This window comes from Salvelinus alpinus, chromosome 10 (assembly GCF_045679555.1).
Source record: "Salvelinus alpinus chromosome 10, SLU_Salpinus.1, whole genome shotgun sequence".
Taxonomy (NCBI): Eukaryota; Metazoa; Chordata; class Actinopteri; order Salmoniformes; family Salmonidae; genus Salvelinus; species Salvelinus alpinus.
The window spans coordinates 14,157,739-14,229,226 of NC_092095.1; the positions used below are offsets into that span (position 1 = coordinate 14,157,739).

The 71,488-nt window shown below is 43.9% G+C and overlaps 5 protein-coding genes and 1 non-coding gene across 11 annotated transcripts in view; 4 read left to right on the top strand and 2 right to left on the bottom strand.

Annotated features, from left to right (window-relative positions):
• The first annotated feature begins 3,429 nt into the window (after positions 1–3,429).
• On the top strand, positions 3,430–8,253 carry LOC139531523 (protein MFI-like). 2 transcript variants are annotated; one of them, XM_071328030.1, is made up of 10 exons: positions 3,447–3,511; positions 4,713–4,768; positions 4,988–5,096; positions 5,165–5,257; positions 5,353–5,406; positions 5,927–6,136; positions 6,318–6,451; positions 7,468–7,638; positions 7,762–7,817; positions 7,941–8,253. In XM_071328030.1, the coding sequence occupies exons 3-10, from the start codon at positions 5,016–5,018 to the stop codon at positions 8,093–8,095; spliced, it is 954 nt and encodes a 317-aa protein (XP_071184131.1). In that variant the 5' UTR covers positions 3,447–3,511; positions 4,713–4,768; positions 4,988–5,015; the 3' UTR covers positions 8,096–8,253. The 2 variants fall into 2 exon arrangements, with proteins under 2 accessions (XP_071184132.1, XP_071184131.1); XM_071328031.1 differs by lacking the exon at positions 4,713–4,768 and having other exon boundaries at positions 3,430–3,511.
• Positions 8,254–8,397: 144 nt separating this feature from the next.
• Positions 8,398–8,469, bottom strand: trnac-gca (transfer RNA cysteine (anticodon GCA)). The gene has a single exon. It is a non-coding gene; the product is annotated as a tRNA-Cys (tRNA).
• A 235-nt stretch (positions 8,470–8,704) lies between these two features.
• LOC139531524 (proteasome maturation protein-like) lies at positions 8,705–15,216 on the top strand. 2 transcript variants are annotated; one of them, XM_071328033.1, is made up of 6 exons: positions 8,705–9,029; positions 14,208–14,308; positions 14,411–14,471; positions 14,620–14,721; positions 14,830–14,923; positions 15,013–15,216. In XM_071328033.1, exons 2-6 carry the CDS (start codon positions 14,253–14,255, stop codon positions 15,078–15,080), a joined length of 381 nt encoding a protein of 126 aa, XP_071184134.1. In that variant the 5' UTR covers positions 8,705–9,029; positions 14,208–14,252; the 3' UTR covers positions 15,081–15,216. The 2 variants fall into 2 exon arrangements, with proteins under 2 accessions (XP_071184134.1, XP_071184133.1); XM_071328032.1 differs by lacking the exon at positions 8,705–9,029 and adding an exon at positions 13,603–13,759.
• A 3,728-nt stretch (positions 15,217–18,944) lies between these two features.
• Positions 18,945–21,106, top strand: LOC139531526 (NADH dehydrogenase [ubiquinone] 1 beta subcomplex subunit 4-like). 2 transcript variants are annotated; one of them, XM_071328034.1, is made up of 3 exons: positions 18,945–19,521; positions 19,834–19,977; positions 20,936–21,106. In XM_071328034.1, the coding sequence occupies exons 1-3, from the start codon at positions 19,345–19,347 to the stop codon at positions 20,996–20,998; spliced, it is 384 nt and encodes a 127-aa protein (XP_071184135.1). In that variant the 5' UTR covers positions 18,945–19,344; the 3' UTR covers positions 20,999–21,106. The 2 variants fall into 2 exon arrangements, 1 of the variants encoding a protein (XP_071184135.1); XR_011666376.1 differs by having other exon boundaries at positions 19,221–19,521; positions 19,834–20,175.
• Positions 21,059–29,422, bottom strand: LOC139531522 (homogentisate 1,2-dioxygenase-like). The gene is made up of 14 exons (XM_071328029.1): positions 29,048–29,422; positions 27,368–27,439; positions 27,119–27,207; positions 26,858–26,963; positions 26,701–26,760; positions 26,488–26,579; positions 26,350–26,384; positions 26,181–26,260; positions 25,689–25,788; positions 25,475–25,599; positions 22,232–22,336; positions 22,021–22,147; positions 21,665–21,846; positions 21,059–21,578 (listed from the first exon to the last, which is right to left on the bottom strand). The coding sequence occupies exons 1-14, from the start codon at positions 29,060–29,062 to the stop codon at positions 21,435–21,437; spliced, it is 1,332 nt and encodes a 443-aa protein (XP_071184130.1). The 5' UTR covers positions 29,063–29,422; the 3' UTR covers positions 21,059–21,434.
• A 35,782-nt stretch (positions 29,423–65,204) lies between these two features.
• Positions 65,205–71,488, top strand: part of LOC139531527 (aristaless-related homeobox protein-like) — a 31,671-nt gene continuing 25,387 nt past the window's right edge. Inside the window, exons 1-3 of one of the 3 annotated variants that reach the window (XM_071328037.1) lie at positions 65,205–65,595; positions 66,059–66,635; positions 68,812–68,857. In XM_071328037.1, coding sequence (XP_071184138.1) covers positions 65,409–65,595; positions 66,059–66,635; positions 68,812–68,857 — 810 coding nt within the window. In that variant the 5' untranslated portion in view covers positions 65,205–65,408. The remainder of the gene's footprint in view (positions 65,596–66,058; positions 66,636–68,811; positions 68,858–71,488) is intronic. The other 2 variants (XM_071328035.1, XM_071328038.1) reach the window with 2 other exon arrangements.

Consider the following 71,488-nt stretch of genomic DNA (forward strand, 5'->3'; position numbering starts at 1 on the left):
AATATAAGGAATTTGATGTATAGAATTTACTTGTACTTTTTACTTTTACTCAGGTATGACAATGTACTACTTTTCCACCACTGTACTTAAGTACATTTGAAATCAGATAATTTTAGACTTTTACTCAAGTTGTATTTTACTAGGTGACTTTAACTTTTACTTGAGTCATTTTCTATACACAGTCATTTCGGCCTTTACTCAGTCTTTACTCAGTTGTTTACTCAGTCTGTACTCAGTCTTTACTCAGTCATTTACTGAGTCTTTACTCAGTCATTTACTCAGTCTTTGTTCAGTTTTTACTCAGTCATTTGCTCAGTCATTTAACTCAGTCATTTACTCAGTCTTTACTCAGTCATTTACTCAGTCATTTACTCAGTCTTTACTCAGTCATTACTCAGTCTTTATTCAGTCATTACTCAGTCTTTATTCAGTAATTTACTCAGTCTTTACTCAGTCATTACTCAGTCTTTATTCAGTCTTTACTCAGTCATTTACTCAGTCATTTACTCAGTCTTTACTCAGTCATTTACTCAGTCTTTACTCAGTCATTACTCAGTCTTTACTCAGTCTTTACTCAGTCTTTATTCAGTAATTTACTCAGTCATTACTCAGTCATTACTCAGTCTTTACTCAGTCATTACTCAGTCTTTATTCAGTCATTTACTCAGTCATTTACTCAGTCTTTACTCAGTCATTTACTCAGTCATTACTCAGTCATTACTCAGTCTTTACTCAGTCTTTATTCAGTAATTTACTCAGTCTTTACTCAGTCATTTACTCAGTCATTTACTCAGTCTTTACTCAGTCATTTACTCAGTCTTTACTCAGTCATTACTCAGTCTTTATTCAGTCATTACTCAGTCATTTACTCAGTCATTTACTCAGTAATTTACTCAGACATTTACTCAGTCATTTACTCAGTCATTTACTCAGTCTTTACTCAGTCATTTACTCAGTCATTTACTCAGTCTTTACTCAGTCATTTACTCAGTAATTTACTCAGACATTTACTCAGTCATTTACTCAGTCATTTACTCAGTCTTTACTCAGTCATTTACTCAGTCATTTGCTCAGTCATTTACTCAGTCTTTACTCAGTCATTTACTCAGTCATTTACTCAGTCTTTATTCAGTCATTTACTCAGTCATTTACTCAGTAATTATCTTTACTTTTACTCAAGTATGACAATTGATTACTGTTTCCATCACTGATGGTTAGTTAAGGTATTATGTGGATGAACAATAACCGTTTTTAATTGAGTATCTGCCCAATATATGATAGTTTTATCAAACTATTTTGTCCAACAAGGTATTTATATCAAACTATTATGTCCAACAAGATATTTATATGAAACTCGTATGTATGTCCAACAAGATATTTATATCAAACTCGTATGTCCAACAAGATATTTATATCAAACTCGTATGTATGTCCAACAAGATATTTATATCAAACTCGTATGTATGTCCAACAAGATATTTATATCAAACTCGTATGTATATCCAACAAGATATTTCTATCAAACTCGTATGTATGTCCAACAAGATATTATATCAAACTCGTATGTATGTCCAACAAGATTGTGTGCTGTGACAGTAGTAGTTTGCTGTGACTTTCCCCTTGCATACCACAAGAGCAGGTGTACCAGACCACATTCCAGCTATGAGAATGGACCTAGACTAACAATATCAACACAAAGCCTCTCTACATACTTGTTGCTTTAAATATAATGAGTGTAGGTGCGTCTATTTAACTGTATTGTACTAAAGAGGGTGTTTTTTTCTGTATTCCAGTTACATCGATGCAGTGTTATGCTGTGATGCAGCTGCTTGTCTGTGTGGTTAGGTTAGACAGATGGTAGAATGCAGCTGGTCACAGTTCCCTTTGGCCATTTTCTATTATGTCACTTGGGAAAGGACACACATGGCTGCACAGCCAGAGAAATGTGTACAAGCTGTAATGGTTTTGTCATGCATTAGTCATCTTGACTGCAGAACAGACGAGTCAAGACAAACCCCCAAGGTCCATATTGAAAAGGGCTTTTGTTTTCATTTGTGTTCAGTGTGTCTGTTCAAAGCCTGTCTGTTTGTGTCTCTTTCTATGCTGTTTTGCACAGTAATAATTAATAAGTAATGCAATGTTATGAAAAGTATAGCTCTCAGGCGTTGTTACATAAATATTCAGTGGGCGTAGGTGCTATCAACAGTACTCATGTCGTTTCATACATGCGCCTGCTTGTCTTTGTCGTTACACTTCAAATGACTTCTCCCCACTGCAGTTCAACCTGTCAGCACAACATTCGAATGGGTGTCTTCTAATAGTTATTGCATAATGATGTGTTATTAAAATGACAATAGAAATGGTCATTTATCAAATCTGATCTTGTCAGTAATAGGCTTGAACATTTCGGCAGAATTTTGGACTTGAGTGCTGCCATGGTTAGGCCTTCCCTTCTCCCTTCCCATCGTCCCCTCTTCTATCCATCTACCTCACACCCTGACAAGGTTTATCTCTCTCTCTCTCTGGGTGTATGCCCAGAAGTAGGTGGGCGTATGCATGGCCACCCCTACACCTGCACCACTGGGTGAGATTGAAGCTGTCCTTCCCTGCCTTGCATGCATTGCTCTGTATAATTGCGTACTGTATTTCCCTCTTTTTCTAGAGAGGGACAGGGGCAGTGTGTAATGTGTGATTAACTAAATTGACTTTGTATTTGTATAGAATCTTCATTCTCCATAGAGACGCTGGATGCAGAGTTTCAGTCCCTTGCAATTCCTCACATCCTAAACGTTAAGTAGAGAAGAACATCCATAGACATGGAGCTGCTGCAGCCAGTGATGCCAACTTAGCAATTTTGTTGCTCGATTTAGCAACTTTTCAGACTACCCTGGCAACTTCTTTTTCAAACAGCACCTAGCAACACATTTAGCTACTTTTAAAAATGTATTTTGAACTTTAGGCAACTTTTGAAAAGTGACACAAACGCTAAAAATGCACGCATTTTCCCTTTAAATTACACAAAAAACGATTTTCTCTGTCACACACTCAGTCACAACACACGTGCCTGGCTGCAAACGTGCATTGTGAGTGACGTCAGCAGCAGGCCAGCACCAATTTCAGTAAATTGCAAATCATTGTTGGCTGACTGCAGCAGCAGTAGTACGGGTTCGACGAGCCAAACCCAATGAATATAGTTGGTCACAAATGTTTGATCTTGAACAGAACTTACAACATCAATCAACATGTCTCAATCAAAATTGTACAGCCAGAAGTACAGAAACGAGAGGGAGTCTGTACCTGAACAAATGTCAAATCATATTTTTGGCCGAGATGGCCAGTCAATTTGAGTAACGTTATTGTGTATTCTACGTAATGACGCAGTTTACGTTATCACGCAATGACATCACAATGTCATTTAGAAACTTTTAGCAACAAATCAACCTCCCTCTAGCGACTTTCCCTGAAGTTTAGTTGGCAACACTGGCTGCAGCAGATAGACCACTTCCTACAGGTAACACTCACACAGCAAATAGATGAGCACACACAGACACCCACATGGTCATAATAGAAAGGCTTAATGGCTTATTATTCTGTTTTTTATCCTCTTATGTTTGTTGTGTAGTTAATGTTTTTGTTTTTATTTTCATCGATTTTTGGGATTTTTGGAATAAACTCCAAAAATAAAGTCCGAGGTTAACACAAGTTTAGGAGATCTTGTGGGGGGTACGAGATCTAGAGCGCATCCGGGCAAACTCGCTATTAAACGCAAACTCTTGTTAGAAAACGATCAATAGAGTTGAAAATCCAATGGAAACTCATTTAAATGCAAACATGTTTATGTGCACTACATCATCACGCACATACTTTTAATCGAAATAAAATATATTTGATGGAAACACAATTGTGGTAGTATTTTGTTTGTATGCGAATGTTTGCATATTCGCGTGAAAATACGTCGCCAATTGGATGGAAATGTAGCTAGTGACACGCTCTGCATGTTGCTTGGTAACCAAATGGCGTTTGCTCAAACATGGAAAACCTTAACACATAAACCCTGCGTTTAGGGCATGTTTTGCAAATATATGTAACGAAAACAAATGATGACATGGATTAACTAACTGTTATATATATATCAACGGGCAAGCGTTCTGTTTTGAACAGACACATTTTGGGTAAATTCTGTGCGTAACTGGAATAGGTGGGTGGATCATCATAGTGCGACGACTGTAGACAGTTCGTTTTCTGACGCAGTTGCTGGGCGAGTCACTTGTCTGTGTATGTCTTTTGCCTGTGTGTATTCTACGCGTATCTGTGGACGTGTTTAACTATTCTTGTGGGGACCAGAAGTCCCTACAAGAATAGTAAACGAACAAAAAGTTGACCAGCTGGGGACATTTTGTTAGTCCCCACAAGGTTAAGGTTAGAATTAGTGTTAGGGTTAGAATTAAGTTAAATATTAAGGTTAGGAGCTAGGGTTAGTTTTAGGGTTAGGATAAAGTTTAGGTTTTTGGGTTAGGGTTAGGGTAAGAGTACGGGTTAGGATTAGGGGTTAGGGAAAATAGGATTTTGAATGGGACTGAATTGTATGTCCCCACAAGGTTAGCTGTACAAGACTGTGTGTTCTGTTTTGCTGCATAGGGTCTCTGTCCATTGTGACCGTTGCATAACAACAGTTCTTTAATGTTCTTTGTATTTACCCATTTCGGTCACAGGCACAGGTCCAGTTCATAAGCACGGAGAAGAACACTTACAATTACGCAATAGAAACGTTAGTAGAAGTTATTCCTAAACTCAATATTAAAAGGATATGCCTTCACCACCTAACACCTAAAGTTACCATGCCTCAGTATTTTAGAGCAGGTATAAGATGATGTGCCACCACTCAAGCAGTAAAAGTGAAGGTTCTTAGTACCAGTCACACCACCCCACTTCAAACACTGATCTCAGCCGACCATAATTACCCCTTTAATCTTTAATCCCCTCCCAGTGCCCCTTCGTCCCCCCCAGTGGAGGATATGATGGAGCTGGACGGCCGGCAGCAGAGAGTCTACCACACGGCTGCCAGGATGATACAGAGGACATGGAGGAGACATGTGGTGGGTGGAACCACAACACACACACTAACACGCACAGACCGTGTAACCTCTCTATATCCCATGTGTAGGATACACGCGTGTTCCAGTACTTCAAGAACCTTGTGAGGTTCCGTAACCAGGGAGACCCTCGACTCCTGCTCAAAAATGTCAACCCCAGAGAGGTACAGACACCAGACATACACACATGCAGACAGACAGACACACAGACTCAGACACACAGACAGACACAATATGAATGTTACTATGGTTGTTACAGGCAAATATTCTGGATGCTGCTGCAGGAGTCCACATCAGATTCAGACTGGGAGGGGTAAGTTCATTTTGTCAGTGCTAAAATGCACATTATAAACTGGGTGGTTCAAGCCCCGAATGCTGATTGGCTGACAGCTGTGTTATATCAGACCATATGAAAAAGAAAAGGAGTGCCTCACACTCTAGGAGCTCCGATGCAATAATTTATAACCAACGTTTGGACACACGAGCTGTTTTCTTCAGACCCCGGTATGACAAAACATGTATTACTGCTCTAATTATGTTGGTAACCAGTTTTCAATAGCAATAAGGCACCTCAGGGTTTGTGGTATATGGCCAATATACCACGGCTAAGGGCTGTATCCAGGCACTACGCGTTGCATCGTGCATAAGAATAGCCCTTAGCCGTGGTATATTGGCCATATACCACACACCCCTGGGCCTTATTGCTTAAATAAATACCCATCACTCGCAATACTAATACCTGAATTTATTTCAAAATCTATCTGCGATGATTTATGCAATACAAATAGATGTGTGCATGCTAATTTGAGATTAGTTTTTCTCTCCCCTCACAGACCACCTTTCCACCGAGCATCTACTATAAGATCTACACCCATCGACCCATCGTGGACATGTGTGCCAACAGCCCCAAGGACTACACCCACCCCAGGCAGAAGAGGCCCGTCCCCAGGCAGATACACAACGGGAGGACCCAGGTGCGGGACGACCATGCTGGCTGGTACCACCGCGTGGAGAACAACGGCTGGAGACTGCTCTCTGGGAAGGTGCTGCAGAAGTTCTGATTCCATGATATCACACTGTATCAGATGTGGGTTCAGTATGATATGGTTGGAACCGCCAACAGAGATACTTTGTTTGCCTTCATTGTTTTAGTGCAGTACTCAGCTACTCTGTGAAAGAAGAATCATTTGAGAAGCGCTGTGCACTCTCTCTCTATTGGTTCAGGCTGCTCTGTTAGGTGACATCATCACGTTGGAGACCAATGGCAGGAAGGTGGAGTTTCATCATTCCAAACTGCAGCGTCGTCAGGACGTGGACAGGAGGAAGAAGAGGAGGAAGATTGAATGGTTGAAGCAGATGTGAGTTAGTGTGCGTCCTTACTTGCAACAGCACTACTCACTTGTTCACTCACCTGTATGCAACAGCACTACTCACCTGTTCACTCACCTGTATGCTCAAACTGCATCATTATTGCTTATCTGTAGCAGCAATGCTAACCTGTAATAGCCTCAGCTGTCCCTCTACCTGTCCCCCTCACCCCTACCTGTCCCTCTAGCTGTCCCCCTCACCCACACCTGTCCCCCTACCTGCCCCTCTCACCCTCACCTGTCCCTCTACCTGTTCCCCTCACCCTCACCTGTCTCTCTAGCTGTTCCCCTCACCCTCACCTGTCCCTCTACCTGTTCCCCTCACCCTCACCTGTCCCTCTACCTGTTCCCCTCACCCTCACCTGTCCCTCTACCTGTTCCCCTCACCCTCACCTGTCTCTCTAGCTGTTCCCCTCACCCTCACCTGTCTCTCTACCTGTTCCCCTCACCCTCACCTGTCCCTCTACCTGTTCCCCTCACCCTCACCTGTCTCTCTAGCTGTTCCCCTCACCCTCACCTGTCTCTCTACCTGTTCCCCTCACCCTCACCTGTCTCTCTAGCTGTTCCCCTCACCCTCACCTGTCCCTCTACCTGTTCCCCTCACCCTCACCTGTCCCTCTACCTGTTCCCCTCACCCTCACCTGTCCCTCTACCTGTTCCCCTCACCCTCACCTGTCTCTCTAGCTGTTCCCCTCATCCTCACCTGTCCCTCTACCTGTTCCCCTCACCCTCACCTGTCTCTCTAGCTGTTCCCCTCACCCTCACCTGTCCCTCTACCTGTTCCCCTCACCCTCACCTGTCCCTCTACCTGTTCCCCTCACCCTCACCTGTCTCTCTAGCTGTTCTCCTCACCCTCACCTGTCTCTCTAGCTGTTCCCCTCACCCTCACCTGTCTCTCTAGCTGTTCCCCTCACCCTCACCTGTCCCTCTACCTGTTCCACTCACCCTCACCTGTCCTTTTACCTGTTCCTCTCACCCGTACCTGTCCTTCTACCAACTGTCCGAAGGTATGACCGTGGCTGTCTGCATGCACGTACAGAGCATAGTGAGACAGCCATGCTGGTGGAGCGGTCAGCCACGGGCATGATGGACGCCGTGGAGCAGCTGGGACCCAACCACATCGTAGAGTGGGAGGTGGATGAACTACTGGAGTGGACTAACGCTCTCAACTTTGACGAGTAACTAACCACCATATGTACCCTTTTTTTATTTTTTTATCCTTCATTATAACAGGTGATCCCATTGAGACAGTTGCAATACAGTGTTACCCAAAGCAACAATGTGTTTTAATATTTCTGCAGGTATATTAATGACTGGAGGGTTGTAGGTACCAGCAATTCCTCTGAGTCTTGGAAAGGTAAATTATTTATTCCTTGACCTGAGGCACATAATAACCACACCAACAATTTACGTGAGATTATAGCACCCCCCTCTGGTCAAAGACAGTAAAAAGGCTCTTTCTGTTTCTCTTTCTCCCAAGATAAGAGGCTGGTACCTTCCAACCGGGAGCCTTGTGTTGAGTTCTCAGGGCTGGGGCAGGAGGACAGCCAGGTGGATACCTACAGCAGTATCCTCCACCCCCTGGTCTCCAGCCTCATCAAGTCAGAACACTCCAAGGCCAATCTCTTTGACTGACTGGCTGGCTGACTGCATTGTATCGCTGACCAGACCAGAAAATTGCAATACCAACCATCAGACACTACTACTATGACACTATGCAGTGGGATTAAATGTGATGAGCAATAAAGCAAAGTGGTGAATGTAACTATGATAATACATTATATGTTGTTGTAGCTAAGGGTATGAGTGTTTGTTTCTACTCCACTGTTCTTGAAACTGTAATGGACCTACTCACCCCAGATGTAGGCAGATACAATGCGCTTCTAAAGATTATACTTATTGAGGTTCAAGTATGAGCAAAAGTATCAAACAAAATGAGGGGGCACCCGGATTTGAACCGGGGACCTCTTGATCTGCAGTCAAATGCTCTACCACTGAGCTATACCCCCGTGCTCATAATACACGGAAAATAATTTTGATATAAATCTTAATTCATTTGTGGATATTGTACATACAATATTAGCATGATAACCCATATATAGATACATATAAACGACACAGTAGTTCCAAAAGCAGCATTCATCGTACTTTACTTTTTATTTACGTCTACCAGCCCGCTTGTATTTCTATCATCTGATTCGGAAGTGTCGTCAAACGGTGAAAGAGGGTTAGAGGTTGGAAAAGGCGGTGGGTAGTGCGGACGTAATGGAGAAGTTGGTGAAGAAACAGCTGTGCTGGAACGCGAACAATATTGGTGTCTGTTCTGATTTATGCAGCGGGAGGATGAGGGTCAAAGGTCGGTAGTGGGAAGACATTGGAAGAAAATAAATGACGATACAGAAAGCAGTGGAGCGTCTATTAAATAAAGCCACCCACTCATTGCACCCGAAAGCATACATATGACCAAAGTAAGAAGAAAGAGTAATGATGTGTTGGAGTGGAAGTAAAGTGGTACTAGTGTTTGATGACAACACAGGGACTTACGACTAACTAATGCCCTAGAAAAGAGGTAGGTGAAGTGAAATTAGTTCGTTTCATTGGACATGGTAGATTGTTAATATTGTGTGGTAACCAGGCTCAGCAAGAGAATATTCTGAAAATGGAAAACGCTTAATGGGAAGAAGATTAAAACCATGTCCCTGGTGCATATGATAGATTGTGGGGAGTCATAATAGGGTCCCAAATCTATGTCCACAGATTATATTAAAGAACATTTGACGGGAGTCCAAAAGGTTGTTCAGTAGGAAAGAGGGTCAAAGAAGTGAAAGCTTATCAGTGATGCTGAGGTTTTGAGAAAGTCTTGCTAGGAAAAGGTACAGATAGGATTCCTTAGTTACAATGTTAGAGAATTTGCCCCATATGCACTGCAGTTTATGAAATGCCAAAGAATGGGACATGTAGCCAGAGGCGGAGCCAGAGGGGTGTCCAAGGTGGCTCTGGACACCCCTGACATCTGATTGGCCATCCCGGGTGCCACCCCAAAATGTTATTTGCTACTGTCAGTTTGATGCTGATTGACAAATCATTTCACCTCTTGTTGAAATAATTTGTATTTTCGGTGGCAGTGCATTTCTCAAATCAGACTTCTGTCCCTAAAGGACCCAATGGTAGACCAGGCCTATACTTTAAACTACACATTTTAGTTAGCAGCTGTTAGTATCTAATCTTGTGGATCCCTGAATTATACATTTCCATAGAGATATGACACATTATTTAATGTGTATTTCAGAGCAGAGGGTCCTGTACAGCCGTGTTTGAAAACATTTCCCAGAACTCAGCATGGTACTAGGAAAAGGGCTTTCAACAGCTCCTGGTATAAGGACAATTCATGGCTTGAATATTCTGTAAATCAAGATTTAACTTATTGTTTTTCTGCAGTCATTTTTCTCTGCCCAATACACCTTAATCTTCCTTCACATCACAGTCAGGTTTTTGTAACTGGAAAAAGGTGCTGTTTAAAGATTCTAGGTTTAAGCTCAATTCGAAGGCAGAGCATCATATCAATGCTATGTACAGTATGCTTGGAATCAGCATAAAAGGGCTATTGACAGCAACTCATCAATGTTAGATGTCAGAAATGGGGACCGGAAAAAGAAAGTGGTGGAAAACTGTACTTACATTAAAACAATTACAGATGTGCACCTATTAACTGCCACTCAACATATAGTGCAGAGAGGCCATCGAGAGTCTGATGACTCTCACAACAAGGGTCATTTTTTGACAATCTTAGAAGAAATAGCAAAGCATGATCCTATCATAGAGAAAAAGATGAACGCATGTGGCAATACTAAGTACACAAGCCACCAAATCCAGAACAAAGTTGTTGAGGGCTGAGCTGAGATGTTACAACGTTAAATAATAAAGAGAAGTAAAAGAAAGGGAAGTTGTTGGTGTAATTGCAGATGAAACCAAAGATTTTAAGAAAAAATAACAAATGTCTTTAGTTGTGAGGTACAATTACAACGGGGCCATCCACGAAAGCTTTTTACACTTTCAGTCAGCTGAAAGCTTAGATGCAGCAGGTCTCACACAAATTATAATCGATTGCCTTGAAAAACATGGTCTGGACAACAGAAATAATCTTGTGGGGCAAGGCTATGACGGTGCATCCGTCATGAGCAGAAAACATTCTGGTGTGTCTGCACGGATTAAAAACAGTGCAAGATTAGCATTTTATGTGCACTGTAATGCACATTGTTTGAATTTGGTTCTTGTCGATGCTGTAAAATCAGTGTCTGAGGCAGTTCACTGTTTTGCTCTCCTGCAGAAGCTTTATAACTTTGTATCTGGCTCGTACGTTCATCTCAAATGGCTTGCAGTTCAGGAAGAGCTGTATCCACAGCAGCAGCCCAGGGAACTACAGAGACTTACGGATGTAAGGTGGGCATGCAGATACATGACATGCTGTAATCTGAGGGACAGGCTTCCAGCAGTTCTGAGAGTGCTACAGGATATCACACTTGAAAATAGTGGTGATAGATCAGTGGAGGCAAGGGGCCTTCTTTCTCAGATAGATTTACGTTTCATATGGCTTTTGGTTACCTTTTGTAAAGTGCTTGGTGATGCCAAATGTCTTTCTGACATGCTCCAATCAAGCTCTCTTAACCTAGCAAGGGCTGTGGATCTAGTAGGTGCCCTTACAGACACATTACAGGACTACAGAAGTGAGGGTTACTTTGGAGAACTATGGAAAGAGGTTGAAGAGATTGCAGAGCACTGCAAAATAAGTGTACAGTGTGTAAAAGACAGCCTAAAAACAAGCTTAAGATTTCACGACTCATTGATGATGAGCACTGTAGGACAGAAAAATAGTGACCAAAGTGATGGTGAGAGCTTCCAAAGAGCTATCTTTTATCAGGTGCTTGACAGTCTCACAGCTGAGCTGCAGAGGCATTTTTCAATGAAGAATTACGAGATAAGGGGTCCAGTCTCTCAACCCAAAGAGTACAACATTCCTGAATGAGGAGCCTCTGTTTGTCTTTGCTCAGACCTTTGAGTCAGATTTAGAGGACCTCAAACATGAGGTTCATCAAACCAAGCGGCTTCTTGATAGGAGAGAGAAAAGTGGAAAGGACAGACCGTCTGCTCTCCTTGACTTTGTTGTGTTTCTAGAACCTTATAAAGAGGTCTTCCATGAGCTATTTCGACTTTGTAAGATTTCTGTTGTTACTCCAGTCAGCAGTGCTTTTTGCGAGAGAAGCTTATCAGCTTTAAAACGGATTAAAACCCACCTTAGGACAACAATGGTTGATGACAGGTTAAGTCCCGTGTGGCTCAGTTGGTAGAGCATGGCGCTTGCAACGCCAGGGTTGTGGGTTCATTCCCCACGGGGGGACCAGGATGAATATGTATGAACTTTCCAATTTGTAAGTCGCTCTGGATAAGAGCGTCTGCTAAATGACTTAAATGTAAATGTAAAAGTCACCTCTGAATCCTCAGTGTTGAGTCAAGGAGGCACGCTCCCTCAACATGGATGAGTTGTGAAACATTTAGCCAGTTCTCACCAGAACCGCAGAATTATGCTGTTTTACATCTACCAGGGATCATTTGGCCCTCAGGTGGTCCCTCTGGTCATGATTAAAACCTGCACTGTGTACTAACTAGTACATTGACATTCTAAAATGATAAATCCAAAGGGTATCATGTCAAACAGATTTAATTTGGTCTTGATTAGGCCAATTCCAAAACTTTTCTTTGCTATTAGTTAACATAATATATATGAGCATACATATGATACTGTAAGTTTGTAATATTGATGGGCATCAAAATTATTTTTATTTTTCAAGTCCATTTCAGCTTGATACCTGGTATGTCAAATTGCAGTGTGTTTTTTTTGTAAATTTATTTTTTTGTAAATAAACTATGCAATTTATATAACACACAAATGCCATCTTATCTCCTTTATTTTCTGAAAATATTTTGGATGTTCAACACTTATGGACCCAGATTTTATATTAATGAAAACAGAGTGACCCAAGTTTCCTGTGTGTGTGTGTGTTTGTGTGTGTGTGTGTGTGTGTGTGAGTGAGTGAGTGAATGAGTGAGTGAGTGAGTGAGTGAGTGAGTGAGTGAGTGAGTGAGTGAGTGAGTGAGTGAGTGAGTGAGTGAGTGAGTGAGTGAGTGAGTGAGTGAGTGAGTGAGTGAGTGAGTGAGTGAGTGAGAAATCGGGCTACAGTTCCGAGGTAGAGACACTGACTATTCATAGTATGTTAAAGAGTTCTAGTGAAGTAAACCTTTTGGACCACACTATCTGCCACATTGAAGAACTCCGTGTTCAGTGAATTATCACTTATACCTCTAATCAGCAATCATAGGATTCATTCATGCTCCTTACATGCCAGGTTAGGGTTACACAAATTTTCTGTCGTGGTCTATGGACCCCCTGAAGTAGCCTTGACCACCCCTGGTCACCCTGTGTATAAAACTCTAGTTTCACCACTGCCTGTAGCTGCTCAGTGTAAAGGAAACAAAAGATGTGCCAAGTGTAGAGGGGCACATGATTACGGTGAATGTCGAAGCAATGTGAAGGTTAAGTGCTGTACTTGGGGGGGCAGTTCAGTATTTGGTGGATGCCAGGTATAGAGAGAGGCTCAGAGATATAGGATCAGTCATGATGTATCATATGCAGAGGCCGTAAAATAGGTTATTAGAACTACAGTGCGGACTGATGGAGCTTACATGGACATACCTGTAGAGAGTGGACCTACTGTCGGCTTGTGCTTCTGATGGCCGAGGCCTGTTCAGAAATCTTGTGCCCATAAATGTGCAGTGCCACCTTGGCAGTGAATAAAGTTGACTTCATAGCATTTATTGGTAAGGTTATCAGTACAACTCGGATTGTGGAAACCAGAAATGCCAGGTTGAAGGTTATTGTGGAGAAGACAAAAGAGATATTGGGGGTAACAGATGTTACTGTTGAAATGGTTATTGAAATGCTGAACAATCCTACGGGTGGAGTGTTTCAGCATGATATAGATCAAGTTTAATGGGGTTGGTGAGGATGTGGTAGAAGTTAGGGATTTATTTGGTTTTGAATTGTATTTTCATGGTAGTACATAATTGGTCAGATCATGGTTGATCGTAAATTCCAGCACAGTAGGTGGCGGCATGCACTTTAAACGTTTGTTTGCGGACCGCCACGACATCATAGAAGAAGAAAAATAAGTGTCGTCAAACTAACGCGACCCTGACCGGAAGTTTTGTACTAAAAGTGGAAACAGCCGCATCACAGGCACAATGGTAGCTATCAAATTACCAACATTTGTTATTTAATTCATACATTAAATGTGTAAAACGTATATTTGATAGATAGCTATGTTGTCTATACGAAATACCAACGAATCGTGGGGTTTTATTAATTTATTGCTTGCTGTATTTGTAGAGACGTTTGGATTTTGATTAGTCACTCATGCCAGTGAACTAGCTAACGTTAGCGCGTTAGTAGCAGCGATAATGTTCAACGTTAGCTCTAGCTAGCTAGTGTTTGTATGTGTCAGTCAGTTTGGTTAATTAATCTAAACTAGCGCCAATAGTCTTGCCTACCTTTTGCTTCGTGCCAGCTAGGTAGTTAACAATGTAGCAGTTATCTCAGTTGTTTGGGATACACTAAAGTGTTAGCTAGTAGGTAACGTTAGTCATCATGCCTCTACTATAATGCTAACTGAGTTGTTCTTTTGTTCGTCTCCAGAATACTCGTGGACTACGATCACAGCTTAAGGACAGTGTACCGGTGATGGGCATGGGTCAACACATTGGGGCTTATGGCGTTCAGGACACACTCAGGAGCGGGTGAGAGAACGGTCTCTGCTGGACACTCATTCAACTCAAAGTATGTAACGTTAACTATATAACAGTTTGTGAGACATAACTGACAGTTGAACTCTCTCTCAGGTTCAGCAGTGTGAAAAATGAGCTGCTCCCCAGCCATGTGCTGGAGCTGTCAGAAAAGAATGTGCGTGACACAATACGTTGTTCTGAGCTAAAGGCTAAGTATATGTTCTGGGAGTTAATACAAGTCTTCAGGTCTCATACAACTTTTCTCGAATAAACCACTAATGCTACTTTAGCTCCAACATTGACTTTTGTACTCTCCCTTGCAGTTTCAGCTGAACCAGGACAAGATGAACTTCTCCACCCTCAGAAACATCCAGGGCCTCCACGCTCCCCTGAAACTGCAGATGGAGTACAGGGCCGCCAGACAGGTAGACGCAAATGTCTCTGATCTTCATTGAAAACAAAGAATAGTGTTGGAGAAAATGCAATAAGCAACTTTCACCACATCCCTTACCACTTTCCCTGTCCCTTCTCAGATCCAGCGCCTTCCGTTCCTGCAAAGCTCACACCTGGCCCTGGACACTCTCAAAGGGAACGATGAGAGCATCAGCTTTGAGGACATCCTCAACGGTAAGAGACACTGTATACAGACAAGACAACAGCAGAAAGAAGTTAAACTAATGTGAACTTAGCACTCTTTTGTGTCCATCTCCCTGCAGACCCAGCCCAAAGTGAGATGGTGGGTGAGCCCCACATCATGGTGGAGTATAAGCTGGGCCTGATGTGAGAGCCGTCAGACCCCCGGATGTTTGTGTTTACCCTCTGTTCACTTCCTCATATGAGACAGTACTCAAGACTTTCGTATCGTTGGATTCCTTTGTTTCTAATAAATCTTATAACTCAACAATGTTGTTGATCTATTACAGATGTGTGCTAGTGTTTTTGGTGTGTGCTTGCCTGTTCACTGAAGTTATAAAAATACACACTTAAGCACAAGATGCATTACAACTCTTTTTTTAAATTTTCAAACAAAGGTAAGATTTGTGTAGGTTTAACTCTTATGAATCTTATCCATCATGACCACACATGTCTGTCAGATGCCCCTGGCAGTAGGTACTCCCCCTTGTGGTAGAGAAACACACTGCACCAGGTCCTCGTGCTTCATCACACATGCCACTTGCGGGTACGCCCAACCTACCACCCTCACCTCGTCCCCAACGACAGCCAGCATCCGGCCCGACGAGGCAGAAAGCCATCCAGTTGCTAGGCTGCGTCCCTGTCTCCACAGTGAACACGTCTGCAGCCCTCCTGACATCCCACAGCATGACAGCGTCATGGGAATTGCAGTACGCGATGAGGTCACCAGTGGGGCTGAGTGAGGTGTGGTTGTTGGAGCTGCGGTAGTCGTAGATTGTCTAGGCATGCGGCGGTCCGGGTGTCCCACAAGGTGAGCAGGCTAGTGGAGGGGAGGACCTCTACACTGTTGATAGAACCAGTGTGGCTGTGTAGCGGCAGCTCTCACTGCAGGTCCCACACCTTTTATAATATGGATAATCATCATGTCTACAAATATGATGGCACACATTACCTCAACACAGTCAGCATGTGTGTGCCAAGTTTGGTAGAAGAACAGGAAATATTGATTTCCTAACAAACCTTAACTGTGTCATCAAGGGAGCAGGAGGCCACAAAGTCTCCAGCAGAATGGAAGGTGCAGCCCCAAGTGGCTCCAGTGTGGCTCTCTGGGGTCAGCACACCACGGCCCTCAGAAATGTCCCATATCTGGAACCTGGAGTCCCACTTGTGGCCCCTAGCTTAGCCCCGTCAGGGTGGAAGTTAACCCCAGATAGCCGTCGCTGCCCCTGGCCTGTAGAAATCAGCTCTCCTTCAGGAAGCCTCCAGAGCTGGTCGTCACCAGCCGAGGCAACCACTAGTTTGCTTGTGTGTAGAGCCAGGTAGCTGACAAGCAGGGTGTGGGCCTAGAGATGTTTTATTGTGAAAAAAGAAAGAACAGTAACTTTAACATACATTTAGTAGTTTGAGTTGCTATTAGGGAAATAAAATTCCTTGATACATTAAGGGTGAGCAGGGTATTCATCACATCTTACCTTGACGGTGTTGGTAAGGCGGAATGTGGCTGCCTTGAAGGAGCCCTGAGTAGACACAGACTTCTTCCCTCTGTGGGCCAGCTGGGTGTCTGGTGGAAACTGTCTGGTGGTGTTGGGGTCTTTGGAAGGAGCGTAAAGACTTACTCCATCCCAATTGGCTTGTTATTACCCCTGTCTTGTTTGGGGTGAGGTTTTGTTGTCTGGTCTTGGGCTACACTCGGAGGTGGGGTGGGGAGGTTGAGAAGGAAGGGTGTTGTGTAAAGTCGCCTGCCTCTCCAAGCTGACCCGAATTTCTGCTTCAGACCTGCCTTGTATTTCTCGTTCATCTGTTTCAATGCTAGATCATAAGTGGGGGCACCGTGTGACTTCAGCTTTCTAATATCTTCAATCAGTCTTTTCTACTCCTGGCCCACTCATTGTACTGGAGACGGTGGAAATCTCTGGCTTTTTGTAGCTTGGAGTCCCGCTGCTGAGGCTGTTTGTCTGTATTCTCCCCTCACCCTCTGTGTGTTTTTCATCTCGCTGCCAAGAAAATGGTTTTGAGTGTACACATCTGGAACTAGCCCCACATCCTCTGCGTTAAACAGACATTTGTGCGCCATCTCATTCCACTCCGTTTGAAAGCAGTTCATGGTTTTGGTCATGCCCATGCTGATAAGGAAGTTGGGTGAAAAGTCAATGACCACTTCGGGTATGCGAGAAACCGTCTTTGATTGGAGCTTCGCTGTATTGAAAGCCATAATCGGAGTGTGGGAATTGTAGCAGACTCAAGGTAAAATATATCGTACGCTGGTTGTTTGGAAGCAGTGACGACCCGTCATTCAGGTTTTGAGACCCACATTTTTTGTTGAAATGTATTTTTTGGGGGTGGGGTTTACCTGTTTTGCATGTTATTTTGGCATTAATACATGTCACATATCAATTTGCAAACAATGTAAAAAAAATAATGTCATTGAGTTAATAAAGCCGCATACAAACATGGTCTCTTTTTTGCTTTCTTGAGTAAGGCAGCTCCAAAAGGCAGGTGTTTCAGCCTAGCTTAGTACTTTCTGTGGTGGCGGGGCAGCTAGTGGAAAATATGTAGTGTAAGTGCTGGGTAATGTCCCCTATTTGCGCCATGATTGGCTCAGTATTCTGTTACTCATGGGGACAGTATGTCACTGCCAAGTCTAAGGGTAGACCTCAAATTAAAGCCCCATGGGTGCTGCCATAGTTACATTAGAAGTGCCCATCCAAGAAGGCTCAAGGTCATTCGCCACTGATAAAATGATGTCAAATTATGTTATATCTACAGTAGCTTTGATTGGACTGGTCAAGTCAACATCATACTTTCAAAATCTTAGCTAGCAGTCATCACCATGAATCAAGTTGACAATCTACTGGCAAATCCTTTTTAATCCTTGTCATATGAAGATAAATAATTAAGAGAAATTATAGATACATGTATCGGTGCTCATTGGACATAAACATTACACAAGTTGCAAATTCAACAATGAGTGGTTTGGAAAGAATCAGTGACAGTGACTAACTGCAAGCATTGCAAAGCAATCACTAGACTGCTATTCAGTGGAGTGGCTGTGTGATCCAAAATCTGGGAATAAGTGTCTCTTTAACAAGTTTAAAATGATAAACAATCAACATTGGCCATGCTGTCAATGAAGCATGCTTTGTACAGCGCTCAAAACAATTGCTAACTCGTAACTGTGAAAACTTGACTTCAGTGAGTTCAAGACAACTGGGAATTCTGGAAAAAACGAGCTCTGACTGGAAAATATGTTTTGAACGGTCATCCAACTCGGAATTGTAAGTCGGGAACTCGGGCCTCTTTATAGAGCTTCGGCCTGAAGATCAATGACGTCAATATGATTCGGCCTTGTTTTTTCCCCCAAGTTCACAGTTGTCTTGAAAGCACCATAAATCTTTGATGACAAAATTTGCCCACGAAGGACCGCCAAGCCACCTTCCTGTTCAAGTGAGCACAGCACAAGATGGGTCCAAAAATGACTTGTATGGTGCTGCATAAATTATGTAATATGCCAGGGAGATATGTATACTGTAGCTAAGAAAGTAATACTAAGTGTATGTTGTGTAGTAAGATGTTAATAGCCCATGTGCCTCACCCTAATAATTTGGTATATTTACCCCTCTTCATTTCGCCTACTGTTATGATTTTGTGGTGCACATGTAGCCTATGACCTGTTTTAGAGAAATGTAATCATCACATTTTGTAAGAGCTTTCATTGTCCACGTATATGCCCCTTTCATTTATCCTACAGTTCTGACTTGGTGTATTGGGAGAACACTAAGAACGGCACATGTTTGCTGTACATTTCAAAAGTGCTAAACAAATAGTTAAATTGACTGTCTGTTCTAGCTCGCTCATGAATATCTTAATCGAAATTACGGATTGTCTCATCCGCTTGTCATCCCTTTATGCCATAGTTTGTACATCTCAATTGTCAGTAGAAACCACATTTATTTAAGCAAGTCAGCCATATCAGCTATGTTTTTTTAAAAGGCATTAAATGAGGCTGAATGAACTGTTTCGCTGCCAGAAAAGGCTCTCCTGATAGACAGGTGTAGCAATGGTAAGATGTTGGGACTGCTGTTGGGAAAGCTTTATGTAGGCCCTAACAGACACCGTTTGTCACCGTTATAGTGCAATTAATGTATCGTTTAGTGTTGTGGCTTTGCTCGCATGCATCTCACTTTGTATATATTTTTTTGCAATACAAAGATTTACATGCTAAAATCGCCACTGGAAGTCTTTGTGGACATTTTTAGGCACTCAAAAGTTGACAGTCCCCCACAAAAAAATTGACAAGTTCGTGTGGAATGCTTCATGTTGCCATAGAAAACTAGCCTGCTGGCAGAGAACGCGATACTTTGTGGTAATCTAATCACGTTGTCTGTCTCTACTGTCATTGGTCTCTACTCACAAACATGGCGGACTACCGCGAAGCGCCCTTGGCCAGTCGGCCAAAAACTTTGGACCCAGCTGAATATTTCAACCTTTCGCTGGACCAGAGACGTGCGGAAGAGGAGAGGGCTGGCTTAAGGGCCCAGCTGAAGAGACAATATCAGATGCAGCTAAACAACCCGCACAGAAAAGAGCTTATTGTAAGTAGAGTGAGATAACATGCTAACGCTAGCTAGCTTGCGAATGTCAGACCCACAGTTCCCCCAGAGGTAATGCTATTGATGGGGTTTGCTAACTAACGTTACGTTTGTTGATGTTACAATTTCGGAGTAAGTTTGCTATTTAAACTAATTTGTGAAGCATTGTTGTATTCAGTTAAATGAATTCTGGGGGAACATGACTGTTTCTGAATTCAACCGTTCTTACCACGATAGTAGTTGACTGCAATAAGACTGGCACCCACTCTCAAAGATTGGCCATCATTATTGACATGCTGTTTTTTGTGTTTACAGGAAGACCCTGCCTTGACACGCTGGGTGTACGCACGCACCAACCCCTACAACCACTTCAGAGCCACCAAGAAGACGTCACTGCTAGGTGGGCTCTTTGGAGTGGTTCCCCTCTTCGTCCTGTACTACGTACTGAAGACGGACAGGGTATGGATGAGATGACACCAACCCTTATTCTACTTGTTCCCTGACATTAGGGGTCTGTTCCAAATCCACCCTAGCCTCTATACCAGTGGTCAACAACCTTTTCTGAGTCAAGATCACTTTGAGTCAAAATACAAAATGAGATCTACCACTCAGGTTTTTTTTTTAAACATGACTTAAACGTAAGCAACTCAATATTAGGTAAGTGATCCTATCTATATTATGAAGGCACATTTGTACAGGGCCCCATTGAACATACACATTTGCTGTCTAATACAGAAGTGATTGGAGTATGAGCCCTCAGACAGAGCCCGTATTAAGTCACTCTCAGTAAATTCATCTTAGATCATTGACATGGTGAAATTATAATTTTTGCATTATTGGAAGCAAATACACTTTGAAGCTTTGTCTGACTCCATAATAGTTTCAAGATTTCTGCCAAATGTTTTTTTTGTAAGAAACTGAAGTCAGGGAGAAGAACACGCGCTAGGCTATCTAAGCTCATCTTCTACTCCGCCACCATTCTTTGTGACAGTCTACATGGCACCTCCATTGTTATTAAGATCCTCTCTCTGAATCCGAGAGAGCTGTCACAGACCTGGGTACTGAGGCTCACACTGTGCTGTAATTCCTCTGCTATTTCTCCACTGAGAGGAAGAAAAACATCCCTGTATTTATTCATGAGACATTAGTTCATATTATAAACACGCCACCAAGAGGAGGTTGCTTAGAGCAGGGCTTCCCAAACTCAGTCTTTTTGGTTTTCGCTAAGCACTACACAGCTGAGTCAAATAACTAATTATCAAGCTTTGATTATTTGAAACAGCTGTGTAGTGCTAGGGGAAAAAAACAAAGCGGAGGGGGGGGGAGGGCAGAAATGAGTTTGGGAAACCCTGGCTTAGGTGACGATGCTGTCTCTGTTGCCATTGTGACCTCATTAAACCCCCCCTTCCCCCCGCAGGACAAGAAGGAGGAGCAGATCAAAGCTGGGACCTATGACCGCAAGTTCAAGCTTGCCTACTGAGTTTGCTCATTGCAGACTTCCATTGTAAAGTATTGTAGAGTTAATGTCAGTGTGTATCTATTATTGTTAACTGAATAAAACGTTCTTTATTGTTGAAAAGCAAATAAAGTGTCTGCCTGTCATTACAAACATACAAGGGCTGTGAATGACATGAGCAGCAGAGTGGTGAAAACTTGCTAACAAGTCTTCCAGGGTATTTTTATTCACTCACTTACTTTTGTCTAGTACCTTTTTTTTTTTATCAATGAACCGGTTAATCTTAAAAAACAAGCATACACCAATTACCCAAACACTCTATTAGGCTGTGAGTGATAGAATGAATTGAGCCACGGTATAGTGGTATGAAGCTAAAGAGGTCCAGGATGTTGACTTTTTTTCAAGGCACCATGCCTTGAAAGTGATCTAGGGGAAGCAATGACTGTTCTGCTTCTCTACTCTACTGTTTGCTTGGTCTCCAGTTGGGGTCAAAGTGTTTGCGTAGCGGCTCCCAGCACTGGTAGTAGCTCTTGTCCAGCTTCTGACACGTCTCCAGACCCCACTTAGTAACCGCCATGCTGAACGACGACTCAAACATGAAGGCCTGAGAGAGAGAGGGATGTTACTTGACGGCTTACTGATATTTACAGTTTTATAATTTCATCACGTGTGTGTGCTCCCATATGTTACCATGGTCCCCTCGGCCACCCTCTCTGGTTTGAGGAGAGCGGTGCTGCTCTTCTCGAAGCAGTCTCTGTCAGGGCCATGAGGGGTCATCATGCTGTGGAGAGTGCCCCCTCCTGGCTGGAAGCCCTCCTTCTTGGCCTCATAGTGGCCCTTGATCAGCCCCATGAACTCACTCATACAGTTCCCTGGAACACAGACAGGGGAAGCTCTGACAACACACACACTACTACAAAATACATTACAGTCACTAGATGGCTATGCCAGAAAAGGACAAAGTTCTCGGTAACATCAGAACTGAAGACGAGCAAGTGTTTGTTATTTGTTCTTAGGGTTAGAAGTGTGTGTGTGTGTGGTCGTACTGTGGTAGTACGGGGGTCTGAAGGTGTGGTCGGCCACTCCCCAGCGCGGGGGGAAAATGACAAAGTCAGCCATGGCGACTCCTGGACGAGTGGACTTGGCCGTCAACACTGTGAAGATGGAAGGATCCTGGTGCACAGATGGAGGAGAGGAAGGGTTAGGGTGTGTGTGTGTGTTCGTACTTATGTGTGCGTGTGTGTGTGAGGTTCTCACCGCATGATCGAAGGCCACACAGTTGATGACCATAAAGTTCTCCAGGTTGTATTTGTATGGTGTGTAGTTTCCATGCCACGCTACCACATTGAAGGGAGAGAAACTCTGCAATCACACACAAGAAGGAATAGAATAATGTTCAAATGTATAGTAGGGGTGAGGCAGGCGTCAGTATCCCCTGGTCTACCGCACCTTGGAACTTGAGATATAGCCGTACCTCAAGTCAATTTTCATTTCAGGAAAGAGGGCCCTTGATATTCAGAATTGAAAAACAGACGTAGACCAGCATAAGGGAAAAAAAGAACTTGAGGATAATTGCTGATTTTGAACGATGTGCCTCCTCTCCTTCTCTGCTATTCTTTTCATTCACCCCATTCGTTGTGATCTTCAGCTCCAGGTATTTATGCAGTAATTGGTTTCACAATCAAACTTTCCCAAACTTCTTTCAGGGCCCTCGGCTCGGAGAGAGATGGGGTGGGGAGAGAGACACGAAGACGGTGTAGAGATATTTCTTCATCTTGATTGTTAAAACCACAGCAATTTTATATAGCAGTTCTGATGTCACTGTGAAAGACATTCAATGGTAGTTCTAAAATCAATATTATTCATTACAGCTGAAGCTGTCTTCAGGACTGACCCATGTACCCTCTCGAACGTACGCGAGCACACACACATTCTCCCACACACGCATTCTCCATAAATGACATACTAACACACTCGCATGCAGTACAAGCGCACACACAAACACACACAGTCACCATGCACCCAGGGGGTCGGAGTACCCCAAGGCAGGTAATCTCTTGGGCATTACAGTTCCTGTGATAACTCTGCCAGACTCGATTAAAAACAGAGTGCGAAAAAAAAAAAAAACACAAACATATTGGCCCAGTCAAGCAAATAATAAGTTAATTTGAGCAATTCCATCTCTCTGCAGGGGGACCAAACAGCAGGACGAGACAGAGACGGAACCTGCCCCCCCACACTTCCAATATGTGTGACACACACACACCAGTTTCAGGTTAGGTGGGGAGGAGAGAGAAAGTGCAAGCCCCAACACCCGGTCCGAACCCAGAGATGACTAAGAGAAAGAGAGATGGATGGAGAGAGGTAGAGAGAGGTTAATGAAAGAAAGAGGGGACCGGTGTGTATCCCAGAGATGACTAAGAGAAAGAGAGGTGGATGGAGAGAGGTAGAGAGAGGTTAATGAAAGAAAAAGGGGACCGGTGTATATCCCAGAGATGACTAAGAGAAAGAGAGGTGGATGGAGAGAGGTAGAGAGAGGTTAATGAAAGAAAGAGGGGACCGGTGTGTATCCCAGAGATGACTAAGAGAAAGAGAGGTGGATGGAGAGAGGTAGAGAGAGGTTACTGAAAGAAAGAGCGGACCGGTGTGTATCCCAGAGATGACTAAGAGAAAGAGAGGTGGATGGAGAGAGGTAGAGAGAGGTTACTGAAAGAAAGAGCGGACCGGTGTGTAACCCAGAGATGACTAAGAGAAAGAGGTGGATGGAGAGAGAAGAGAGAGGGAGAGGTTAATGAAAGAAAGAGGGGACCGGTGTGTATCCCAGACACACACAGAGCATTCGGGAAGTATTCAGATCTTTTTACACATTTTGTTACGTTACAGCCTTTTTCTAAAATGGATAAAATGCATGTTTTTCCTCATCAATTTACACATAAAACCCCATAATGACAAAGCAAAAACTGTTTTTTAGAAATATTTGCAAATGTATAACATTTTTAAAAACACCTTATTTATATAAGAATTCAGACCCTTTGCCTTGAGACTCCAAATTGAGCTCAGGTGCATCCTGTTTCCATTGATCATTCTTGAGATGTTTCTACAACTTGACTGGAGTCCACCTGTGGAACAGCCCGCTTGGAGTTTGCCAAAAGGCACCTAAAGGACTCTCAGATCATGAGAAACAAGATTCTCTGATCTGATGAAACCAAGATTTTACTCTTTGGCCTGAATACCTAGCGTCACGTCTACAGGAAGCCTGCCACCATCCCTATGGTGAAGCGTGGTGGTGGCAGCATCATGCTGTGGGGATGTTTTTCAGCGGCAGGGACTGGGAGACGAGTCAGGATAGAGGGAAATATGAACGGAGCAAAGTACAGAGAGATCATTGATGAAAACATGCTCCATAGAGCTCAGCACCTCAGACTGGGGTGAAGGTTCACCTTCCAACAGGACAACGACCTTAAGCACACAGCCAAGACAACATAGGAGTGGCTTCGAGACAAGTCTCTGAATGTCCTTGAGTGGCCCAGCCAGAGCCCGGACGAACATCTCTGGAGAGACCTGAAAATAGCTGTGCAGCGATGCTCCCAATCCAACCTGACAGAACTTGAGAGCATCTGCAGAGAAGAATGGGAGAAAATACCCAAATAGAGGTGTGCCAAGCTTGTAGCGCCAAGAAGACTCGAGGATTTGATTGCTGCCTAAGGTGCTTCAATAAAGTACTGAGTAAAGGGTCTGAATACTTATGAAAAAGAGATATCTGTTTTTTATTTGTAATACATATGCAAAAATGTTTAAAAACCTGTTTTTGCTTTGTCGTTATGTGATATTGTGTGTAGATTGATAAAAAAAATCATTTTTTAAATCCATTTTAGAATAAAGCTGTAAGTTAACAAAATGTGGAAAAAGTGAAAGGGTCTGAATACTTCCTGAATACACTGTATCCCCTCTAACACAGGTGTTTCCACGGTTACCTCCCTCCCTAACACACACACACACCCTCCGTCCTCCCCTTCCCTGTCTCTTTAAAATCCCCTCCTGTCAGACAAAATGAGTCGATCCAATTACCTGCTCGACAGGATGCTTTCAGAGCGGGGTGGGAAATCCTTCCCCGGTAAAATATGCTGAAATGAATGCTTAACTCGAGCAAGGTTTTCTCCCCTTCTGAAAAGACAGGTAGGTATCTGGCGGGAACTCCAGGACGCGTTAACTAATTATGATTAAGGCTGGTAAGTGAGCCGAGACGGGAGCCTGCTGATCAGAACTGTCAGACATTTTACATTAAATAATCGGGGAGGGCAGTTCAATGTTAACGTGCAGCTATTCTCGGAGTTGGGACGGCTAGATAGCTAATCGCTAACATTAGTGGTGTCCCATGTATATATTACAAGCTACTATCATGAATTATAGTGCTGTGTATTGTAATGTCTGTGACAGAACATGTACATATGACCCAAAGACACACGTGTACTCACGTCATGCACACGCACACGTACACACCTGTTGGCTGGAGAACAGTTTGCCCTGATACTTGTTGATGACGGTGTAGCCTGTGGCCACCTCACGGTCCTCATACCACGCTACCGGAGTCAGGAAGTCCCTGGGATTGGCCAGTCCGTTGGCCCCTAGGAAGATGATAGGTTCACAAATGTTATTGCGTTGAAAGGTGGGAGGGTCAAGGTGTCACGTTGAGGAGGAATGGTGTCACACACACCTATGGGTCCCAGGTCGGGAAGCTCAAAGTGGGCTCCGTACACCTCCAACACGTAGCCTCTGGTCTCCCCGAACACATCCACACTGAAACGCATCCCTTGCTGCAACACACAAGGGACATACAGATAGAGGCGAGGGGACAGGTAAAGGTTGACAGTTGCAGGTTGAAAGTTACAGGTGAATGTTGACAGCTGCAGGTTGAAAGTTGAAAGTTACAGGTGAAGGTTGATAGTTACAGTTGAAGGTTGAAAGTTGCAGGTTGACAGTTGCAGGTTGACAGTTACAGGGGAAGGTTGACAGTTGCAGGTTGACAGTTACAGGTGAAGGTTGACAGTTACAGGTTGAAAGTTACAGGTGAAGGTTGACAGTTACAGTTGCAGGTTGACAGTTACAGGTGAAGGTTGACAATGAGAGGGATTCATGTGAAGCATGGTTTTGTCGTTGAGAGCTGTCAAGATTGACAGGCTTATGTTCTCTGGTGCTGCCGTCTCACCTGAATGACACAGATCTCGTTGGGTTCCACCATCATCTTCCCAAACTCTGTAGTGATCAGAATCTCACCGTGCTGGGGCACTGAGAGAGAGAATGGGGGGGGTACTTACTTATTGCTTATTAACTTAACATGTGTACCTTTACTAAAAAAAACGGCATATTTGACTGACCAATGAGGAAATCTCCATCTGAATTGTTGAAACACCTGAAAAGCAGAGACCACATAAAATTGTTGACATGGGGCTCAGAGTTGTAAATCTCAAATATGGGAGAGATGATCACACACACACACACACACACACACACACCTGTCAACCATGGAGGTGTTGCAGGTGAACATGTGGATGCCGATCCCATTGCGGGACTTGGTGTCTCCTGCTCCACATAGGGTGTGCAGACCCTATGGTTGACAGATGGGAGAACCATTCAGATCCAGGACAGATGACAGGCTATGCAGCAGAAACAGCTATTTTCTACCAAGTAAAACCAGAGGCCTGAGTGAACGAGGGATTATGTTTTACCGTCACAAAGTCCACTTTCTTCTCTGAGGATTTGGGGATGGTGAACGGCATCCACCGGAGCTACGAAAAGGAAACATTTTCAAATGTTGAGACCTAATTTCCCTGTTTTTCCCTAATTTCCCTGTTTTTCTCTCTCTCTCTCCATTTCTCTCTGTACCTGGTTAGGGTCAGGTTCCACTTCGTCCCATTTCTCTGTTAGGTTCCCACAGTGCATTGCGGTGTAGGGCTTGTGGCGGACGGACGGCAGGATACGGTATAACCAGCTGTAGAATCGAGGAAAGAAAGTTAGCAAAGATAGTGTGTTCGTCTGTGTGCATGTCTATGAATAAGTGCAGAAAATTGCTTTTCTGTACACATAAACTGAGGACCATTGAAAGGAGGACACATTCCTGTCAATCACTATTAAATGACTGGATACCTCCTCTTATTGGTTGGCCGTGGGCAGGTGAAGGCGGAGCCAGAGAGTTGTTCAGCATAGAGGCCATAGGGACACATCTGAGGGTTGTTCTGGAGAGACAACAGAGCTGGGTTCAACATCCCAGAGGGGGTAACGGAGGTGTGAGGGGTGTTGCAGGGGCTACAGAACCTACAATGTAGGCTATACAGGTGTGGTTTGAGGGGTGTTGTTGGATAACAGGTGAGGTGTAGGCCTCGTGTGGAATGTTACCTGTCCTTCAGGTAAGGACCCTGGGCAGCGAGGGTCTTCAGAGGAGAACTCATTCCCAAACCCACTCAGGTACTGGAGGAGATTGAGAGATTTTACTGAGTTACAGTTCATATAAGGAAATCAGACAATTGAAATAAAATCATTAGGCCCCTAATCTATGGATCGCACATCTGGGAATCCATGAAGAGCACACTTCTCCAGCATGCCAGTGGCCATCGAAGGTGAACATTTGCCCACTGAAGTCGATTACGACGCTGAACTGCAGTCAGGTCAAGACCCTGGTGAGGACGACGAGCATGCAGATGAGCTTCCCTGAGATGGTTTCTGACAGTTTGGGCAGAAATTATTTTGTTGTGCAAACCCACAGTTGCATCAGCTGTCTGGGTAGCTGGTCTCAGACGATCCCGCAAGTGAAATAGACGGAGGTGGAGGTCTTGGGCTGGCGTGGTTACATGTAGTCTGCGGATGTGAGGCCGGTTGGACATACTGACAAATTCTCTAAAACGATGTTGGAGGTGGCTTATGGTAGAGAAATGAACATTACATTATCTGGCAACTGCTCTGGTGGACACTCCTGCAGTCAGCATGCCAATTGCACGCTCCCTCAAAACTTGACACATCTGTGGCATTGTGTTGTGTGACAAAACTGCACATTTTAAAGTGGCCTTTTATTGTCCCCAGCACAAAGTGCACCTGTGTAATGATCCTGCTGTTTAATCAGCATATTGATATGCCACACCTGTCAGGGGAATGGATTATCTTGGTAAAGGAGAAATGCTCACTAACAGATGCAAACAAATTTGTGCACAGAATTGAAGAGAAATAAGCTTTTTGTACTTATGGACATTATATGGGATCTTGTATTTCAGCTCATGAAACACGGGACCAACATTTTACATAACATTTAGCTTTTATGAGTACTTGTGTCATCTGTTTGCATACTTGGCACACAATGCAAACCTACGTGACTTTTCTGATGTAGCCATGCAACGCCACAGCAGCACGACCCACTTTTCTCTCTTTCTCCTCACAGTAGCCTACGCTTGGAACTTGGCGCACCCACAAACCAAAGAAATTGTGCTAAGTCATCGCGGGTCTGCAAAAGCGCACGCGTCTTTTTGCAGTAATGCGCGCGCTCACGTGATTACATTCCTTGCAGTGTAGTTTACTTGGTGTGGAAGAATGATGCCCAAATTCTCAATAAATGACAGTGGCTGAATGAAACATGAGTGGCACAATGGCTGTCAACTGATTACAGTGTTAACCGTGTAACTGCGCTCAGAACTCTGCGTTCCACAAGCGGCTAGGACCCATCTGGGCAGCTGCTAAATCCAGCGCGCTGATTGGACATAAGGGAACGCCCCTTCAGCGCACCGCTTGACCGCGGCAGTAGGTTCCAGATTTATTAAACACAGTTTAGTTTTGCAAAACACAGTTTAGTCTTGCATTGCAGATCATGAGATTTCGGACATTTGTTGATGCGATTGATAGCTAATGTATAACATTCAAATGACAAAAAAAACGATATATATGCTTATCGTTCCCATATGTCAGCATTTCTTATTTTAAATGAAGAACAATTTATGAGAAATAACAGCCCTCTGCAAAAATAGAACCTGAACTTAGATTCATTATAAATGGAGGTAATATTTACGGAAGTTGTTCCTCCTTAGTCCTTACCTTAAGCCCAGACATTGTGCTTCCTTATGAAACTGTCCAACTGAAGAAAATACGTGTTTAAAGTCCAACACGCTGGTTAAAACGTAACTATTTCTCTCCAGTGCCTCAGTCTACGATACCTAACCAATACGCCACACAACCCCCACGTCCCGAGATGGAGAGAGTGAAAAAAAGAGGAGAGGAGGGCTGGATTTATGCTCTTTCTCAATATGGCTTTAATTAAGACCAGACCGGTCCGTGACGTATGGGGGGGTTCTCTCTGGGAGAAAGGGGTGGATATGCATAGAAAAATAGGGACCGAGGGGTGGAGAGGCTGTTTGCTCAAAAGTGAGCAAACAAGGACCAAAGTCATAGCGAAAGCAAATACAACCCCAAGCCACCTTTTAGATCCAACATGGGTCCAATGGCCATGACACGTGTAGTTTTACGTTCCATCCACATCGGAGCTCCGGATGCACTGACTGCGCTGATGGTGATGCACGTAGAAATATAATGAATATAAATGAATTATATGGTGATGCACAACAATGCACTGACATTATAGAGATCTTATTCAATTACCATTCTACGTCCTAATTCTATGACTAAAACCAAGGAGATGATGACTCCATTACTTAGCTGGCCATGTTGGAAAGGACAACAGTGGCAATATAGTCAGGCCTGCTGAGCATGTGGTATGTTTAAGCAATAAGGCACAAGGGGGATATGGTATATGGCCAGTATACCATAGCTAAGGGCAGTTAGTACGCATGATGCAATGCAGAGTGCCTGGATACAGTCCTTAGCCATGGCATATTTGCCATATACCACACATCCTTGTGCCTTATTGCTAATTATAAACTGGTTGCCAATGTAAATAGAGCAGTAAAAATACATGTTTTGTCATACCCGTGGTATACAGTCTAATATACCACGGCTGTCAGGCTGTCAGCCAATCAACATTCAGTGCTGAACCATCCAGTTTATAAAGGCCTATGAATGATTGAGTTTAGCATAGGACCTAATCGAAGAATCAGAGGTATAGACCTTTATCATTGTGGATAGAATCAAAAGGGACAAGCAATCTGTGGGATAGAGAATAACAAATTATTCATACTTTTTTTATCTGCTTTAAACCACATCTATTTTTTTATTCAGAATAATTTAAATGACTAATACATGAATATTTAACATGCAATCGAATTTTCATCTGAACAACATACAATACAGAACAAAGAACGAAAAATATCTACATTATAGGCCAAATTTATTCAGTTCATTTTTGTCAAAAGGAGAGGACCAAACTGGGCGCAGCTAATGTCCCAGCAGTATCAAAAAGAATACATTTCCCTTTCTCATTCTTCATCCCAATCCCCTCTCTTGTGTTTTTCTTTTCTTTTAGGGTGGGTTCGGGCAAAGGTAAATGAAGGCAATTCTCATAGCGAGGCGCAAATAAACTCGACGCGACAGAAGTAACTGTTCTCCAGCGAGGCGTGCAGTTGTCGCGGGTGCCCCGCGGTGTGCCGCGTCGCATACGAGAAAGCCCAACGGCGGAAAATATCGCGACCAGGTCTGCGGAAATTGATCTGCTCCTTGGATTGAGAAAGAAATGAGAGATTTGAATATCACCTCCGAGTTTGATGATAGAATTCAGCAGTATTTGTCTCCTCTCCGGGAAGTGTTCTATGAGAGGCTGAAAGACTGAAGAATGGAGGAAAGTAACCTATTGTATCCACAGTTGTATCTATGCATGAGAAAGTTGGCAGTAAATGGTTTGTTATTAGGGGCCTGCTGGACTCAATGGACTGATGGGAAATGGCATGCATATCATAACTCACCTGCTACAAACCCCAATGCACCCACCCAACACACACCCAACACACACCCAACACACACCCAGCACCCACCCAGCACCCACCCAGCACACACACTAACACACACACACACAGCCACACCCAGCAGCTCTACATAATGCTGATTACATTTGCAAGGACATCTGGTATACCCTCTCTGTCTCTCCTGCTCGGAAATCAAGTGTCACTCTCGATGTCTCTCTCTCGCTCTCTCTCTCTCTCTCTAAATTTCAATTCAAATTCAATTTCAATTTAAGGGCTTTATTGGCATGGGAAACACATGTTAACATTGCCAAAGCAAGTGAAGTAGATAATAAACAAAAGTAAAATAAACAATAAAAATGAACAGTAAACATTACACTCACAGAAATTCCAAAAGAATAAAGACATTACAAATGTCATATTATGCATATATACAGTGTTGTAACGATGTGCAAATAGTTAAAGTACCAAGGGGAAATTAAATAAACATAAATACGGGTTGTATTTACAATGGTGTTTGTTCTTCACTGGTTGACCTTTTCTTGTTGCAACAGGTCACAAATCGAGCTGCTGTGACGGCACACTGTGGTATTTCACCAGGTAGATATGGGATATCCTGGAGGGGAAATCAATCATTTCCATTTCCAGGCACATGTACTAGTATACATACCTCGGCCTAAACATCAGCGCCACAAATATTTTCCACAAAGCTGTGCACGAGCTGAGAGACAAGGCAAGAAGGCCCTTCTATGCCAGAGTCTCTCTCTCTCTCTCTCTCTCTCTCTCTCTCTCTCTCTCTCTCTCTCTCTCTCTCTCTCTCTCTCTCTCTCTCTCTCTCTCTCTCTCTCTCTCTCTCTCTCTCTCTCTCTCTCTCTCTCTCTCTCTCTCTCTCTCTCTCTCTCTCTCTCTCTCTCTCTCTCTCTCTCTCCCTCTCTCCCTCTCTCTCTCCCTCTCCCTCTCCCTCTCTCTGTCTCTGTCTCTCTATCTCTCTGTCTCTCTCTATCTCTCTATCTCTCTATCTCTCTGCCTCTCTCTCTCTCTCTCTCTCTCTCTCTCTCTCTCTCTCTCTCTCTCTCTCTCTCTCTCCTTCTCTGAGTTGAGTCTCTTCTGCGTTCTACTCCACTAATGTTATGCAAATGGGTTATTATGAAGATAAAGACTGTTGCCGTGCATTGCTCTCTCCTGGTTCACGCCCTCAGGTTTCCACAACGATAGTTTTAACTAGAAGCGCATTATTCAGGAGTCATTAAACTATGCCCTCTCTGAGACACACACACACACACACGCTTAATGGATATTACAGCTCCTTACACACACACACACATTAAAGCACTCTCTCTCACACACACACACACACATTAAAGCACTCTCTCTCACACACACACACACACACACACACACACACACACACACACACACACACACACACACACACACACACACACACACACACACACACACACACACACACACACACACACACACACACACACACACACACACACACACACACACACACACACACACACACACACTCTCTACACATGCCTTTTAGTACCGGCTCCCAGTTTCTAACACATCACTGTGTCACAGAATCAAAATTACACTCTCCACCCACAGAGAAAATTGCTTTGGAATTGCTTGGTTATAAAGATGTGGTTATAAAATTGCTTGGTTATAAAAAAAAGAGAAGTAATGCAACAAAAACACAACAGACTTTAGCGCTTTGTGGACGACTCGTGCTGCTGGTTAGTCATTGGATTTACCAATTATTTACGTCAGAATATATATGGGGATCGGTGTGTTGTGTCCGTGCGAAGGACCCAAAATCCCTTTACCGTTGTAAAAAAAATAATAATAATAATAAAAAATAAACAGGAGTCAAAATAAAACATCAGACTAAACAAAACATGAGTAAAGAGAGAGGTGGTCTGAAAGAATGGAGAGGTTGTGATGTATCAGTGTATGAGGAGGGTCAGGTTGGGATTTGGAAACGAACCCATTATAGTGGAAGAGGTAGGGTGTGTGTGTGTGTGTGTGTGTGTGTGTGTGTGTGTGTGTGTGTGTGTGTGTGTGTGTGTGTGTGTGTGTGTGTGTGTGTGTGTGTGTGTGTGTGTGTGTGTATGGGGGGTTAAGGGTAGGCCTTGTTAAAGAGGTGGGGCTTTAGGAGGGACTGAAAGATAGTGATGGACACCGAGTCATGGATGGCTGGAGGGAGGGAGTTCTAGAGCCTAGGAGCAACCCTTGAGAAGGCCCTTGTCACCAAGCTTTGGAGCTTCCACCTGGAGATGACAAGGTGGCCTGCTGTGGTGGAACTGAGTGCTGGTAGGGGAGAAGAAGGTCTGAGAGGTAAGGGGGGAGGCAAGGTGGTGAAACGCTTTGTAGGTCAGAAGAAGGATCTTGTAATCAATGCTTTGGGAGACAGGGAGCCAGTGGAGTTCACAGAGGACAGCGGTGATATGCTCCCAGGATTTAGTGTAGGTGAGGAGGTGGGCTGCAGAGTTTGGAACCATTTGGAGCTTATGGAGGGAGCTTGAGTTGCTGCCGGAGAGTAGTGAGTTACAGTTGTCAAGACGGGAGGAGATTAATGTATGTATGAGGGTTTCAGCTTCAGGAAGAGAGAAGTTGCCTATGAGGTTCAGTTTTATCACTGTTGATCTAGAAGAAGATTTGTTGCATCCATGTTTTTATTGCGGAGAGGCAGGATTCAATGTGGGTCAGAGGTGGGTTGAGGAATATAGCAGTGGAAGTCAAGGTTAAAGTGACAGAGGATCTGACCAAGGGGGAGGATGTAGATGATGAAGAGTAAGGGACCCAGAACAGAGCCCTGGGGAACACCCTGTACAACTGCAGCTGAGTCTGAGTTACGGCTATTGAGGGAGATGTGGTGGGTCCGGTTTGTGAGGTGGGATTGTAGCCAGGAGAGTGCAGTGCCCTCAACACCCAGACCCTCCAGCCTAGTGAGGAGGATCTGATGTCTCACTGTGTCAATATCAGCACTCAGGTCAAGGTGAATCAGAATGTTCAGGGCACCAGCATCAGCAGAGGGGAGGAGGTCATTGATAACTTTGAAAAGTGCAATTTCAGTACTGTGGAGGGGGTGGAAACCAGACTGGAGGGGCTCAAACAGGTTGTTGATTAACAGGTGGGTTTGTAATTGGGAGGCACCAGTACATTCCAGAGTCTTGGCAAGGAAGGGGAGGGTGGAAATGGGGCGGAAGTTATTGAGGATGATGGTAGCTAGTCCTGTCTTTTTTAAGATGTGGGTGACTGCAGCTGTTTTGTAGTTGGAGGGGAAATTTCACTCACTTTCCTCTGCCAGGAACCCCTGACCCCTCTATTGTCCACAAATGTTTACAAATAGGTTATGATAACTGTGGAATACAGACGAAGAAAGACAGAGGGAGAGAACCCTCCCCCCTCCACACACACACAGAGAGTCCAGACACACACACACACACACACACACACACACAGAGAGAGCCCAGACATACACAGAGAGAGCCCAGACACACACACACACAGAGCCCAGACACACACAGAGAGAGCCCAGACATACACAGAGAGAGCCCAGACACACACACACACAGAGCCCAGACACACACACACACAGAGCCCAGACACACACACAGAGAGAGCACAGACACACACACAGAGAGAGCCCAGACACACACACACACACACGCACACACACACACACACACACACACACACACAAAAACACACACCCACACACACACACCCCCAAACACACACACACACACAAACACACACACACACACACACACACACACACACACACACACACACACACACACACACACACACACACACACACACACACAGAGAGCCCAGACACACACATACAGAGAGCCCAGACACACACACACAGAGAACCCAGACACACACAGAGAGCCCAGACATGCACACACATAAAGCCCAGACACACACACACACAGAGCCCAGACACACACAGAGAGCCCACACACACACACACAGAGAGCCCAGACACACACACACAGAGAGCCCAGACACACACAGAGAGCCTAGACACACACAGAGAGCCCAGACACACACACAGAGAGCCCAGACATGCACACACCGAGAGCCCAGACACACACACAGAGAGCCAATGCCATTACGTGTCCCACCCACACCAGCCATTTAGTGGCGGCCCGAGGGGCTAATTCCATTTGAGATGAAGTGTCTGAAGAGCCGCAGGGTAGCCACTGTGATCAGGATCCAAAGCAGAGGAGGTTGGTGGCACCTTAATTGGTGAGGACGGGCTCGTGGTAATAGCTGGAGTAGAATAAGTGGAAAGATATCACCAACATCAAACAAATGCTTTCCATGTATTTGAAGCCATTCCATTCGCTCCATTCCAGACATTGCGGCTCTACACCCTCCATTACCAGCTCACAGGGCTCACTGCGGCGGCCATTTTGTGCCAACTGTGATGTGTCTACTACCCTCTTTCTCTCTGGAGGACAATATATTATGAGGTTACTGAAGTAAATACAGACATGAGCCACATAAATGTTTTGAACCTTGTCTCTTTTATCCTAATGGCAGCTTAGAAGACATCCTACAGGCAGAGATTTGATTCATGCTGCTACAAGGCCTCGTACTGTCGGGCTCTTGATTCTCCTTACCATCTATTTCACTCATCTGGCTGACATGGTACCGACCTCGCCCACAAGGTTCCGCGAAATTCACCCAATTCAATCAGGTTCTGAGAGCCTTGAACCCATGGCCACAACCATGCTATATAAGCCGAACCTTTCAAATTTTTTTTGTCATTTAGCAGACACTCTTATCCAGAGTGACTTAAAGTAACAATTTCATAATGGTACCGACTGGGAATAGAACACACCTCCCTGATGTTGCAAGTACTATGCTCTACCCACTGAGGAAAACCCACAGCCTGCTGTATAACCCCCACCCATGACCTGCTGTATAACCCTAACCCACGGCCTGCTATATGACCCCAACCCACGGCCTGCTATATAACCCTAACCCACGGCCTGCTGTATAACCCTAACCCATGACCTGCTGTATAACCCCAACACATGACCTGCTGTATAACCCTAACCCATGACCTGCTGTATAACCCTAACCCACGGCCTGCTATATAACCCCAACCCACGGCCCGCTATAATACCCTAACCAACGGCCTGCTATATAACCCTAACCCACAGCCTGCTATATAACCCCAGCCCACGGCCTGCTATATAACCCTAACCCACGGCCTGCTATATAACCCTAACCCACGGCCTGCTATATAACCCTAACCCACGGCCTGCTATATAACCCTAACCCACGGCCTGCTATATAACCCCAACCCACGGCCTGCTATATAACCCTAACCCACGGCCTGCTATATAACCCCAACCAACGGCCTGCTATATAACCCCAACCCACGGCCTGCTATATAACCCTAACCCACGGCCTGCTATATAACCCTTACCCACAGCCTGCTATATAACCCTAACCCACGGCCTGCTATATAACCCCAACCCACGGCCTGCTATATAACCCTAACCAACCGCCTGCTATATAACCCTAACCCACGGCCTGCTATATAACCCTAACCCACGGCCTGCTATATAACCCTAACCCACGGCCTGCTATATAACCCTAACCCACGGCCTGCTATATAACCCTTACCCACGGCCTGCTATATAACCCTAACCCACGGCCTGCTATATAACCCTAACCAACGGCCTGCTATATAACCCTAACCCACGGCCTGCTATATAACCCTAACCCACGGCCTGCTATATAACCCTAACCAACGGCCTGCTATATAACCCCAACCCACGGCCTGCTATATAACCCTTACCCACGGCCTGCTATATAACCCTAACCCACGGCCTGCTATATAACCCTAACCAACGGCCTGCTATATAACCCTAACCCACGGCCTGCTATATAACCCTAACCCACGGCCTGCTATATAACCCTAACCAACGGCCTGCTATATAACCCCAACCCACGGCCTGCTATATAACCCTAACCAACGGCCTGCTATATAACCCTAACCCACGGCCTGCTATATAACCCTAACCAACGGCCTGCTATATAACCCTAACCCACGGCCTGCTATATAACCCTAACCAACGGCCTGCTATATAACCCTAACCCACGGCCTGCTATATAACCCCAACCCACGGCCTGCTATATAACCCTAACCCACAGCCTGCTATATAACCCTAACCCACGGCCTGCTATATAACCCTAACCAACGGCCTGCTATATAACCCTAACCCACGGCCTGCTATATAACCACAACCCACGGCCTGCTATATAACCCTAACCCACAGCCTGCTATATAACCCTAACCCACAGCCTGCTATATAACCCTTACCCACGGCCTGCTATATAACCCCAACCCACGGCCTGCTATATAACCCTAACCCACGGCCTGCTATATAACCCTAACCCACGGCCTGCTATATAACCCCAACCCACGGCCTGCTATATAACCCTAACCAACGGCCTGCTATATAACCCTAACCCACGGCCTGCTATATAACCCTAACCCACGGCCTGCTATATAACCCTAACCCACGGCCTGCTATATAACCCCAACCCACGGCCTGCTATATAACCCTAACCCACGGCCTGCTATATAACCCTAACCAACGGCCTGCTATATAACCCTAACCCACGGCCTGCTATATAACCCTAACCCACGGCCTGCTATATAACCCTAACCAACGGCCTGCTATATAACCCCAACCCACGGCCTGCTATATAACCCTAACCAACGGCCTGCTATATAACCCTAACCCACGGCCTGCTATATAACCCTAACCAACGGCCTGCTATATAACCCTAACCCACGGCCTGCTATATAACCCTAACCAACGGCCTGCTATATAACCCTAACCCACGGCCTGCTATATAACCCCAACCCACGGCCTGCTATATAACCCTAACCCACAGCCTGCTATATAACCCTAACCCACGGCCTGCTATATAACCCTAACCAACGGCCTGCTATATAACCCTAACCAACGGCCTGCTATATAACCACAACCCACGGCCTGCTATATAACCCTAACCCACAGCCTGCTATATAACCCTAACCCACAGCCTGCTATATAACCCTTACCCACGGCCTGCTATATAACCCCAACCCACGGCCTGCTATATAACCCTAACCCACGGCCTGCTATATAACCCTAACCCACGGCCTGCTATATAACCCCAACCCACGGCCTGCTATATAACCCTAACCAACGGCCTGCTATATAACCCTAACCCACGGCCTACTATATAACCCTAACCCACGGCCTGCTATATAACCCTAACCCACGGCCTGCTATATAACCCCAACCCACGGCCTGCTATATAACCCTAACCCACGGCCTGCTATATAACCCCAACCCACGGCCTGCTATATAACCCTTACCCACGGCCTGCTATATAACCCTAACCAACGGCCTGCTATATAACCCCAACCCACGGCCTGCTATATAACCCTAACCAACGGCCTGCTATATAACCCTAACCCACGGCCTGCTATATATCCCTAACCCACGGCCTGCTATATAACCCTTACCCACAGCCTGCTATATAACCCTAACCAACGGCCTGCTATATAACCCCAACCCACGGCCTGCTATATAACCCTTACCCACGGCCTGCTATATAACCCTAACCCACGGCCTGCTATATAACCCTAACCAACGGCCTGCTATATAACCCTAACCCACGGCCTGCTATATAACCCTAACTCACGGCCTGCTATATAACCCTAACCAACGGCCTGCTATATAACCCCAACCCACGGCCTGCTATATAACCCTAACCAACGGCCTGCTATATAACCCTAACCCACGGCCTGCTATATAACCCTAACCAACGGCCTGCTATATAACCCTAACCCACGGCCTGCTATATAACCCTAACCAACGGCCTGCTATATACCTCTAACCCACGGCCTGCTATATAACCCCAACCCACGGCCTGCTATATAACCCTAACCAACGGCCTGCTATATAACCCTAACCCACGGCCTGCTATATAACCCCAACCCACGGCCTGCTATATAACCCTTACCCACAGCCTGCTATATAACCCTAACCCACGGCCTGCTATATAACCCTAACCAACGGCCTGCTATATAACCCTAACCCACGGCCTGCTATATAACTCCAACCCACGGCCTGCTATATAACCCTAACCCACGGCCTGCTATATAACCCTAACCCACAGCCTGCTATATAACCCTTACCCACGGCCTGCTATATAACCCCAACCCACGGCCTGCTATATAACCCTAACCAACGGCCTGCTATGTAACCCTAACCCACGGCCTGCTATATAACCCTAACCCACGGCCTGCTATATAACCCTAACCCACGGCCTGCTATATAACCCCAACCCACGGCCTGCTATATAACCCTTACCCACGGCCTGCTATATAACCCTAACCAACGGCCTGCTATATAACCCCAACCCACGGCCTGCTATATAACCCTAACCCACGGCCTGCTATATAACCCTAACCAACGGCCTGCTATATAACCCTAACCAACGGCCTGCTATATAACCCTCACCCACGGCCTGCTATATAACCCTAACCCACGGCCTGCTATATAACCCCAACCCACGGCCTGCTATATAACCCTTACCCACGGCCTGCTATGTAACCCTAACCAACGGCCTGCTATATAACCCCAACCCACGGCCTGCTATATAACCCTTACCCACGGCCTGCTATATAACCCTAACCCACGGCCTGCTATATAACCCTAACCCACGGCCTGCTATATAACCCTAACCCACGGCCTGCTATATAACCCTAACCCACGGCCTGCTATATAACCCTAACCAACGGCCTGCTATATAACCCTAACCAACGGCCTGCTATATAACCCTTACCCACGGCCTGCTATATAACCCTTACCCACGGCCTGCTATATAACCCTTACCCACGGCCTGCTATATAACCCTAACCCACGGCCTGCTATATAACCCTTACCCACGGCCTGCTATATAACCCTTACCCACGGCCTGCTATATAACCCTAACCAACGGCCTGCTATATAACCCTAACCAACGGCCTGCTATATAACCCTAACCCACGGCCTGCTATATAACCCTAACCCACGGCCTGCTATATAACCCCAACCCATGGCCTGCTATATAACCCTTACCCACAGCCTGCTATATAACCCTTACCCACGGCCTGCTATATAACCCTAACCCACGGCCTGCTATATAACCCTAACCAACGGCCTGCTATACAACCCTAACCAACGGCTTGCTATATAACCCTAACCCACGGCCTGCTATATAACCCTAACCCACGGCCTGCTATATAACCCTAACCCACGGCCTGCTATATAACCCTAACCCACAGCCTGCTATATAACCCTAACCCACGGCCTGCTATATAACCCTAACCCACGGCCTGCTATATAACCCTAACCCACGGCCTGCTATATAACCCCAACCCACGGCCTGCTATATAACCCTTACCCACGACCTGCTATATAACCCTAACCCACGGCCTGCTATATAACCCTAACCCACGGCCTGCTATATAACCCTAACCCACGGCCTGCTATATAACCCTAACCCACGGCCTGCTATATAACCCTAACCCACGGCCTGCTTTATATAACCCTAACCCACGGCCTGCTATATAACCCTAACCCATGGCCTGCTATATTACCCTAACCCACGGCCTGCTTTATATAACCCTAACCCACGGCCTGCTATATAACCCTAACCCACGGCCTGCTATATAACCCTAACCCACGGCCTGCTATATAACCCTAACCCACGGCCTGCTATATAACCCTAACCCACGGCCTGCTATATAACCCTAACCCACGGCCTGCTATATAACCCTAACCCACGGCCTGCTTTATATAACCCTAACCCACGGCCTGCTATATAACCCTAACCCAAGACCTGCTTTATAACCCCAACCCACGGCCTGCTATATAACCCTAACCCATGGCCTGCTATATAACCTTAACCCACGGCCTGCTATATAACCCCAACCCACGGCCTGCTATATAACCCTAACCCATGGCCTGCTATATAACCCTAACCCACGGCCTGCTATATAACCCTAACCCACGGCCTGCTATATAACCCTAACCCACGGCCTGCTATATAACCCTAACCCACGGCCTGCTATATAACCCTAACCCATGGCTGCCCGAGAACACAAAGCACCCAGGGCCCTTGTGTTACAAATCTGTTAGAGTAGAGCCTAGCCAGCCCTGAAGGTTTTGTTTGGCCCTGGCCTCAGCTATGGAAAGAGTACAAAAGTCTGAGGCTTTAGTTCAAGCACCAGGCTAACTCACTGTAGTGGAAATGGTCCATTATTTTACTAAGGTAGGCTATATTTCCAACCACTTTGTTTTTGCAAGCTTACAGAAGCCTACAGTTCTACAGGCCTACAGAATCCTACAGGCCTACAGAAGACTACAGAAGCCTACAGAAGGCTACAGAAGGCTACAGGCCTACAGAAGGCTACAGAAGGCTACAGAAGCCTACAGGCCTACAGATTTTCACAGAAGCCTACAGGCCTACCAGAAGCCTACAGGTCTACAGAAGCCTACAAGCCTACAGAAGCCTACAGAAGCCTACAGAAGCCTACAGAAGCCTACAGGCCCACAGAAGCCTACAGAAGCCTACAGAAGTCTACAGAAGCCTACCGGTCTACAGAAGCCTACAGAAGCCTACAGAAGCTTACAGGCCTACAGAACCTACAGAAGTCTACAGGCCTACATAAGTCTACAGAAACTGACAGGCTGACAGGACTACAGAAGCAGCTCACAGATCACTGCACCTGTACATAGGCCATCTGTAAATAGCCCATCCAACTACCTCATTCCCATACTGTATTTATTTATTTATCTTGCTCCTTTGCACACCAGTATCTCTACTTGCACGTTCATCTTCTGCACATCTACCATTCCAGTGTTTAATTGCTATATTGTAATTACTTCACCACCATGGCCTATTTATTGCCTTACCTCCCTTATCCTACCTCATTTGCACACACTGTACATAGACTTTTTCTACTGTATTATTGACTGTATGTTTGTTTATTCCATGTGTAACTCTGTGTTGTTGTATGTGTCGAACTGCTTTGCTTTATCTTGGCCAGGTCGCAGTTTTAAATGAGAACTTGTTCTCAACTAGCCTACCTGGTTAAATAGAGGTGAAATAAAATAAATAAATAAATAAAATACAGAATCCTACAGAAGTCTACAAGTCTACAGAAGCCTACAGAAGTCTACAAGCCTACAGAAGTCTACAAGTCTACAGAAGCCTACAGAAGCCTACAAGCCTACAGAAGCCTACAAGCCTACAGAAGTCTACAAGTCTACAGAAGTCTACAGAAGCCTACAAGCCTCCAGAAGCCTACAGAAGCCTACAGAAGGCTACAGGCCTACAGAAGCCTACAGAAGGCTACAGGCCTACTTTAATCCACACACTCTGCACACTCTGCTCAATACAGATTCAAAAGAACCTCACATTTTCATCTTGTGGCATCTGCAGTGCAGACTCTGACAGACCGTTTAACTTGATTCCAAGCAGCTGAAAACCTTGGAAAAAATCTCAATCTTTAAAATAGGCCTATTGTACACTCTTAGAAGTAAATATGTCTGGAAGAATCTTTTGGGTTTCCTTGAGGAATCCCTCTGAAAAGGGTCTTCTTTTTTTGATTGGAGGGGTTCAATTTTGACCCTTTTTAATAATATATTGTAGAGGTGGCAGCCTATCAGATTGGAGGAGTTGCTTATTGGAGGTGTGGCATATTGGAGGAGTTGCTTTCATATGACTTATTTTTGGTCACCTGTTAGCGTAAATGTATTTCCTGTTCATCATGTTAAGTTTGTACACAGCAAATTAATATTTATGCATATTACATTTTCAAATATAAAATTACTAACATTAACGATTACATATTTAACTTGGCAAGTCAGTTCAGAACAAATTCTTATTTACAATGACGGCCAACCCCTAACCCAGACAAAGCTGGGCCAATTGTGCGCAGCCCTATGGGACTCCCAATCACGGCCGGTTGTGATACAGCCTGGAATCAAACCAGGGTATGTAGTGCCGCCTTTAGCACTGAGATACAGTGCTTTAGACCGCTGCACCACTCGGGAGCCCTGGTACATGCAGTAGTAAAGTGCTAACTATTCCAACTTCTCATAGGCTCTTGAGGAACTCATACACCTCTGTTAGACTCATTGAAGCTACAAAACGGATCGTTTTCAACCTTAACATGTGACGACAATACAACAGAACAGACAAATAGGAACGAGTGTGCCCAAAAGAATATCAATCTTAAAGCCACTAAGTCACGCCCCCCCACTCCAGGGCTCCTCCAGGAACTTGTCGCTACATTGAACCGTTGAAGGTTCCTCGGAGAACCCTTTAACTAACTGAAGGTTCAAATATGAACCAATGACTAGAAATGATTTATTGAGGGACTCCCGTGTTCCTGGAGTCACCACTAATTCTAAGTATGTATGATTAGCCATTTTCTTATAAAACATTTTTTTTTTTATCAGATTATAATGCAATTTATTCTATCACACCAATTGTTTCTATAATTTACATAAAACTCAGACAAGGTCAGATAGCAGTGAGGTACTTAATTTGTCCTAATCAAATCAACCATCATTTGCATCACGCCATCCACATGAGTTGTTGCCGCTAACTGAATAAATGGACTTCTTCAGACTGGAGAGGGCAGGTACGTTTTGATAAGCTTGTGAGGTAATTAATTTGCATACATTACTTTGATTATCTCATTAAGGGGAGAAGTGATTCTTCAGCTGAATTTTTTGGCAATCTTGCTTGCGCGCAGTCAAATTAACCAACGCCCGCAAAGGCGCAATCAATAAAAGGGCAAATGTGCCCAAGCTTGTGAGTTCAGTCACCCCTGTGCCCCCCGATTCGAGCTTGCCTCGTAGTAGAGACACGACAATATCAGCAAACAATGTTTATGGACTGACACTGAATGTACAAAACATTAAGGACACCTGCTCTTTCCATGACATAGACTGACAGGGGAATCCAGATTAAAGCTATGATCCCTTATTGAGGTCACTTGTTAAATCCACTTCAATCAGTGTAGATGAAAGGGAGGAGACAGGTTAAAGAAGGATTTTTAAGCCTTGAGACAATTGAGACATGGATTGTGTATTTGTGCCATTCAGAGGGGGAATGGGAAAGACCAAATATTTAAGTGCCTTTGAACGAGGTATGGTAGTAGGTGCCAGGTGCACCAGTTTGTGTCAAGAACTGCAACACTGCTGGGTTTTTCACGCTCAACAGTTTCCCATATGTATCAGGAATGGTCGACCACCCAAAGGACATATAGCCAACTTGACACAACTGCGGGAAGCATTAGAGTCAACATGAGCCAGCATCCCTGTAGAACGCTTTCTGGAGAGTCCATGGCCCAACGAATTGAGGCTGTTCTGAGGGCAAAAAAGGGGGGGGGGCAATTCAATATTAGGAAGATAACCTTAATGTTTTGTACACTCAGTGTATTTGGCAAGTGTCTCAAAACCTCTTGGCCTTGATTCATGCTATCAAAGCAGCAGTCAATGGAGTGAAGACAATGGGGCCACAAGAGGAAGGCCCAAAAAATGTTCAAAGACTCCAGCCACCCCAGTCATAGACTATTCTCTCTGCTACCGCACAGCAAGCGGTACCGAAGCGCCAAGTCGAGGTCCAAAAGGCTTCTTAACAGCTTCTACCCCCAAGCCATAAGACTCCTGAACAGCTAATCAAAGGGCTACCCAGATCCCTTTTTTACTCTGCTGCTTCTCTCTGTTTATAATCTATGCATAGTCACTTTAACTCTACCTACATGTACATATTACCTAAATTACCTCTAGTAACCAGTGCCCCCGCACATTAACTCTGTACCAGTACCCTCTGTATATAGCCTCGCTTGTTATTTTACTCCTGCTGTTTAATGATTTGCTGGTTTTAAGTATTAAACTTTCAAATAGCTCTTTGTTGACTGTTTCTGGGTGTTATCGTCCTCCATCAGCACCGGCCTGTACCCTACCTGCCCTGAGCTCTCTCCTGGCCCCCTACACCAAGTCTGAATGTGTCCTGCTAGGTGACCTAAACTGGGACATGCTAAACCACCTGACCAAGTCCTAAAGCAATAGGACTCCCTAAATCGTTCTCAGATTATTACCAATCCCACAAGGTATGACTCCAAACACCCAGAACAGGCTATTCTTCTTGATGTTATCCTGACAAATAATCCTGATAGGAATCAGTCTGGTGTTTTCTGTCATGACCTTAGTGATCACTGTTTTACAGCTTGTGTTCATAATGGCTGCTCAGTGAAACGACCTGTCCTGATTTGTCATAGACACTTGCTAAAAAACTTTAATGAGCAAGCATTTCTTCATTAACTGGCCTCTATAAAATGGTATAGAATCAGCTTGATCCCCTCAGTCGAAGATGCTCGGACCTTCTTTTTTGATATTTTCAGTGGTTTTGTTAATTGACCATTTAAGTTATTTGTTCGCATAAAATTACCGTCCTATCTCACAAACCTTAGCAATATCCTCACACTTTAGGATTTTATTTAGGTATGTCTTTTGAATTCTTATGAAGTCTTTTGCATTCTGATGAAGATCATCAAAGGTAAGGGAATATTTATGATGTAATTTCGTATTTCTGTTGACTCCAACATGGCGGAGAAATGTTGTTTATATCTGAGCGCCGTCTCAGATTATTACATGGTTTGCTTTTTCCGTAAAGTTTTTTTGAAATCTGACACAGCGGTTGCATTAAGAACAAGTGTATCTTTAATTCTATGTAAAACATGTATCTTTCATCAAAGTTTATGATGAGTATTTCTGTTATTTGATGTGGCTCTCTGCAATTTCTCCGGATATTTTGGAGGCATTTCTGAACATGGCGCCAATGTAAACTGAAATTTGTGGATATAAATATGCACATTATCGACAAAACATACATGTATTGTGTAACATGAAGTCCTATGAGTGTCATCTGATGAAGTTCATCAAAGGTTAGTGATTCATTTTATCTCTATTTCTGCTTTTTGTGACTCCTATCTTTGGCTGGGAAAATGGCTGTGTTTTTCTGTGGCTATGTACTGACCTAACATAATCGTTTGGTGTGCTTTCGCCGTAAATCCTTTTTGAAATCAGACATGTTGGCTGGATTCACAGCATGTGTAGCTTTAATTTGGTGTATTTCATGTGTGGTTTCATGAAAGATTGATTTTTATAGTAATTAATTTGAATTTGGCGCGCTGCATTTTTACTGGCTTTTGGCCAAGTGGGACGTTAGCGTCCAGAGAAGTTAATTTACGGGTCAATGACCCGCCCGTGCACGGTATTTTGGCGTGGTACCTTCGGACAGCAGGGACAAGTATTGGGATCCGGCTCGAAGGACCAAATTGTCATGAGAATTATGTTCTCGATGTTCATTAACCAATTCAATTAAACTACTCAGTCTGCTAATCAGGATTTGGAAGATACTGATTGAAATGAAGCAGACGGAGGCCCAGCTAAAATAGTCTATAAGGTTTATTCACGGTGTAAAATACTTGTATGTTTGAGGAATTTTAATTATGAGATTTCTGTTGTTTGAATTTGGCGCCCTGCACTTTCAGTGGCTGTTGTCAAGTCGATCCCGTTAACAGGATCTCAGCCGATCTCAGCCGTAAGAAGTTAACTTCTTATGGCTGAAGGGGCAGTATTGAGTAGCTTGGATGAAAGGTGCCCATTGTAAATGGCCAGCTCCTCAGTCTCTATTATTATTAGTATAGGATAGAAAACACTCTAAAGTTTCTAAAACTGTATGAATTAAGTCTGTGAGATTAACAGAACTCATATGGCAGGCAAAAACCTGAGAAGTTCCACTTCCTGTTTGGATTTTTTCTGGGGGTGCCATATTTTCAACCAAGCTCTTATTGAATATAAAGAGAGATATGGATGGGTTTTCACTTCCTACTGCTTCCACTAGATGTCAACAGTCAATAGAACTTAGTCTGATTACTCTAATTTGAAGGGGATTCGAAGGAGACAGGAATGAGTAATCACTGCCATGAGGTGCCCACGCATTGAACTGGCTCGTTCACGTGAGAGTGAGCTCCGTTCCTTCTCTCAATTGAAGTCAATTTAATTCTCCGGTTGGAACGTTATTCAAGATGTATGTTAACAACATTCTAAAGATTGATTCAGTACATTGTTTGACATGTTTCTACTGACTGTAACGGAACGTTTGGACATTTCGTCACGTTATAGTGGTCGCGCTTTGAGACTTTGGTTAGGGTATTTGGTAAACAATTAGAAAGTAGCTAATTTGACATAAATAACGGATATGAACGAACAAATCAAGCATTTATTGTGGACCTGGGATTCCTAGGACTGCATTCTGATGAATTCATCAAAGGTAAGGAAACATTTATCATGTATTTTCTGGTTTCTGTTGAGTCCAACATGGTGGCTAATTTGGCTAATCATCTGAGCTCCGTCTCAGATTATTGCATGGTCTATATTTCCGTAAAGTTTTTAAAAATCTGACACAGCGGTTGCATTAAGGAGAGGTATATCTATAATTCTATGTGTATTACTTGTATTATCATTTATATTTATGTTGAGTATTTCTGTTGAAACGATGTGGCTATGCAAAGTCACTTGATGTTTTTGCAACTAGTGAATCTAACCCCTCAATGTAAACTCAGATTTTTTTATATAAATATGAACTTAATCAAACAAAACATGCATGTATTGTGTAACATGAAGTCCTATGAGTGTCATCTGATGACAATAATCGAAGGTTAGTGTCACGCTCGTCGTAACGTTGAAGAGAGGAGGACCAAGGCGCAGCATAAAACATACAAAGCATACAAAACATAAAACATACAAAGCAAACTCTGGTCAGGGTGTGACAGTACCCCCCCAAGGTGCATACTCCGGCCGCAAAACCTGAACCTATAGGGGAGGGTCTGGGTGGGCATCTATCCGCGGTGGCGGCTCTGGCGCTGGACGTGGCCTCCACTCCACCATAGTCAATCCCCGCTTCCGTGGCCTCCTAGGAACGGCGACCCTCCTAAATGACCCCACTCCACTGAGGGGCGCCTCTGGACTGAGGGGCAGCTCCGGACTGAGGGGCAGCTCCGGACTGAGGGGCAGCTCCGGACTGAGGGGCAGCTCCGGACTGAGGGGCAGCTCAGGACTGAGGGGCAGCTCATGACTGAGGGGCAGCTCATGACTGAGGGACAGCTCATGACTGAGGGGTAGCTCATGACTGAGGGGTAGCTCATGACTGAGGGGTAGCTCATGACTGAAGGGCAGCTCATGACTGAAGGGCAGCTCGTGACTGAAGGGCAGCTCATGACTGAAGGGCAGCTCATGACTGAAGAGCAGCTCTGGCGGCTCCTGACTGGCGGGCGGCTCTGGCGGCTCCTGACTGGCGGGCGACTCTGACGGCTCAGGACAGATGGGCGGCTCTGACGGCGCTGGACAGACGGGCGGCTCAGGCGGCGCTGGACAGACGGGCGGCTCAGGTGGCGCTGGACAGACGGGCAGCTCAGGCAGCGCTGGACAGACGGGCAGCTCAGGCGGCGCTGGACAGACGGGCAGCTCAGGCGGCGCTGGACAGACGGGCAGCTCAGGTGGCGCTGGACAGACGGACAGCTCAGGCGGCGCTGTACAGATGGGCAGCTCAGGCTTGCCGAGGCGCACTGTAGGCCTGGTGCGTGGTGCCGGAACTGGTGGTACCGGGCTGGGGACACGCATCTCAAGGCTAGTGCGGGGAGCAGGAACAGGGCATACTGGACCCTGGAGGCGCACAGTAGGCCTGATGCGTGGTGCCGGAACTGGTGGTACCGGACTGGGGACATGCACCACTGGGCGAGTGCGGGGAGCAGGAACAGGGCATACTGGACCCTGGAGGCGCACAGTAGGCCTGGTGCGTGGTGTCGGAACTGGTGGTACCGGACTGGGGACACGCACCACTGGGCGAGTGCGGGGAGGAGGAACAGGATGTACTGGGCTGTGGAGGCGCACTATCTAAATGACTTAAATGTAAATGTATAAGCCTGGTGCGTGGTGCCGGAACTGGTGGTACCGGGCTGGGGACACGCACCTCCGGGCGAGTGCGGGGAGGAGAAACAGGGCGTACAGGGCTCTGGAGACGCACAGGAAGCCTAGTGCGTGGTGTAGGCACTGGTGGTACTGGGCTGGTGCGAGGAGCTGTCACAGGCGGACTGGTGCGTGGAGAAGGCACCGGATAAACCGGACCGTGGAGACGCACTTCAGGTCTCGAGCACCGAGCCTGCCCAACCCTACCTGGCTGAACGCTCCCCTTAGCCAGGCCAGTGCGGCGAGGTGGAATAGCCCGCACTGGGCTTTGCTGGCGAACCGGGGACACCATGCGTAGGGCTGGTGCCATGTACCCCGGCCCAAGGAGACGCACTGGTGACCAGATGCGTAGAGCCGGTTTCATGGCACCTGGCTCGATGCCCACTCTAGCCCGGCCGATACGAGGTGCTGGAATGTACCTCACCGGGCTATGCACACGCACCGGGGACACAGTGCGCTCCAACGCATAACACGGTGCCTGCCCGATACGACGCTCTCCACGGTAAGCACGGGGAGTTGGCTCAGGTCTCCTACCTGGCTTAACACCACTCCCCGTGTGCACCCCCCCAAGACATTTTTGGGGCTGCCTCTCTGGCTTCCAGCCGCGCTTACGTGCAGCCTCCTCATACCGCCGCCTCTCCGCTTTCGCTGCCTCCAGCTCAGCTTTGGGGCGGCGATACTCACCAGCCTGTGCCCATGGTCCCTTACCGTCCAGAATCCCCTCCCAAGTCCATTTTTCTCTCTTTCATGCTGCTTGGTCCGATTTTGGTGGGTTAATCTGTCACGCTCGTCGTAACGTTGAAGAAAGGAGGACCAAGGCGCAGCGTGAAATGAATACATTCTTGATTTATTTAACGAAGACGAAAATGAAGAACACTTGACAAACTATACAAAACAATAAACGACGAACGTGAAGCTAATGAAAACTAGTGCTGACACAAACACTACACATAGACAATAACCCACAAACCACAATACAAAACAGGCTACCTAAATATGGTTCCCAATCAGAGACAACGCAAAACACCTGTCTCTGATTGAGAACCATATCATGCCAAACACAGAAATAGACAAACCAGACAAACAACATAGAATGCCCACACAGATCACACCCTGACCAACCAAAACATAAAACATACAAAGCAAACTCTGGTCAGGGCTTGACAGTTAGTGATTAATTTTATCTCTATTCTGGTTTTTGTGAAAGCTATCTTTAGCTGGAAAAAAGGGCTGTGGTTATTGTGGTTTTGTGGTGACCTAACATAATCGTTTGTAGTGCTTTCGCTGAAAAGCCTATTTGAAATCGGACACTTTGGTGGGATTAACAACAAGATTACCTTTAAAATGATATAAAACACATGAATGTCTGAGGAGTATTAATTATGAGATTTCTGTTTTTTGAATTTGGAGCCCTGCACTTCGACTGGCTGTTGTCATATCGATCCCGTTAACGGGACTGCAGCCATAAGAAGTTTTAACATACACGCCCCCTGTTAAAGTAATTTAAATGTTGAAAGATAATGATGAAATAATCCCCACTCTGAAACCTTATAACTGTATGAAATTGATTAGAATCATACATTTATTATCTGATGGGTTTGTTTAGGTTTAGTCAGTAAAAGTATAATTAATGAGGTGTGTAGTTTTAGTCAGACTTAGGTTAAAACAATATGAACTGTACAATATGTCTCTAAAGTGTTTTAAACACAGACTGTCTGAGCAAGATTCGGTGCCAACCCTGGCTAGGGGCCACTAAGAGATTGGGGAAAGGACAGGGAGTGATTCTCACGGTCCCTAATCTTTGTCGGCTGGGTAGCAGGACAGTGTGGGCGTAGGATACTTACTGTTTGTGTGCAAATGTATGTGCATATGAATTCTGTTTGTGTGCAAGAGGATGTGCGTAAGGCGCTAGTATAAAATGAATGGTTTTGTACAACTAACCAGCGCGCCCGTGAATAAACCTTATAGACTATTTTAGCTGGGCCTCCGTCTGTTTCATTTCAATCAGTATCTTACAAATCCTGATTCGCAGACTGAGTAGTTTAATTGAATTGGTTAATGAACATCGAAAACATAATTCTCATGACAATTTGGTCCCCCGAGCCGGATCCCAATACCTGTCCCTGCCGTCCGAAGGTACCACGCCAAAATACCGTGCACGGGCGGGTCATTGACCCGTAAATTAAAGACCTGTCCCCTGACATTGGGGTTCCATAACAGGCCGGTATATACCTAAGGTCTGCAGAGACGGTGACGGGATCCAACCAACATTGCTTTTCCCAGTCTTCAAGACAAGGTCGATAATCTTTATTCATGAATTTGGGGGAATGATTTAAGATATCCTTGATTTGATGTTCTAAACCGGTTCACTAGGAGGCTTTTAAGAAATCGATTGAGGGAGCAGGTCCGCAATGACCTGAGGTACATCTGCACTACCATAAATAAAAATAGCTTAATATTTGAGGTCTGTGAGGAATGGCCGAAAGGTTATTTGAGGGATGGCCGAGAGGTTATTAGCTAGGGATATAAATAGGTGCTGTGAGATAGGACGGGGAGTTTGTGCAAATAGGACAACTTAAATGGTTAATTAACAGGTGGCAAATTAGCCATAGATCCAATTCAAAAGACATACCTAAATAAAATTCTAAAGTGTGAGGATATTGCTAAGGTTTGTGAGATAGGACGGTAATTCTATGCGAACAAATAACTTAAATGGTCAATTAACAAAAGTGAATTGGCCATAGATCCGATTCAAAAGACAATACTGAAATAAAGTCCAAAACGGAGAAGAGTCGAGAGATTTAAATTAAATGAAACATGACATACACATCAATAGATACACATAGGAGTAATTGAATCCTAATTTTAAAAGCACACACAATAGTAAAGGAAGATAAACACACAATAGTAAAGGAAGATAAACACACAATAGTAAAGGAAGATAAACACACAATAGTAAAGGAAGATACACACACAATAGTAAAGGAAGATAAACACACAATAGTAAAGGAAGATAAACACACAATAGTAAAGGAAGATACACACACAATAGTAAAGGAAGATACACACACAATAGTAAAGGAAGATACACACACAATAGTAAAGGAAGATACACACACAATAGTAAAGGAAGATACACACACAATAGTAAAGGAAGATACACACACAATAGTAAAGGAAGATACACACACAATAGTAAAGGAAGATACACACACAATAGTAAAGGAAGATACACACACAATAGTAAAGGAAGATACACACACAATAGTAAAGGAAGATACACACACAATAGTAAAGGAAGATACACACACAATAGTAAAGGAAGATACACACACAATAGTAAAGGAAGATACACACACAATAGTAAAGGAAGATACACACACAATAGTAAAGGAAGATACACACACAATAGTAAAGGAAGATACACACACAATAGTAAAGGAAGATACACACACAATAGTAAAGGAAGATACACACACAATAGTAAAGGAAGATACACACACAATAGTAAAGGAAGATACACACACAATAGTAAAGGAAGATACACACACAATAGTAAAGGAAGATAGCAATTGAGTAAGAGATTAAAGAGACACACACATAGATTGTGCAGGAGAGCAACTAAAGTAATTGGATAACGGGAAAAAGAGCACATACATAGATCATAGAAATACTGTACATACACATAGATTGTGAGAATAAGCATAGTAACAACAAGGTTTTACTAAACATGGGTAGTAAATCCTCAAAGGAGGTCCCGGAATTAACGGGAGATGAGAAATATATGCAGGGAAAAGATAAGAGGAACACCTATTTTGGCCCGAAATGGAGGAAAAAGTACGGATTTGACAGACTTTTAAATATAGAAAAACTGGAATCAATGATTAAACAAATAAATAGGGTTTGTGGGGACAAGGTAGAGAAGCAACAGACAGAAGGGCTCGACACCGCTCGTATTTGGCTGGCTGAAGCTAGAGAAGGAGCGGAGGGGGCAAAGAAAAAGAGAGCTACTAAGGAGGAAGAATTAGGTAGCCAGGAGCAGACAGAGAGGACTCCCACGTCTCCCACAGAGACATCACCTAAACCCAAATTATACCCCTCCCTGGCAGACCAGGGGGAGAGGGAAAATCCAGACGACGAGGTGGTGGTAATGAAACGGAGGCAGCCGTTTAATTGAATTGGTTTATGAACATCGAGAACATAATTCTCATGACACCCCCATAAAGAAAATGGGAATTAAAAACAGGTTCAGCTCCTGGTTCGACCGTGATCTTTCAGAGTTACTCCACCTCAAGAATTGCATTTGGCGAAAGGCTCGGCACACGCATACTCAGGCAGACTGGCTGTCGTTCAGGCAAATGAAAAATAAGTGCACTCATGCTATCCGGAAGGCCAAAGTTAGTTACTTTAAGGAGCAGTTCTCTCTCTGTGAGTCTAACCCCAATAAATTCTGGAAAACGGTTAAGTCAGGATTCCTACTTGACTCAGCCATGCCTCCTTGCCCATCCAACATATCCTCATCTCCCACCCCTTCTAATGCAACTATCCCTGATGCTCCTCCCTCTTTTCCCCTGTCCCGCTACAAAGTTTCTCCCTGCAGGCAGTCACTGAGTCCGAGGTGCTAAAGGAGCTCCTTAAACTTGACCCCCAAAAAACATCTGGGTCAGATGGTTTAGACCCTTTCTTCTTTAAGGTTGCTGCCCCTATCATCGCCAAGCCTATCTCCAACCTTTTTAACCTGTCTCTCCTTTCTGGGGAGGTTCCAATTGCTTGGAAGGCAGCCACGGTTCGTCCTTTATTTAAAGGGGGAGATCAAGCTGATCCTAACTGTTATAGGCCTATTTCTATTTTACCCCGTTTATCAAAAGTGTTGGAAAAACTTGTTTTTATAGTATTCTCTCTGGTATGGAATCTGGTTTCCGCTCAGGTTATGTATGTGTCACTGCAACCTTAAAGGTTGTGGTGCTATTTTTATTGACTTGGCCAAAGCTTTTGATACGGTAGACCATTCCATTCTTGTGGGCCGGCTAAGGAGTATTGGTGTCTCTGAGGGGTCTTTGGTCTGGTTTCCTAACTACCTCTCTCAATGAGTGCAGTGTACAAAGTCAGAAAATCTTCTGTCTCAGCCACTGCGTGTCACCAAGGGAGTACCCCAAGGCTCAATCCTAGGCCCCACGCTCTTCTCAATTTACATAAACAACATAGCTCAGGCAGCAGGAAGCTCTCTCATCCATTTATATGCAGATGATACAGTCTTATACTCAGATACCCCCCCCTGGATTTTGTGTTAAATGCTCTACAACAAAGATTTCTTAGTGTCCAACAAGCTTTCTCTACCCTTAACCTTGTTCTGAACACCTCCAAAACAAAGGTCATGTGGTTTGGTAAGAAGAATGCCCCTCTCCCCACAGGTGTAATTACTACTTCTGAGGATTTAGAGCTTGAGGTAGTCACCTCATACAAGTAGTTGGGAGTAAGGCTAGACAGTACACTGTCCTTCTCTCAGCACATATCAAAGCTGCAGACTAAAGTTAAATCTAGACTTGGTTTCCTCCATTGTAATCGCTCCTCTTTCACCCCAGCTGCCAAACTAACCCTGATTCAGATGACCATCCTACCCATGCTAGATTACAGACACGTAATGTATAGATTGGCAGGTAAGGGTGCTCTCGAGCGGCTAGATGTTCTTTACCATTCGGCCATCAGATTTGCCACCAATGTTCCTTATAGGACACATCACTGCACTCTATACTCCTCCGTAAACTGGTCATCTCTATATACCCGTGGCAAGACCCACTGGTTGATGCATATTTATAAAACCCTCTTAGGCCTCACTCCCCCCATCTGAGATATCAACTGCAGCCCTCATCCTCCACATACAACACCCGTTCTGCCAGTCACATTCTGTTAAAAGTCTCCAAAGCACACACATCCCTGGTGTCACGTTCGTCGTAAAGACGAGACCAAGGCGCAGCGTGAGTAGAGTTCCACATCATTTTAATCAACTGAAACTCACCTAACAAAACAACCAAACAACCAAAAAAAACGTGAAGCTACTGGTATCCACTCAGGCAACTCAATGTAGACAAGATCCCACAACACAAACGAGGAAAATGGCTACCTAAATAAACAGCTGTCTCTGATTGGGAACCATATCAGGCCAACATAGACATACAAAACCCCTAGATATACAACACCCCTAGACATACAAAAACCCTAGACATACAAAACTAGAGTACCCACCCTAGTCACACCCTTACCTAACCAAAATATATAGAAAAACAGAGATATCTATGGTCAGGGCGTGACACCTGGGTCGCTTGTCTTTTCAGTTCGCTGCAGTTAGCGACTGGAACGAGCTGCAACAAACACTCAAACTGGACAGTTTTATCTCAATATCTTCATTCAAAGACTCAATCATGGACACTCTCACTGACAGTTGTATTGTTGTCTCTAACTTCTTGCCCTTTGTGCTGTTGTCTGTGCCCAATAATGTTTGTACCATGTTTTGTGCTGCTACCATTTTGTGTTGCTACCATGCTGTGTTGTCATGTGTTGCTGCCTTGCTATATTGTTGTCTTAGGTCTGTCTTTATGTGGTGTTGTGTGGTCTCTCTTGTCGTGATGTGTGTTTTGTCCTATATTTATATGTTATATATATATATACAGTGGGGAGAACAAGTATTTGATACACTGCCGATTTTGCAGGTTTTCCTACTTACAAAGCATGTAGAGGTCTGTAATTTTTATCATAGGTACACTTCAACTGTGAGAGACGGAATCTAAAACAAAAATCCAGAAAATCACATTGTATGATTTTTAAGTAATTCATTTGTATTTTATTGCATGACATAAGTATTTGATCACCTACCAACCAGTAAGAATTCCGGCTCTCACAGACCTGTTAGTTTTTCTTTAAGAAGCCCTCCTGTTCTCCACTCATTACCTGTATTAACTGCACCTGTTTGAACTCGTTACCTGTATAAAAAACATCTGTCCACACACTCAATCAAACAGACTCCAACCTCTCCACAATGGCCAAGACCAGAGAGCTGTGTAAGGACATCAGGGATAACATTGTAGACCTGCACAAGGCTGGGATTGGCTACAGGACAATAGGCAAGCAGCTTGGTGAGAAGGCAACAACTGTTGGCGCAATTATTTGAAAATGGAATAAGTTCAAGATGACGGTCAATCCCCCTCGGTCTGGGGCTCCATGCAAGATCTCACCTCGTGGTGCATCAATGATCATGAGGAAGGTGAGGGATCAGCCCAGAACTACACGGCAGGACCTGGTCAATGACCTGAAGAGAGCTGGGACCACAGTCTCAAAGAAAACCATTAGTAACACACTACGCCGTCATGGATTAAAATCCTGCAGCGCACGCAAGGTCCCCCTGCTCAAGCCAGCGCATGTCCAGGCCCGTCTGAAGTTTGCCAATGACCATCTGGATGATCCTGAGGAGGAATGGGAGAAGGTCATGTGGTCTGATGAGACAAAAATAGAGCTTTTTGGTCTAAACTCCACTCGCCGTGTTTGGAGGAAGAAGGATGAGTACAACCCCAAGAACACCATCCCAACCGTGAAGCATGGAGGTGGAAACATCATTCTTTGGGGATGCTTTTCTGCAAAGGCGACAGGACGACTGCACCGTATTGAGGGGAGGATGGATGGGGCCATGTATCGCGAGATCTTGGCCAACAACCTCCTTCCCTCAGTAAGAGCACTAAGGAGTGGCTCCGTAAGAAGCATCTCAAGGTCCTGGAGTGGCCTAGCCAGTCTCCAGACCTGAACCCAATAGAAAATCTTTGGAGGGAGCTGAAAGTCCGTATTGCCCAGCGACAGCCACGAAACCTGAAGGATCTGGAGAAGGTCTGTATGGAGGAGTGGGCCAAAATCCCTGCTGCAGTGTGTGCAAACCTGGTCAAGAACTACAGGAAACGTATGATCTCTGTAATTGCAAACAAAGGCTTCTGTACCAAATATTAAGTTCTGCTTTTCTGATGTATCAAATACTTATGTCATGCAATAAAATGCAAATTAATTACTTAAAAATCATACAATGTGATTTTCTGGATTTTTTTAGATTCCGTCTCTCACAGTTGAAGTGTACCTATGATAGAAATTACAGACCTCTACATGCTTTGTAAGTAGGAAAACCTGCAAAATCGGCAGTGTATCAAATACTTGTTCTCCCCACTGTATATATTTTAATCCCAGCCCTCGTCCCCGCAGGAGGTATTTTTCCTTTTGATAGGCCATCATTGTAAATAAGAATTTGTTCTTAACTGTCTTGCCTCGTTAAATAAAGGTTAAATACACAAAAAATAAATACAATTATTTGTTACTTTTATTTACTTTATTTACTTAACACTTTATTTTCTTAACTTCTTAAAGCATTGTTGATTAAGGGCTTGTAAGTAAGCATTTCACTGTAACCTGTTGTATTCGGCGCATGTGACAAATAAAATGTGATTTGATTTCTGCTGCTCAAGTGCCCGACCTATCCATCAGCAGCGGATTTAAGAGCAGGCCATTGCACGGCTCTAGTTCATTTAAAATTCCTTGGCATCGATTGGAAGAGGAGCTTGGGTAGACCCCACAGACATCTTTCCTCCTGCTCATCTGTAGGCTCCCTTGCGACCTACAGGAAGTGACTCTGATGCACATGGGGGATATCTTAGGTTTATCTCTATGGCATCCAGAAACTGAGCTATGACCTAAATTCGAGGAGTCAAAGAAATTGGGAAGTAATCATTTAATGTGTGATTAATGTATCTTTATACTTTCTGTAAAATAGAATATGTATAATTAGATTGAGGGGTCAAATCAATTTTAATAATAAAAAATAGTCCTATTTGGTAGCAGAATAACATTTGGGGAAATTGGGTCTAGACTTTCCTTTTCCATATTATTATTATTATTATTATTAAATAGCATACATAAAATATGTAACGAGTTTTGTTAAACAACGCGGAATTGCAGGAAATGAACATCAACATTTTCCAAATTAAACAAAGCCAAGCTATTGGTGGTGTATTTAATACAGGCTATCTCAATAAACAATAACGTTTTTCATATAATGACATATTTTCAAATGTGAGAATGGGGACCCTGGTGAATAAAAGGTTTGGAAGCCCTGCCTTAGGGATGGATCCTTTACAGAGGGAACACACAGGCTGTAGAAACATCACCTCTCACGCAGCAAGGTAAGGTACAAATGATTCCCAACTCATTCCCACGTCTGGATTTAGGTGTCCCCCTTTTTAATGCTCAATGGTTCTTGAAATATAATAATAATGAAAGCAAAATAAGTGTTAAAATCAAGAAACCATGAATAATTGATTTTACACATGCAGGCCAATGTAGACTGTGATCTGAAGCCATTGTGATTATTGTGATTTTGCTATTCATTGTAAATGTGTGTAGGTCTATGTAGCCAAATTGTATCTATGGTCGTGTGTTATCCATTCATGATTTTTATATGTTCTATCTATATCTATAAATTAACCAATGAAATCAAGCCACACCCGACCATGATTACAGACACCTGTGTGTCTTTTCAAACTATATTAACTAGAGACCCGCAGTGTGTATCATTATATCCTGATGAAGACAGCTTGTCTGTCCAAACGTTAGTTATTAAATTATTGCATTTGAGCTCCTAGTATGCTCCTTTTCTTATTCAAGTGTTTTACTCCGCTAGCCAGCACCTCGCCTAAACAGCTGTGCGTTTCTTTCACCTCCAGATACACATGCAGGACAAAACAGATACGCAACGAATTAAAGGCCACCATGCATGGGCACCTCTTTAGGAAATACAGCTAACAGGCTTTTCTTTGAATGAAGCCTAATCTTGGGTTTGAAATATTTAAATCGTCAATTATTGGGACAAATTATCCAGTCAGTTGAGTGAAATTAGATCCCTTTGTTTTTTATCAGACCGCATTATGGTTGGAAATGTGGCCTACTGATTTGATGATGACTGCGTGCGCCGCCGCCTTTGTTGTTTCGATCATCGCCTGTAGTTCTGAACCAACAAAGTCATTAAATTGACTCCCTCGCGCTCTCAATATGCGGGGCTGTTAATAACCGCTAATTAACTTTGCTTAGAGCGCCTTTAAAAGCCCCCTCCGTTTCGCTCGCTCTCCTTCTCTACTCCTGCTAGCGTTCCCAGGTGGAGCAGCGTCCAATTATACCAGCGAGAGGATGGAGATAAACCACCCGCAGCGGGGCCACGAGACTGGAACTTCCGCTAACGGCTCATATTCTGTCAGATTAAAACTGAACACAGTCAATGTCAGGATTTAAAAAATCAATTAGGCCTAATCAGTCAGTCAACTAAGAGAGAGAGATATTAGACTAAACCAAATCATGAGAAAACAAAAAGATACTTGACACATTGGAAAGAATTCACTAACAAACTGAGCAAACTAGAATGCTATTTGGCTCTAAACAGAGAGTACACAGTGGCAGAATACCTGACCACTGTGAATAACCAAAATTTAAGGAAAGCTTTGACTATGTACAGACTCAGTGAGCATTGCCTTGCTATTGAGAACGGCCGCTATAGGCAGACCTGGCTCTCAAGAGAAGACAGGCTATGTGCACACTGCCCACAAAATGAGGTGGAAACTGAGCTGCACTTCCTAACCTCCTGCCAAATATATGACCATATTAGAGACACATATATCCCTCAGATTACACAGATCCAAAAATAATTCGAAAACAAACCCAATTTTGACAAACTCCTATATCTACTGGGTGAAATACCACAGTGTGACATCACAGCAGCAAGATGTGTGACCTGTTGCCACAAGAAAAGGGCAACCAGTGAAGAACAAACACCATTGTAAATACAACCCATATTTATGTTTATTTATTTTCCCTTTTTTACTTTTAACCATTTGCACATCGTTACAACACTGAATAAATACATAATATGATATTTGAAATGTCTCTATTATTTTGGAACTTTTATGAGTGTAATGTTTACTGTTAATTTTTATTGTTTATTTCACTTTTGTTTATTATCTAATAATTTGCTTTGGCAATGTTAACATGTGTTTCCCATGTCAATAAAGCTCTTTGAATTGAATTGAATTGAGAGAGAGAGATGTTGGTTGGTTGGTTACAATGGTGTGCTGTGACCTGATAGAACTGTGACTGTGTTGGCTACGTGGCTTTAGCCCTTGAAGTCGTCATGGCTGGAAGTGATCCAGCTTTCATCAACTGAAAGTCAGATTTGACTTTTCGGAGCAGTTTAGGATAATTAACGTAGCAGGTTAAGATAATTAACGTAGCAGGTTAGGATAATTAACGTAGCAGGTTAGGATAATTAACGTAGCAGGTTAGGATAATTAACGTAGCAGGGTAGGATAATTAACGTAGCAGGTTAGCATAATTAACGTAGCAGGTTAGGATAATTAACGTAGCAGGTTAGGATAATTAACGTATCAGGTTAGGATAATTAACGTAGCAAGTTAGGATAATTAACGTAGCAGGTTAGGATAATTAACGTAGCAGGTTAGCATAATTAACGTAGCAGGTTAGGATAATTAACGTAGCAGGTTAGGATAATTAACGTAGCAGGTTAGGATAATTAACGTAGCAGGTTAGCATAATTAACGTAGCAGGTTAGGATCATTAGTTTACGGTTTGGAAAAGGGTTAGGGTTAGCTAAAAGGCAAAAAAAAATATATACTTTGGACTTTAATTTGACAAAAGCTGGATCCCTTTTAGCCATTACCCCTGAGGTCAACATGGCTTGCTTGGACATGCAAACAATGTGTTTATAGGCTACACAAAATATTAATGTAAAACTTGGGCCTATATCTCAGACAGTCACAGTGCATAGAATGAGCATGAGACCTGAATCGCATAAATTCTACAATCATTCTTCCCCAACATAACATTCGTAGAAGGCGACATGAATCATCACGTGGTTTGATGGCAGAAGATAAACCACATTAACTACCAAGGAAAACACCAGATCGGCTTGTTGATTAATTATGCAATTATGCGTAATTTTCAGCCTTAACCAACTGAATAAAATATGTGAATTAATTAAAATCGAGACGTAAACCCTCACATTTCGTAATGAGCACTTGCCAGTTAAATGTTACTCCAGTTCATAGTCTCTGATTATTATTAATTAATGGGTTATTAGGCAGATCTATTTCTCCCTCTCTCCAGATGCAATGACAGACAGGATGTTTAGTCCAGAAGATGGCGCCCTTGGAATGGATGGAAATGATATGGAGATAGTTGGTCCAACCTTTTACGGCATCTGTGCGGACGACACAGTATGACTAGGCTATAGAGACGGAGAGATCGAGAGGCATGCACTCAAACACACACACACACACACACACACACACACACACACACACACACACACACACACACACACACACACACACACACAAACACACACACACACACACACACACACACACACACACACACACACAAAGCTCACATGGCTAAGCGGTGACCCATGGAACCATGGCTGGAAACGTTCCAACATCTAAGCATTGTGAACGGCACTCCTGGTCAGGCCATGTCCTTAACCACTGCCCCGGGACCTGTTTCTGTTTAACTCATACTAGAGGTGGGGTGTGGAAGAACTGGCCCTAAATCAGTAGTCTGCTGAAACTGACCCGAATACTTGCATAGTCTGCATTTTGCCAACAAACAGAGAAATGGTCTTGAAAATGACCCTCTGGCGAAAATGTTTTCTAGTACGTATTGTGTTGCACATTAGGCTACACTTGTACAAATTTCAATTGGGACCATAACTGTAAAACAACACTATTCACAAGTGCATGGGGGTGTAAAAAGTATCAGATTAGCGTGTTATGAAAATACAACCCACACTGTGGCAAAGTGTGACTGAGTGGGGGAGAGATGGGAACGGAAAGAGCACGAGCCACGGTCGGGCACTGTCTCCACCCCTCCCCCAACTTCTGCAACCCGCATGCAACGCTCTTATTAGAGGGAAAATTTAAACGGTGAAAATTGCGCTTATATCTTCCCTCGCGAATGTGTACTGGCGTAATTAGTGCGTTTATACAAATCGCGGATGTCCTGCTGGCTCAAATGGCGACTGACATCTCTCTTTTCACGGGTTAATAACATAGCGCGGATAAATGAATCAAATTTTGCCCCCCAAATTACATAGCGACGCTAAATACCCGTCTGCATTACGAGCATCTGTTTGTGACGAGCAGGGGGAAAAAACAGAACATTTTATATTGTTAATAAATCTCATTATTGTGTTGATCTGAGAGCAGAAAACAAGCCCTGATGTTTCTGACTCAATAAACGTGGTAAATTGTTGGTAGCCTAATAGTAAGTAAGGAGCATTTGGCTAGAGCCCTTTGGTTACGGCCACGCGTCAGAGGCCTGATTGGAATGAATTAATGATAATATGCTGCCTGCAATTTGCACCAAGATGATTGAATCGTTTTGAAATAGCCCAAGATTATGCCTACAAATAATGTCATCATGAATTGTATTCAATTCAATGAATTCAAAATAGCCTTGTGAATATTGTCTTATGACAGAACTGAGTCTTGGGCAACCTTGCCCATGGATCTACCGTGCGCCCTCAACAAGATCTCACAGTCTCACTGCAGAAATATACTTTTTAACGTGTTTTTGTTGCTCCTACTGCTCTGTATCGTTCCATTTCTCCAAACATCACATTTCGAAGTTAAGGGTTAAGTTTGGGCACTCATTCTGAATGGTTAGGTAAGGGTTAAGGTTTGAGACAGGATTAAAAACATTACGTTTAGACACTCATTCTGAATGGTTAAAATAAGGGTGAATGGTTAAAATAAGGGTTTGGGACAGGGTGAAAAACATTTATGTTTAGACACTCATTCAGCATGGTTAAGGTAAGGGTTCAAGTTTGGGACAGGGTTAAAAACATTAAGTTAGGGCACTCATTCCGAATGGTTAGGTAATGGTTAAAGTTAAGGGTTAAAACAAGGGTTAAAACAAGGATTGTCCACAAGGATTGTCCACCAGGATTGAACACGTAACCTTCTGATTACGCCCATCTACCATCCCTGTCCACACCATTCTGGCAAAACTGAATCCTACATGATGGTAATAGCGCTCATTTCCAGACATCCTCAGGACATGGATAGATGTCAAATTTCGACGTTAATCTTGATCGATCACCCTGGCGCCCTATACAGAGAAACACATTCATTTTATTTTCACAAAAAAATCAATGCCGTTCGTGGAAATCCACGACCGAGAGCTCAAACTATAACCTATCACTTTTAAAACGTTTCTGAAGATATGTTTTATTGTTATTTTTCATGTTCTGCTGAGTCTTAGTAACTGGGCAGCTATACAAAGGGAGAGAAACAGCATCAGAAAAAAGTGTAAATTGCAGCTTGTTGAAGTTTTGGGATTGAATTCTGAAAATGATATTTTTAACAGTGATGGGCTCGCTAGGCGAAGGATGGGGTCACGCTATTCGCAGCGGGTTAAATAGACTTTCATTTAAAATTACATTCTCGAGCCATCTGCCCCTCTCTGTAGCGAGCCTGCACGGCGTCCCGGCTCCCCTCACGCCTTCTCATCATCGCCACCTTCACTTTTTAAATCAATCATCCGGCGCACGGACCATCTGATCGCCTCTGCAAATGCCAGAGAGAGGCCAGGCAATTAGTGTTCGGTGTTCGCCTGTTGCAGTGTGTGTGTGTGTGTGTGTGTGTGTGTGTGTGTGTGTGTGTGTGTGTGTGTGTGTGTGTGTGTGTGTGTGTGTGTGTGTGTGTGTGTGTGTGTGTGCGTGCGTGTGTGTGTGTGTGGCGCGAGAGAGATGGAAGGTGACAAGGCTTACAGAAGTGTTTGAGAGCGTTTTTGGGTAATCAATAGCAATCAAATTATCAAATTGTTATGATAATTCTGGTAGTTATTGCAGGGATCGTTTGGTCCTATTTACAGCTAATTTAAGGCAAGTATTAGTTGAAAGGAAGAGTGTAGTCCTATAAAAGCACATACTGTAAAAAGCCTTATGGAAGGTATGGAAAAAGACTCACTGAAGTTTACAGAGGTATGGAAAAAGGCTCACTGAAGTTTACAGAGGTATGGAAAAAGACTCACTGAAGTTTACAGAGGTATGGAAAAAGACTCACTGAAGTTTACAGAGGTATGGAAAAAGACTCACTGAAGTTAACAGAGGTATGGAAAAAGACTCACTGAAGTTTACAGAGGTATGGAAAAAGGCTCACTGAAGTTTACAGAGGTATGGAAAAAGACTCACTGAAGTTTACAGAGGTATGGAAAAAGGCTCACTGAAGTTTACAGAGGTATGGAAAAAGACTCACTGAAGTTTACAGAGGTATGGAAAAAGACTCACTGAAGTTTACAGAGGTATGGAAAAAGACTCACTGAAGTTTACAGAGGTATGGAAAAAGACTCACTGAAGTTTACAGAGGTATGGAAAAAGACTCACTGAAGTTTACAGAGGTATAGAAAAAGGCTCACTGAAGTTTACAGAGGTATAGAAAAAGACTCACTGAAGTTTACAGAGGTATAGAAAAAGGCTCACTGAAGTTTACAGAGGTATGGAAAAAGACTCACTGAAGTTTACAGAGGTATGGAAAAAGACTCACTGAAGTTTACAGAGGTATGGAAAAAGACTCACTGAAGTTTACAGAGGTATGGAAAAAGACTCACTGAAGTTTACAGAGGTATAGAAAAAGGCTTACCGTAAACTATGGACTAGATTTGACATTGCCAAACGGGTTCCACTTAACTGAAGGGCTGAATTGTGATATGTGACTATTTAACTCAACAAGATAATACATATTTCAAAAGAAGATATGTATTATTATGCATATTATTATTAAACTAATATTAATATTATGATTATTATGACTATTGTTATTAATATTGTTATAAATATAATTATTATGATCATTATTAGCAGCCTATCATTAATTGCAGTTAAACCGTATGGGCCACACCTGACTATTATCCTTCTGAAATCCTAAAGGAAAATCAAATATGAGTTCAGTCCATGGGAGCAGGGTTTCATCGCGAGCTTTGTTTTTTCCCCCCTCCCGTTTCTCCAAAATTACCTTAATATACAAAAATATATAAAGCTGCTCTTTCCCCTACAAATGAACCAATCAGGGACGCTATAACACACGTCAATGTGAGCAAGCAGATAGCGGAGCTTGAGAGCCAGCCAACGGTGTCTTTAATTAAAGGTTGGGTAGGGAGAGAGAGAGAGAGAGTGAGAGAGAGAGAGGAACGATCTCGGAGCGACAGACAGAGAGAAGAAAAGAGAGAGCGAGAGAGGTTGAGTGAGTGAGTGAGTGAATGAGTAAGTGAGAAACACATTTAGGCTACTTCCAAATAAGCGTTTCACTAAACGGATCAGAAATGACTAGTCAATTCGAAGAAGATATCCACGACCGGGGAGACAGTAAGAGTAAACCGCCCACTCTGCTCTCCTCCTACTGCATCGACAGTATTCTGGGCCGACCGAGCCCCTGTAAAGTCAGGCTGATAGGGGCGCAAAGTTTGACAGCTCTACCCGGGAGACAGGAGGACGACAAGCAGACCGAAGGTAAGACAACCACCGCTAAACGTTCATGAAAACATGCATGTCTTTCCATCTGGGGAAAGGTTTGCTACATGTTCCGGGAAAACGTTTTTGGTGTTGAATATAGGCAATACGGTGTGTGTCTATAACATGTTAATAAACCATCAACAGCATTCAGCTGACTGCCGAGTGGAAGTTAAAGTTAGCAAATAATGGTCCATCAGAACCGAAAGTGTCTGAGGTTGTGTGACTGTGTTGAAAATAGGATATTTGTCACTTTTAAGCACTTTTTCAGAGACTTAAAGTAAACTTTATCGTCGATACGATATACATACGGTGCATGAAAATGTAGACAGAAATAATACATGTTCACGTCTATTCGAACATTATCAATGATGCCTTTTGCGAAGTTTTGCGTTGAACTATGCGCAGGCTTGTTGACACATGTCGCTTCAACCTATCCATACTTCTGTCACCCTCCCCGTAGGCTCAACTAAAGACCACCTATCAACAGACACAGACATGCACCTTCCACCAAAGCTGCGCCGTCTCTACGGACCAGGCGGGAAGTACCTGGACCACGGACGGGTTTTAGTTCACGACCTCGAGGAAAAATTGGATAGGGAAAGGCTTCTGGTGGACCAAGCCTGCGAGAGTCTCAAAATCAACCAGGCTCCACAGGTGAGCATCAGCCGGAGCAAGTCATACCGGGAGAACGCGTCCCTAAGCCGGGGAGAGGGAGGTCAGAGCCCCGCTGGTGTGCCGGAGGATGGACCTGGGCTGAGACTAGGGCTGATGAAGTTCGAGGACGCGGGGAAAGAAGAGGAGAGCTGTGGGGAGGCGATGGGTCTCTTCCCGAAGGACGAGGAGAGGGAGAGCATCCACGCCGGGGATGGAGACGTGAGGGACGGCGAAGACAGCGTGTGTCTGTCGGCAGGCAGTGACTCGGACGAAGGGATGCTAAAACGCAAGCAAAGAAGATACAGGACTACATTCACCAGCTATCAGCTGGAGGAGCTGGAGAAGGCTTTCCGGAAGACACACTACCCCGACGTCTTCACCAGGTACAGTCACAGTTCAATAGCTGTTTTGTGTTTTTTGCCTACTCCGTTGTCATTGTCAAGCCAAACGTGTACGGCAAGAGAACAGTAACAAACTGTCACCCAGGCTACAGCACAAACTCAATTATTAATATAAGACGTCATTTATTCAACGTACATACAACAATGTAACCCAACCAAGTATCATAACATTTCGTTAAATACACGATTTGAAAAGACGTTTCTATTTCACCTTAAAATGTATCGTGTAGGCTAGATCAATTGTATGCTACATAAACGAACAGCAAGTAGCAGTAGGCTGTTGTAATAATGATAACAATAATAATAATAATAGTAATAACGGAATAATTAAAGTTGGTAAAAAATAACATTGTTTTATCTTTACAGGGCCTGAGATACAAATACCAGAGGCAAACATATATCTCTGAAAATTGTGAAAGAATTTCACAAAGCTGGTGTATATTACATGTTTTACACATTTGCACGAATTGAGTGTGAGATTGGGTTGGACATGAGATCAATTCATGCATAGGCCTGGCCTGCAAGTTGTAATTTCTGATGCATATTTTAATCTAGATATGTCTGGGGTAACAACATTAAAACCCTTTATCATCATACCATTTATGTTATTATTATTATTGTATTTTTGTTTGTTTGTAGAAAACAGTCAATTGTTTATCCACTGATAATGTAAATCAGCCCGTCTATAAGTTGACACTGGCGCACTGACAGGTATACGGTCTAGCCGAACCCGTGCCTTACATAAAGCCCAAAGTGGGAAAACCAAACACCAAACGTTTTGTCACATTTACCTCGTCTCTTTATTATTCTCGAAGGGAAAATAAACTGATTGCAGCTCGATTTACCGTGTGCGTAATGCTGTTCTATTCAACGCAAATTACGTTTCTGGGCCTGTCCAAGCTCAAGGGTAATAACACACACACACACACACACACACACACACACACACACACACACACACACACACACACACACACACACACACACACACACACACACACACACACACACACACACACACACACACACACACACACACACACACACACACACACACACACACGAACGGTGATGCGCACCTCAACTCCGTTGTTTCCCTCCATTAGCTGGTGCAGGCTACGCATCTGGAGGGAAAACACATACAATTCGACGGCAGTCTACACAAATCCACCTGTTACTGACTTTCATGCAAAGGCAAATCAGTTTTGTGAATGAAGCTTTCTGAAGAACTGTGAGTCACTGCTACGGCTGGTCTAGATGAGTGTTTTTTTGTGAACATAAATGAGTTGGTGCTATTTATTTTTTTGATGCAATTAAATGTATAGAGGTGAATTTCAAATATAAGTATTTTTTTCAGCCAAACATGAAAGCCTAATATTGTTCTATAAAACAAATATATTTAGCTAACCTATGTGTTTTCAGGACCCCATGAACATATATTTAGAATATTTAGATTTGAGATGACATTTCTCTTATTATAATTAAAATACTATTACAGAATGTAATATTACTATGCAGTAGTGAATTTACAACAAGATTCAGAATGTCAGTCAAAATGAATTCCCATCCATATCTCTCTCTCTCTATATATATATATATCAGACAAGCAGGTGGATTCTGTTAGCCAATCGCTTTCAGCAAGGTAAATCATCTATAGGACACATTTAAGATGGTGAATAGAACATATGACGTTTTAAACAATGGAGTAATGGATTTAAAACATATTATTTAACACTGGCATCATGAAGCAAACAATACATAGGCTATTGTTGATCCATGTTTTTCTATCTACGTGCGTTCATTATTTTTAAGGCGAAATTGTGGTAATCAATGTGTGCAGCCTATAGACTTCTCTTTCAGCCAAGCACTCGATGTCTTTGTAATAGTTTGGAGAGCATTATTTCCACCGACTCTACAGAAAACCCGTTGTATACGGGAGCCATTATGGCGAAGAAAAGACAGATTACAATACAATCAACCCGACAATTTCTCTCAAACCTTCGCAGGGAAAATAGCACAAAGGACCTTCATTTCGCTGTGGGTTTTCCATGTCTGAAAAATAACTGTTTTCTTGTATTGTTACCAGTGAGGCTAGGACAGAAAAAAAAACAGCCTAGTTCTCGGTCACAAAAGGTAACCTATTTTCCTGCCTTTTCAGAGAGGAGCTTGCGATGCGGTTGGATCTGACCGAGGCGCGCGTGCAAGTAAGTGGCCTTTTAACGTTTTATTGCTGCAATTATGGCTGTCTGTCGCTTTCAACTAAAACGCCTTAACACTTACACATTTCAAATGGGTAATTTAAATATATAGGCTACCAAATTAGAAACGAATATAAAGGCCAGTCCCACTTAGAATAAGATGTCATGAAATAATACCCAATTTATTATTAGGCAATTCTAGTTTATGTTATAATAATTAAAATAAAACAGCCAATGCATATTTATACAATGTAGGCCTATAGCATAATTTAAAAGCATATTCAGATTTACACACCTTCATAGACTATAGAATAATACTTTTACAAAGTCTATAATTATTTTTGTTTCCAATATGCTTACATTATTATTTATATATTTTTGTTGACATGATGCATACACCAGGCTACAATTCAGACTTTTTTATACATTTATTTTACCTTTATTTATCTGGGCAAGTCAGTTAAGAACAAATTCTTATTTTCAATGACGGCCTAGGAACAGTGGGTTAACTGCCTTGTTCAGGGGCAGAACGACAGATTTTTACCTTGTCAGCTCTTGCAACAAATCCAACGCTCCAACGCTCTAACCACTGGGCTACCTGCCTTACCAGACAGTAGCCGGAGAAAAGTCTTTATGAGAGTCTGAGTGATTTATTAACCCAAAATGTGTTAAATGACCCCAATCGCTGCGTAGCGAAGCTCCTTCCTGTTATTGGAAGTTATTACATGCGCCAAGGGACGTTTTAACGGCAATTAAGCGGATACGGACGATTTATAAAAGCGCACTTAGCGTGAGAGCAAACATGGGCTATTCTCAGGGAGAAAATGGTGTTTGAATTCCCATTGCCGGAATGAGATAGGGGAGAGGGAGAGTGACAGAGAGTGAGAGAGAGACTATTTGCACATCATTACAACACTGTATATACACATAATATGACATTTGAAATGTCTTTATTATTTTGGAACTTTTGTGAATGTAATGTTAACTGTTAATTTTTTATTGTTTATTTCACTTTTGTTTATTATCTATTTCATTTGCTTTGCCAATAAAGCACTTCAAATTGAATTGAAATTGAGAGAGAGAGAGAGAGTGAGCGAGCGAGAGAGAGAGAGAGAGCGAGAGAGAGAGAGAGAGAGAGAACGAGAGAGAGAGGTATAAGAGGTGGAGAGGGAGTGAGAGAGAGGGAGGGGGAGATGGAGATGGAGAGAGACAGAGAAGGGCAGAAGGGTGGCTGGGATAATGCTATTTGATTTCCCATTTTGTGATTGCAATAGAGACTCATTGAACCGATGCTTTGCACTTGGAGCCAATGAGAGAGACCATTAAAGGTGTTTTCTCCCCCTTACTCCTCCCCCTTTTCTCTCCCCCTCCTATCCCATCGATCAATTGAGAGCGTGGCGTGCATATCTTAGCCCGGGGCTCATAACCAAAGAGACAGTTCAAACACGGCGATGCTCCGTCTGGGGTTATAGCCGGTATAAAACAACAGATGTCCCCTCGCAGAACTGTAGGTGAACAAGGCACTTAACGGGCGCATCGGGAGGTGATAAAAACTCATAAATTCCCGAGGGGCTATGTAATGCTAAACACTTTCAACGGGAATTGTGTGTGTGAGTGAGTGAGTGAGTGTGTGTGTGCAGGGCTAATATCGTTCACTTTCTCTTACTGTTGACATTTGTAGAGCTCCTGTCTCAAACTAGGAAAGGGGGGAGGGCGTGGGAAAGTTAAATATTCTTTGTAAATGACTTTTTCCACATTTTGAAGAATTTAATTTAAAGCGCATTAGTCTAATTGCTATTGGACTCTGTTCAGCCGTTATTCTCCCCACCTTTTGTGAACACAATTCGTAATTACCGTGTGCCACACCGATATCAGTCTCTCAGTTAGACTGCAGGGGGAACTGATTTTAATTAGTTAACTTTAAACGAACTGACCGAGAGGGCGCGCGGGTTTTAGTGCACGTGTAATTACCGCTGACTTTCCGCCTGTTTGTCACCTCATCAACTGGTAGATGGGATCTTCCGTTTACACAGGAACTTGCGCCGGATCAGGCTCAATGTGTCAGAGGGTTACCCTGGATTCCAAACAACTTTATGTCACTACGTACACGACATGGCCAAACGTATGTGGACAGGTGCTCGTCGAACATCTCATTCCCGAAATCATGCGCATTAATATGGAGTTGATCTCGCCTTTGCTGCTATAACAGCCGCAACTTTTCTGGGAAGGCTTTCCACTACATGGAATATTGCTGCTGGGACTTTCTTCATTTCAGCCACAGGAGCATGAGCGAGGTCAGGCACTGATGCTGGGTGATTAGGCCTGGCTCGCAGTCCGTGTTCCAATTCATCCCAAAGGTGTTCGATGGGGTTGAGGTCAGGGCTCTGTGCAGGCCAGTCAAGTTCTTCCACACCGATCTCGACAAACTGGAAAGGGCCTTCCCCAAACTGTTGCCACAAAAGTTGGAAGCACAGAATCGTCTAGAATGTCATTGCATGCGGTAGCATTAAGATGTCCCTTCACTGGAACCAAGGGGCCCGAAAAGTTATTGTGCTGGGGTCGCTTTCAGAAGCAGTTTGAAACTCAGTAGTGAGTGTTGTAACTGAGGACAAACGATTTGTACTCGCTACTCGCTTC

Bases quoted from the DNA above. Each gene is read 5' to 3' on its own strand.
- LOC139531523 (XM_071328031.1), top strand. From the start codon at position 5,016: ATGATGGAGCTGGACGGCCGGCAGCAGAGAGTCTACCACACGGCTGCC. The intron at 5,407-5,926 runs GTAAGTTCATTT...CTCCCCTCACAG, and splicing joins TCAGATTCAGACTGGGAGGG to ACCACCTTTCCACCGAGCAT. The intron at 7,639-7,761 runs GTAACTAACCAC...ATATTTCTGCAG, and splicing joins AACGCTCTCAACTTTGACGA to GTATATTAATGACTGGAGGG.
- LOC139531524 (XM_071328032.1), top strand. The intron at 14,309-14,410 runs GTGAGAGAACGG...ACTCTCTCTCAG, and splicing joins CAGGACACACTCAGGAGCGG to GTTCAGCAGTGTGAAAAATG. The intron at 14,924-15,012 runs GTAAGAGACACT...ATCTCCCTGCAG, and splicing joins CTTTGAGGACATCCTCAACG to ACCCAGCCCAAAGTGAGATG.
- LOC139531526 (XM_071328034.1), top strand. From the start codon at position 19,345: ATGGCGGACTACCGCGAAGCGCCCTTGGCCAGTCGGCCAAAAACTTTG. The intron at 19,522-19,833 runs GTAAGTAGAGTG...TTGTGTTTACAG, and splicing joins CGCACAGAAAAGAGCTTATT to GAAGACCCTGCCTTGACACG. The intron at 19,978-20,935 runs GTATGGATGAGA...TTCCCCCCGCAG, and splicing joins ACGTACTGAAGACGGACAGG to GACAAGAAGGAGGAGCAGAT.
- LOC139531522 (XM_071328029.1), bottom strand. The intron at 26,580-26,700 runs GTAAAACATAAT...TGTCAACCATAG, and splicing joins AGAAAGTGGACTTTGTGACG to GGTCTGCACACCCTATGTGG. The intron at 21,579-21,664 runs GTAACATATGGG...TCTCTCTCTCAG, and splicing joins GGGTGGCCGAGGGGACCATG to GCCTTCATGTTTGAGTCGTC.